Source organism: Lactuca serriola, chromosome 3, assembly GCF_051521515.1.
Source record: "Lactuca serriola cultivar US96UC23 chromosome 3, Lser_US96UC23_V15, whole genome shotgun sequence".
Taxonomy (NCBI): Eukaryota; Viridiplantae; Streptophyta; class Magnoliopsida; order Asterales; family Asteraceae; genus Lactuca; species Lactuca serriola.
In genome coordinates this window covers 164,401,479-164,473,567 of record NC_136410.1, presented here as the reverse complement: position 1 = coordinate 164,473,567, position 72,089 = coordinate 164,401,479, and the positions used below count along the sequence as shown (strand labels likewise).

Here is a 72,089-nt window from a genome sequence, read left to right as displayed (position 1 = left end):
AGAATAATTGAATACAATATCGTCTTGGAACTTATGAATATAAATAAAACACCTTTTATTTATCACCATATGATTACACATTATTCATTGCATACTGTTTCAGCTATCAACTTTATTCTTGAATTAAAACAATAGTTGTCCCATGCTCCGAGCATGTACACTATGTTTTTCTAAACAATAGCTTTTCCATACACCAAGTATGCACTCTATGTTTGTCTATGATCCTTACTTCGTGAAATAAACCAATTGACTAAACTTTCAATGATTCTAATTTCACACTCTCGAATTCTTATGGCAAATGCAGGAATTCCAAATTCGTGCCATTTTACCGAAATTTGTTAGATCCTAAACTTATATGCAATGATTCTCTTTTAATGATTATGCACAAAGTCACAAAGACTTGACAATAAACATTACAGAGCATTCCAAAGGAGATAAACTCCTTGGAAACATCCTTCTTGCATTAAGTTTCCTAATCTTACACAGATTTATTGAACAACTTCCACCTATGGGATCATTTCCACATTCCCCTTTTGACTATCACTTCTAAACAATAGTTGCCTCTTTTCAAAATATGTCAACATGGTCCTTCCAACAATTAACACTATACTTCCAACTGTCCCTGAGCAACCAATCTTTGGTAAACCTTAGATTGTCCTCGACAATTGCTTAATCGTTTTAGTCATATCCAGTTCTAGACCTTTTCCCTTCTTAATGCCCCATACATTTGGAAAATTTTAGAAAGGATGAATATAGCACATGTAATCGATCCTATATCCGAAGCATATTGGACACGATTCATGATGTCTCACATAAAGACTAAACTAGTCTTTTGCTATAATATTTCCATTTCAATTTGCCAAGTTCTCATAATTCAGATTATGAAAAGGGATTCCGTAATCATAATCGAATTTTAGAACGCAAATAATGGACCCATATATAGAATTTTCTTATGTTAAGCCATTCCAACATAACATTAATATATATACTTGACTAAACTTGATTAAAATCTCACGATCTAAGCTTATAGATTTTAGATGAAGTATAATTTCCTCTCCCTTAATTATAGCAAAACAACTTTTTCCCAATTGAAACCTTTTGTTTTCTATAATTAACATTGCTAACTTGCAACCTTTATCATAATTATCATGCTCCCCCTAACATGATGATTATTAGCATAACACTTATGCTCCCACTAGCTTTGACATGTACTCAGAAATCAGCTGGACTTCCAGAAAAACAATACTTTATTGGCTTTCTTACCAAAGTTCAGATTTCTGATACTAGATTGCTTTGATAAAACATTATCAATATCATACACCTTATCTTAGATAGCTCACAGGTGTGTCTAAACAATTTTTAAGAACTATGAAAAGGGATGTCGTAATCATAGTCTCGATTGTTTAGACATTTTCTACTTCTCGCAAGTCCATGTTAGTGTGTCGGTTAACCACACACGCTCCACTAACGACTTTGAGAATGCAAATATCACAATTGCTATCTAGCTAAAATCTACTTAGTGAAAGTGTTTCCTCATCATCATTTTCATGAATCGGAGAGAAACCTTATGATACTTAGATTTAATGGTGTATGTGTTCTTATCCATGTGAATTGTCAAAACCATAGTCACAAGACAAGGATAATGACAAATCCAAACTCATATGGACTGAACTCAATCTTAATATCTTGCCATCTGGTAGCTCAAGGGCCTGTCATTGCTTCCAAGTTGTTGTGCAACCAATTGAGAACTCTAAGAACTCATATGCAAAGACAACTTTAATTGGAATGGGCACAGAATATGTCAACATGATAGGTTATAAACCTCAAGTCGTGTGCTAGTGAAGAACTTCAGGTTTAATTCTTGATTAGTTCTTGAGACTTTCAAGACCTTTAAGACTCCCACTGTCCTCCTGACATATAAGACACCCTTGTTAAACATCCAAGAGATAGTGCGGATTCTAATCAAGACAAACACTTCACACAATTGGCCTTAGTTGGTCTTTGTTTTATCCAAAACATCACAACTTACCAATCTCAAATGTACAAGAGTAGAAAACTTTTACTTTTACATTTGACAAGTGTTTTAAACCTGCTTTAAGACATGTCACTCAAGTTACAATCTTAGAGTATAACTCTAAGAATTGTTTTTTTTTTGGAACGAAGTATGAATCATCTTCTTGATTTAACCACTTCAACAATTCATAGCTCCTCTTTTTAGCTATCAGAATGCACTTAGAGGATGAATCGTGATAAGGTCTCTTAATTATTAAGATGATCATATACCATGATACTAAAGTACTCTCCCATCTTTTCAGATTTGAGAAACTTTTATCCTTCTGCCTAATTTGATTCTTCTCATTCGTTCTGCCATACATTGGAATTTTTTCAATGTATTAGAATTACGCTTAAGCCTGTAAGTATAAATAGGGGTGTCAATTTATGACACGACACGACAAAAATACAGAAAATGAAACAAAATCAGGATGAAATCAAAATTCGAATTTGTGTTCGTGTCGTTTTCGTGTCAAAATTAAAAAACACGATGTCGTGTCGTGTCGTGTTCATGTTCATAAATCGACACGAAATTGACACGATTAAGCATGTGGTTGTCGTGTTTTTTGTGTTTGTCGTTTTTTCGTGTTATATATCTTTAAGTATGAAGGAAATACACTAATAGTTATGTAATATTATATTTGTCGTGTCGTGTCGTGTCGTGTTGTCATGTTTTAATTGGTTCATTTTCGTGTTAATGAAAAAAAAACACGGCATCATGTCGTGTCGTGATCGTGTTATACAAAACCTTGTCATGTCATGTCGTGTCAGAAAAAAACACGACACGGCTGCCCGATTTGACAACCCTAAGTATAACCATATTTACTAAACTTTAGTTAATCATGACGAATAGTCTTAACGATTATTTGTGGTGGGCTTGATCAGTGCACAAGAATGTGTACTCGATCCCTTAGTCCTTTACTATACTCACACATCCATGTGAACAAGTAATTAGTCTTAATTTTCCAATGCTTGAAAGTTCCCATTCATCATACTATACAACTTGCATGATTCCAAGTTTCAGTCCAATTGAAACTTGGGTGATGAGGATCTTTCCTTATTTGGTAAATTTAGACATTACCACAAATGAAAGAATCAATTTCATATTTCCACTCTTTCTATTAATGGAATCATATAAGCAACAATTTTTTTTCTCAAATGCCATTGTAAGGATATTTTAAAATAAATAAAATAAAAATTTTTCCTTTTATTTTAAAAACTTTGCAGAAAAACTATCCTTACAATGCAAAAGCGCATGAAAACTTTGTTGTTATCTATTCCTAAGAAATATATCATAACTCCTAAGAAGCAGCTCAAGAATCCGATCTTCAAACTATGCGATAGAAGTCCATCTACGTGATCAGATTCAACATATTCTTTCTTTAAGTTTCTTCACTTTTCTTTGATTCTTAAAAACATCAACATGTGACCCAGTCACATCATGTATCAAGAATCTCATAATAGAAACTTAGCAGAGTTAGATAGTGGACTTTACCTGAAGTAGGGTCAAACTTATTGACTTTAACATCCTTAGGTAAAATTGGAAGCTTCGCAACTAATGTCCCTTCCTTTGGCAATATAAACATATGGACCCTTTGGTAATGGTACGCGGTACTATCACACACTTAGCTTTTCTCTTTACCATTTGGTCAACCAAGTTGACTATGGCCGATCCCTTTCCATTGGAAAGAGAATGCTTTTTCTGGATATCCAGTGTCATCATTGTCAATGTCCATAAAGTTTTAGGAAGTTGATCTTAGCAAATAGATAAGATCATTAAGGGTCTTTGTGACATCCCCAAAATCACAGCCAGAAAAGACCGGTTTGTTTATGCTTTATAAAAATCAGAGTACTTCATTTTATAAAAATGTTGCGGAATTTGTTCCCAGAAAAACATGGTAAATACGTTATTAAAACATTTTCGAAGAAACGTATTTATTTCATTTTAAAACGTTTGGGATGTCATCGTTAATACAGAAACATAAGCATAAACAGAACTTACAATTATTTACACTAGTGATCTACATCTCTTTAAATCTCTCTGTGTAATGTGACTTCATATCAACACCTGTGATATAAATAAACTGAGTGGGTCAGGTTGGGAAACCTGGTGAGTACATAGGGTTTTCAACCCACAATAATATAATTATTATGTTCAATCATCAAACAGTTAACCCAATTACCCATCCCCATTATCTTCTTTATTCTTTAAGGGTCTCCCCTAAGAATCAACTATTTCTCGTTCATTCATTCCTAAGGATCATCCTAAGGAAACAACATGAAGTCCATTGTTGCCAATGACACTTTGGTCAAGCGCAGCTGCTAATCTTGTCACTTAGGCGCAGCTGCCAGAATTGTGACATTTTCTATGAGGTGTTTCTGCCGGTATTGACCTTTAAACGCTACTGTCATGGTCATAAGGCTCCCCATTAGGCGCAGCTGCCGATACTATCCTTAGAGCGCAGCTGCTAGGACGTTTACCGTAGATCTAAAACATCTACGGGTTATGGCGCAGCTGCCAATGCTCATCTATAGGGTACTAGGTCCACTGCTGCCAATGTATACCTATAGGGTAGTAGGTCCATGCTACTAATGTTCCTCTATTTCGGCTTTTATCCCTCATCATTCATCTACCCATGTTTTACCCAACATATTATGTAGATATAAAATACTTTACACAGTTTACATCATTTAAAACATGTATAAAAATCTTTCACCAGCATAGACAGCAAGTATTCAGACAATATGCGCACATAGCACGTAATTAATAATAAAATACTTCATATCTATGTGTAAGATGAAAGGGACCATGCACTCACCTGAGTAGGTGGTGACTCAACACTCGAACAGCGCTTCGATACTCTCAAAACGATATTCCTTCGATAAAACCTAGTATCGATACCACTAGGGTTTACTTTAACGATAACCGCGACAAATTAATTAGTCCGAGTATTATTAAGCGTTAATAATACTCAATATAACTCATAATAATAGCCCAAATAATTATTTTAAGGACCTAATAACATTCCTATAATTATTTGAAAGCTATATTAAAAATTGCGTAAGCGTAGCATACTTACAGCGAATTTTATCGAAAACCGGAACTTAATTGGAGCAGCGTTTCGAAACCGAAAAACTCCTTTTTCTCGGGACTCCGGGAGCCTCGGGGCTTCCCTAGGGTGCTAAGGGGTTTTTCTAGGGTTTAGGGGGGTTTAGATGAGCTAGAGAGAGAAACTAGTGAGAGAAAGAAGTGGATTTGGAGTGAAAAACTCGGAATGGCTCGCATGCTATTTATAGCCCCAGCAGCCTCGGACTACGCGGCGCGTCCAGCAGCTACGCTGGGCGTAATCTCGGATTGGGTCGCCAGCTCGCACCAGCTGGCTCGCACTTCGGAAGAGGATAAGGACCGAGGGTACGCTGGGCGTACCGAACTCCGACGCGGGGCGTAAAGCGAAGCGAGGCGACGTGGCGAGATCTGAAGGGCGCTCTGTTGATCGACGATGGACGGCTGCGATGAGGCCACGTCATCTATCTCGCATCAGATTTCGCAAATTGCATGCCCATCTTTAAAAATTCATAACTTTCGCGTACGACCTCCGTTTTCGACGTTCTTTATATCCACGCGAAGGTGGGAACGTACTCTACAACTTTCGTTTAGACTTCGTCGGCTAATTTTGGCTCGATTTTAAATTTTATATTATTAACGGGCCGAGACACGATTGGTCCGTTAAATCCTCATAACTTCTTCATCCGACACCCGTTTTTGCCCATCTTTTTCTCGTTACGCTACTCTCAACGAGATCTTTGATTCTCGTTTAGGTCGTGTCGGCTAAAAACCGCTTGATCTAATATTCGAATTTCGGGCTGTACACTGCTAGTACGAAACTTCGAAAAATCATAACTTCTTCATACGAAGTCAGATTTGGGCGTTCTTTTTATCGACGCTCTTAGTTTAACATATTCTACAACTTTCATTTAGATTTCTAAGGCTAAATCTCGCTCTATCATAAATTCACTATTTACGCTTCCCGGTGTCGTGCCGGTTTTGCCGTAAAACTTCGACGGGCCATAACTTCTTCGTTATAACTCGGATTTCGGCGTTCTTTATATGTACGGAAACCTCGTGACATATACTACAACTTGGTTAAGATTATAATCTTTTGTCGAAAAGTCGTTTTCGACCTCTATTGCCTCTAAATTGACTAGCCCGGATTTGTGGGCGTTACAATTATCTCCCCCTTAGGATGATTACGTCCTGGAATCATCAACGAAACATGGTCGTATAATGACTCCATACGTCATCTCTTCATCCTAGGTAATAATTATAACTTCTACATTCCTTCAAGTCTATCTCTCAGACTTATTGACTGTATGCAGTACTCGATCGTGCACCTGCTCTCTACCTCAGGCTAGACTCCCAATTATGACCTTCAAGTCACAATCTCGATCCTTACTGGATACGAACTTGAGATGATTTCTTTTATTACTACTATGGATCGATGTGTCATATTCTAATGACCTATCATCATATGTTGCAACACTTAGGCTTAGGTCTCTTAGAGTTAAATTCTAAAACAGACTATGCCTTCCTTCATGTTCTAATGTGATATAATCACACTTTAACATTAGGCATTTCTAGCTGCCAACTTCTTTAACAATGAGTGCGATACTTCTATTGATCGCTTTGATTTCAATCGTTTGGTTTAAGTCGGACGCTACATCAAACTTGGTTCTCTGAACCACACAACATACTCATCGTAGTCGGACTCGATTTGATATGACCACTAGGGTCGGAATATCAACAATCTTCTTAGTCATTACCGAAACGATGGTAACAACACATTTGAATAAAACGAAATCAATTACTAGCTTCTTGGTAACCTTGTGACTTTCCATGATCCAAGTGTGAGTCCTGTGCTTCCGGTAGTATAGGCCTCTACTACCATTCACACCTACTCATACTCGTCCCAAGTACTGTCCCGCAGTTTTCCAAGTCACCACACAAGAAGATCACATAGTAGCTTAACACATCAAATATCAAAACGAAGGTTTTATTACTCCTTGAAACTATTACATAGGTGTTCAAGTTCACCCTAGACTATGCCTCTAATAGGCTACATCATATGACACTATCTATATGGCTTCTTCATAACTTGATCTCTATATATCCATCCTTACTCCTGATTCCTTGCATCGTCAGCTGCTTCGTCAAGGATCATTTGAAATGCTCTTGCCTTTGGTTTTGGCGGCACATTTGGCTTTGTAGCCCCTTCTCTTTTTGGGCAATCTTGCTTGAAGTGCCCTTCCTCGTTACATTTGTAACACACCCTTTTGTTGAATTTACACTTGTTGGCATAATGCCCATGCTTCCCACACTTGAAACAAGTCACCTCCTCACCGCATTTTCCAGAGTGTTTCTTTTTGCACTTCTCGCACCATCTTTCTTCACTCCCTCCTCCTCTAAACTTCCTTGTATTGGACTTGCTTCTCTCATCGGGATTTGCAGACCCCTCAAACTTCCTCTTTTCGCCAACCTCGGTCTTGTTGGCGGCTCTTCCCTTGATCATCTCCTCAACCGACTTGGCAGCCCAGATAGCTGCTTCCAAAGTAGGTGCCTGTCGCACTGGCACCGCATACTCCCATGGAAGTTCTTTTGCATACTTGTCGACTTTCGTCAGCTCATCCGGAACAAGACGTAAGGCGAACTCCATCTTCTCTGTGAAATTGTTGGTGTATTCATCAACAGACATGCTTCCTTTCTTCAAGGTAAGGAATTGGTTTTCCAGCTCGAGCAGATTTTGGGCTGAGCAGTACCTACGTTTGAACTGCACCAGAAATTCTGCCCATGTTAGTTGTAGGGGCTCATTGGGGCTCAGAGTTTTCCCCAAGGTATTCCACCAACGTACAGCGCCTCCTCGAAACTGACGCACTGCAAATGTGGTCTGTTGTTTTCCTCTGCAACCGCACGTCATGAAAGCTAACTCCATCTCCGAGATCCAATCCATGACCCCAATCGGATCCTCCTTTCCAGTGAAAGTTGATGGCTTGCAAGTCAGAAAATCCTTGTACTTGCATCCATTCCTCTCGACTTCGTCATCTTGGTTTTTTTTGTCGAACTATTGGTGGGTTGACTTGACCAACAGTCCCACTATAGTGGCTTCCTCTCGATTTTGCTGGAGCAAACGTCTAGTTCCCTCCATTTGACGATCCAACATCGCCTGGATCATTGCTTGCACTCCGGCCATTGTTATTGGCTCAGCAGCGGCTACTACAACCGGTATTTGCTCAATCACTGGGGGTTGGTTTCGGTTCCCATTTGCATTCACGTTTCCGCTACGGGTTCTTGCCATCTTGATCTATACACCGAATAAGGTGAATCTAGGCCTTTACTTAGGATTGACGGTTAAATCATCCTTATCACTCCGAAACGTTTATATGCTAGTTCTAATATCATAGTCGTACGTTTAGAATCCTAAACACATAAGGTTTCCAGATCCGGTCGGCAACAGACCATAGATCCGAACAACTAACAGCATATCAGGCACAAGTATTTAGCACATAAAAGCATTTTAGGCATAATTCCTAAAATAATCTAGTGCTCACACCTCACAATCATCGCTTAGCATTCTAAGTTTAAGTCTAGAAATAAATCCATATTCCTAGTTCGCTTAAACTAATGCTCTGATACCAACTGTGACATCCCCAAAATCACGGCCAGAAAAGACCGGTTTGTTTATGCTTTATAAAAATCAGAGTACTTCATTTTATAAAAATGTTGCGGAATTTGTTCCCAGAAAAACATGGTAAATACGTTATTAAAACATTTTCGAAGAAACGTATTTATTTCATTTTAAAACGTTTGGGATGTCATCGTTAATACAGAAACATAAGCATAAACAAAACTTACAATTATTTACACTAGTGATCTACATCTCTTTAAATCTCTCTGTGTAATGTGACTTCATATCAACACCTGTGATATAAATAAACTGAGTGGGTCAGGTTGGGAAACCTGGTGAGTACATAGGGTTTTCAACCCACAATAATATAATTATTATGTTCAATCATCAAACAGTTAACCCAATTACCCATCCCCATTATCTTCTTTATTCTTTAAGGGTCTCCCCTAAGAATCAACTATTTCTCGTTCATTCATTCCTAAGGATCATCCTAAGGAAACAACATGAAGTCCATTGTTGCCAATGACACTTTGGTCAAGCGCAGCTGCTAATCTTGTCACTTAGGCGCAGCTGCCAGAATTGTGACATTTTCTATGAGGTGCTTCTGCCGGTATTGACCTTTAAACGCTACTGTCATGGTCATAAGGCTCCCCATTAGGCGCAGCTGCCGATACTATCCTTAGAGCGCAGCTGCTAGGACGTTTACCGTAGATCTAAAACATCTACGGGTTGTGGCGCAGCTGCCAGTGCTCATCTATAGGGTACTAGGTCCACTGCTGCCAATGTATACCTATAGGGTAGTAGGTCCATGCTACTAATGTTCCTCTATTTCGGCTTTTATCCCTCATCATTCATCTACCCATGTTTTACCCAACATATTATGTAGATATAAAATACTTTACACAGTTTACATCATTTAAAACATGTATAAAAATCTTTCACCAGCATAGACAGCAAGTATTCAGACAATATGCGCACATAGCACGTAATTAATAATAAAATACTTCATATCTATATGTAAGATGAAAGGGACCATGCACTCACCTGAGTAGGTGGTGACTCAACACTCGAACAGCGCTTCGATACTCTCAAAACGATATTCCTTCGATAAAACCTAGTATCAATACCACTAGGGTTTAGTTTAACGATAACCGCGACAAATTAATTAGTCCGAGTATTATTAAGCGTTAATAATACTCGATATAACTCATAATAATAGCCCAAATAATTATTTTAAGGACCTAATAACATTCCTATAATTATTTGAAAGCTATATTAAAAATTGCGTAAGCGTAGCATACTTACAGCGAATTTTATCGAAAACCGGAACTTAATTGGAGCAGCGTTTCGAAACCGAAAAACTCCTTTTTCTCGGGACTCCGGGAGCCTCGGGGCTTCCCTAGGGTGCTAAGGGGTTTTTCTAGGGTTTAGGGGGGTTTAGATGAGCTAGAGAGAGAAACTAGTGAGAGAAAGAAGTGGATTTGGAGTGAAAAACTCGGAATGGCTCGCATGCTATTTATAGCCCCAGCAGCCTCGGACTACGCGGCGCGTCCAGCAGCTACGCTGGGCGTAATCTCGGATTGGGTCGCCAGCTCGCACCAGCTGGCTCGCACTTCGGAAGAGGATAAGGACCGAGGGTACGCTGGGCGTACCGAACTCCGACGCGGGGCGTAAAGCGAAGCGAGGCGACGTGGCGAGATCTGAAGGGCGCTCTGTTGATCGACGATGGACGGCTGCGATGAGGCCACGTCATCTATCTCGCATCAGATTTCGCAAATTGCATGCCCATCTTTAAAAATTCATAACTTTCGCGTACGACCTCCGTTTTCGACGTTCTTTATATCCACGCGAAGGTGGGAACGTACTCTACAACTTTCGTTTAGACTTCGTCGGCTAATTTTGGCTCGATTTTAAATTTTATATTATTAACGGGCCGAGACACGATTGGTCCGTTAAATCCTCATAACTTCTTCATCCGACACCCGTTTTTGCCCATCTTTTTCTCGTTACGCTACTCTCAACGAGATCTTTGATTCTCGTTTAGGTCGTGTCGGCTAAAAACCGCTTGATCTAATATTCGAATTTCGGGCTGTACACTGCTAGTACGAAACTTCGAAAAATCATAACTTCTTCATACGAAGTCAGATTTGGGCGTTCTTTTTATCGACGCTCTTAGTTTAACATATTCTACAACTTTCATTTAGATTTCTAAGGCTAAATCTCGCTCTATCATAAATTCACTATTTACGCTTCCCGGTGTCGTGCCGGTTTTGCCGTAAAACTTCGACGGGCCATAACTTCTTCGTTATAACTCGGATTTCGGCGTTCTTTATATGTACGGAAACCTCGTGACATATACTACAACTTGGTTAAGATTATAATCTTTTGTCGAAAAGTCGTTTTCGACCTCTATTGCCTCTAAATTGACTAGCCCGGATTTGTGGGCGTTACAATTATCTCCCCCTTAGGATGATTACGTCCTGGAATCATCAACGAAACATGGTCGTATAATGACTCCATACGTCATCTCTTCATCCTAGGTAATAATTATAACTTCTACATTCCTTCAAGTCTATCTCTCAGACTTATTGACTGTATGCAGTACTCGATCGTGCACCTGCTCTCTACCTCAGGCTAGACTCCCAATTATGACCTTCAAGTCACAATCTCGATCCTTACTGGATACGAACTTGAGATGATTTCTTTTATTACTACTATGGATCGATGTGTCATATTCTAATGACCTATCATCATATGTTGCAACACTTAGGCTTAGGTCTCTTAGAGTTAAATTCTAAAACAGACTATGCCTTCCTTCATGTTCTAATGTGATATAATCACACTTTAACATTAGGCATTTCTAGCTGCCAACTTCTTTAACAATGAGTGCGATACTTCTATTGATCGCTTTGATTTCAATCGTTTGGTTTAAGTCGGACGCTACATCAAACTTGGTTCTCTGAACCACACAACATACTCATCGTAGTCGGACTCGATTTGATATGACCACTAGGGTCGGAATATCAACAATCTTCTTAGTCATTACCGAAACGATGGTAACAACACATTTGAATAAAACGAAATCAATTACTAGCTTCTTGGTAACCTTGTGACTTTCCCTGATCCAAGTGTGAGTCCTGTGCTTCCGGTAGTATAGGCCTCTACTACCATTCACACCTACTCATACTCGTCCCAAATACTGTCCCGCAGTTTTCCAAGTCACCACACAAGAAGATCACATAGTAGCTTAACACATCAAATATCAAAACGAAGGTTTTATTACTCCTTGAAACTATTACATAGGTGTTCAAGTTCACCCTAGACTATGCCTCTAATAGGCTACATCATATGACACTATCTATATGGCTTCTTCATAACTTGATCTCTATATATCCATCCTTACTCCTGATTCCTTGCATCGTCAGCTGCTTCGTCAAGGATCATTTGAAATGCTCTTGCCTTTGGTTTTGGCGGCACATTTGGCTTTGTAGCCCCTTCTCTTTTTGGGCAATCTTGCTTGAAGTGCCCTTCCTCGTTACATTCGTAACACACCCTTTTGTTGAATTTACACTTGTTGGCATAATGCCCATGCTTCCCACACTTGAAACAAGTCACCTCCTCACCGCATTTTCCAGAGTGTTTCTTTTTGCACTTCTCGCACCATCTTTCTTCACTCCCTCCTCCTCTAAACTTCCTTGTATTGGACTTGCTTCTCTCATCGGGATTTGCAGACCCCTCAAACTTCCTCTTTTCGCCAACCTCGGTCTTGTTGGCGGCTCTTCCCTTGATCATCTCCTCAACCGACTTGGCAGCCCAGATAGCTGCTTCCAAAGTAGGTGCCTGTCGCACTGGCACCGCATACTCCCATGGAAGTTCTTTTGCATACTTGTCGACTTTCGTCAGCTCATCCGGAACAAGACGTAAGGCGAACTCCATCTTCTCTGTGAAATTGTTGGTGTATTCATCAACAGACATGCTTCCTTTCTTCAAGGTAAGGAATTGGTTTTCCAGCTCGAGCAGATTTTGGGCTGAGCAGTACCTACGTTTGAACTGCACCAGAAATTCTGCCCATGTTAGTTGCAGGGGCTCATTGGGGCTCAGAGTTTTCCCCAAGGTATTCCACCAACGTACAGCGCCTCCTCGAAACTGACGCACTGCAAATGTGGTCTGTTGTTTTCCTCTGCAACCGCACGTCATGAAAGCTAACTCCATCTCCGAGATCCAATCCATGACCCCAATCGGATCCTCCTTTCCAGTGAAAGTTGATGGCTTGCAAGTCAGAAAATCCTTGTACTTGCATCCATTCCTCTCGACTTCGTCATCTTGGTTTTTTTTGTCGAACTATTGGTGGGTTGACTTGACCAACAGTCCCACTATAGTGGCTTCCTCTCGATTTTGCTGGAGCAAACGTCTAGTTCCCTCCATTTGACGATCCAACATCGCCTGGATCATTGCTTGCACTCCGGCCATTGTTATTGGCTCAGCAGCGGCTACTACAACCAGTATTTGCTCAATCACTGGGGGTTGGTTTCGGTTCCCATTTGCATTCACGTTTCCGCTACGGGTTCTTGCCATCTTGATCTATACACCGAATAAGGTGAATCTAGGCCTTTACTTAGGATTGACGGTTAAATCATCCTTATCACTCCGAAACGTTTATATGCTAGTTCTAATATCGTAGTCGTACGTTTAGAATCCTAAACACATAAGGTTTCCAGATCCGGTCGGCAACAGACCATAGATCCGAACAACTAACAGCATATCAGGCACAATTATTTAGCACATAAAAGCATTTTAGGCATAATTCCTAAAATAATCTAGTGCTCACACCTCACAATCATCGCTTAGCATTCTAAGTTTAAGTCTAGAAATAAATCCATATTCCTAGTTCGCTTAAACTAATGCTCTGATACCAACTGTGACATCCCCAAAATCACGGCCAGAAAAGACCGGTTTGTTTATGCTTTATAAAAATCAGAGTACTTCATTTTATAAAAATGTTGCGGAATTTGTTCCCAGAAAAACATGGTAAATACGTTATTAAAACATTTTCGAAGAAACGTATTTATTTCATTTTAAAACGTTTGGGATGTCATCGTTAATACAGAAACATAAGCATAAACAAAACTTACAATTATTTACACTAGTGATCTACATCTCTTTAAATCTCTCTGTGTAATGTGACTTCATATCAACACCTGTGATATAAATAAACTGAGTGGGTCAGGTTGGGAAACCTGGTGAGTACATAGGGTTTTCAACCCACAATAATATAATTATTATGTTCAATCATCAAACAGTTAACCCAATTACCCATCCCCATTATCTTCTTTATTCTTTAAGGGTCTCCCCTAAGAATCAACTATTTCTCGTTCATTCATTCCTAAGGATCATCCTAAGGAAACAACATGAAGTCCATTGTTGCCAATGACACTTTGGTCAAGCGCAGCTGCTAATCTTGTCACTTAGGCGCAGCTGCCAGAATTGTGACATTTTCTATGAGGTGCTTCTGCCGGTATTGACCTTTAAACGCTACTGTCATGGTCATAAGGCTCCCCATTAGGCGCAGCTGCCGATACTATCCTTAGAGCGCAGCTGCTAGGACGTTTACCGTAGATCTAAAACATCTACGGGTTGTGGCGCAGCTGCCAGTGCTCATCTATAGGGTACTAGGTCCACTGCTGCCAATGTATACCTATAGGGTAGTAGGTCCATGCTACTAATGTTCCTCTATTTCGGCTTTTATCCCTCATCATTCATCTACCCATGTTTTACCCAACATATTATGTAGATATAAAATACTTTACACAGTTTACATCATTTAAAACATGTATAAAAATCTTTCACCAGCATAGACAGCAAGTATTCAGACAATATGCGCACATAGCACGTAATTAATAATAAAATACTTCATATCTATGTGTAAGATGAAAGGGACCATGCACTCACCTGAGTAGGTGGTGACTCAACACTCGAACAGCGCTTCGATACTCTCAAAACGATATTCCTTCGATAAAACCTAGTATCGATACCACTAGGGTTTAGTTTAACGATAACCGCGACAAATTAATTAGTCCGAGTATTATTAAGCGTTAATAATACTCGATATAACTCATAATAATAGCCCAAATAATTATTTTAAGGACCTAATAACATTCCTATAATTATTTGAAAGCTATATTAAAAATTGCGTAAGCGTAGCATACTTACAGCGAATTTTATCGAAAATCGGAACTTAATTGGAGCAGCGTTTCGAAACCGAAAAACTCCTTTTTCTCGGGACTCCGGGAGCCTCGGGGCTTCCCTAGGGTGCTAAGGGGTTTTTCTAGGGTTTAGGGGGGTTTAGATGAGCTAGAGAGAGAAACTAGTGAGAGAAAGAAGTGGATTTGGAGTGAAAAACTCGGAATGGCTCGCATGCTATTTATAGCCCCAGCAGCCTCGGACTACGCGGCGCGTCCAGCAGCTACGCTGGGCGTAATCTCGGATTGGGTCGCCAGCTCGCACCAGCTGGCTCGCACTTCGGAAGAGGATAAGGACCGAGGGTACGCTGGGCGTACCGAACTCCGACGCGGGGCGTAAAGCGAAGCGAGGCGACGTGGCGAGATCTGAAGGGCGCTCTGTTGATCGACGATGGACGGCTGCGATGAGGCCACGTCATCTATCTCGCATCAGATTTCGCAAATTGCATGCCCATCTTTAAAAATTCATAACTTTCGCGTACGACCTCCGTTTTCGACGTTCTTTATATCCACGCGAAGGTGGGAACGTACTCTACAACTTTCGTTTAGACTTCGTAGGCTAATTTTGGCTCGATTTTAAATTTTATATTATGAACGGGCCGAGACACGATTGGTCCGTTAAATCCTCATAACTTCTTCATCCGACACCCGTTTTCGCCCATCTTTTTCTCGTTACGCTACTCTCAACGAGATCTTTGATTCTTGTTTAGGTCGTGTCGGCTAAAAACCGTTTGATCTAATATTCGAATTTCGGGCTGTACACTGCTAGTACGAAACTTCGAAAAATCATAACTTCTTCATACGAAGTCAGATTTGGGCGTTCTTTTTATCAACGCTCTTAGTTTAACATATTCTACAACTTTCGTTTAGATTTCTAAGGCTAAATCTCGCTCTATCATAAATTCACTATTTACGCTTCCCGGTGTCGTGCCGGTTTTGCCGTAAAACTTCGACGGGCCATAACTTCTTCGTTATAACTCGGATTTCGGCGTTCTTTATATGTACGGAAACCTCGTGACATATACTACAACTTGGTTAAGATTATAATCTTTTGTCGAAAAGTCGTTTTCGACCTCTATTGCCTCTAAATTGACTAGCCCGGATTTGTGGGCGTTACAGTCTTGTCATAGTTTGTTTCATAGGAGTCCCAAAGGAACTCACTATGTGACTTAGAAAGTGATTGAACCACCAATTTTCTCAAGACTTTGACACCCAACTCTCCTGGCTTGTCAATATATGACTTTATCTCCAAGATGTGATAACACCTAGACCTTGCCTTGCCAATAGGGCTTGAGTGACCTTGAACTTGTGGGTTAGGGAGAATAATTGGAGGAGGTGGAGGAAGTAAAGTTCTAAGAGATTTGGGAAGATCATAGATGTCTGAACTAGACATCTTTTGGGAGATATTCAAGATACTTGATTTAAAGTCCTTAATATAACACCCAATATGAAATATTAAGGCTAAGACCCTACAAACTATATTATAACTTGGAAGAGGGATGCCATAATCCAAGCTATAAAATATTTGAAGGTAGGTGAATGACGATTCACCAATTTCCACCAAGATAAACGAAATGTATTATTAGGTTTTAATTGGTTTTTGAAACTCCTAGATTCTTTTGAGATTCATTGAACTATTCAATGGCATGTTTCAATATCGAGTGTTCCCTTCAGGTTTTGTGACTGGGATGCCGAGGATCACAAAACAAGGTGTGAAGTAACCATGCAAATATACTTGGTACCCTTAATATTTACCCTTTAATCGATGTGTCGGTTAACCACACATGCTCCACTGATACTATGATAAATATTAAGTTACCCTTTTCCTACCTTGTTAAGTCCAGGTTAGTGTGCCGGTTAACCACACACCCTCCACTAACGACTTAAGCAAAGTGCAAAGTGTAATTTCATGGGTTAGCACCAAATTCACATTTTCCTAAGTAACTAAGATTGGGAATTTATAAATGTTTAGTTACTTAGTATTTATCATTAATACTTTTAATGAAGGGAGAATTCTAGTCCTTGTCCTACCCGTTCGGCTAACGACCCTCCACCAGTCAAGGAAGCGGTGGGTGAGAGTGGACACCCATTAAACTGCCATTTTATAGGCAGTAACCTTATACCCCCTTATAGACTAGCTTCGTGAATGAGGCCTACTAATGGTAAGACTGACTTTACTCTTATACATATATATAAATATTATTATTATAATATTATAAAGTATAAGAGTTGAATTTTAACTGTTAAAATTCTAAGGGCTAACTTGGAATTAAAGTATACATAAGTGAATAGTTTTCAAATTCCAAAACTTGAGGGCAAGTTTTGAAACTATTCAAAACTAATTAATTCCATAACTTATGAGTTTAAAGTAGTTTTAATTAAAAAACTCTTTAAGTTCCATAACTTGAGGACAAGTTATGGAAGACTTTAAACTATTAAAGAATGTAACTTTTCTTCTTTTATAACTTATGGAACTAATTAAGGCTACACATTATTATTATTTAATGAAGTGACTTTTGAACCTCCATAACTTGAGGACAAGTTATGGAGTCATAAAACCATTTAATGAGAACAAGACTCTTCATTTTGTAACCTTTGCCAACTTTTATGAGTTTTAAGAAACTTAAATGTGACCTTTCATGTAACTTGAGGAGAAGTTACACAAACACATTTTAGAATCATCTCTTAGATTAAAATGGATCAAAGACACATAATCAATCAACCTTTCTATTAATCTAAGCTACTCATATGAACAAAGATAATTCACATCAAATTTTTTTCATGTAATTAGAATAACTTTTAAACTAATACAAAACATGAATCTATTGACAATTATCTTTGAAATTGGATTAGCATGAACATTACCACATCAAAAATAGGTTTACAAGTCCAAAAACAGCGTTTGGTAATGTTCCTATGTAACATCCCAAAAATACAGGCCAAAATTTTCATTTTTAAATACCTTATTATAAAACCAACAGTATAAGAAAACATCCATAATATCATGTCATGTCAAAACCAAAGTAGAAATAATCAAAACACGTTATCATAAAACAATATCAGAGTGTAATCCCAAAGATCTCGTGTGCGGAAAATTATAGTGTGATGCGCTGCGATCAAGCCGACTCCTTTCCTTTGATAATGAGAACCTGAAACCAAAACTGTAAACCGTAAGCACAAAGCTTAGTGAGTTCCCCCATCATACCACATACCATACAATCATATAATGAACAGCTAGGAGATACGGGCCTCGCCCACACTCCGCTAGCTGGGAGATACGGGCCTCGCCCATACTCCACTATCTCTGAGATACGGGCCTTGCCCACACTCAGCTACTAAACCATAACATACAAGTATATACAATCATATACTTAACAACTAGGAGATACGAGCCTCGCCCACACTCATGGGGATACGGGCCTCGCCCACACTCCGCTAACTGGGAGATACGGGCCTCGCCCACACTCCACTATCTCTGAGATATGGGCCTCACCCACACTCAGCTACTAAACCATAACATACAAGTATATACAATCATATACTGAACAGCTAGGAGATACGAGCCTCGCCCACACTCCGCTAACTGGGAGATACGGGCCTCGCCCACACTCCACTATCTCTGAGATACGGGCCTCGCCCACACTCAGCTACTATCACATATATCATAACAAAAACATACTATCAGACATACCTGGGGTGTCCGAACTACCCTTCGGTCCTAACAACCGAACTTGGGGACTATTCCCCTCCTACTACCACTATCACATATAACATATCATGCCAGCATATAAACATATCATCACATACTGTCAGACATATCTGGGGTGTCTGACCTACCCTTCTGTCCTAACAACCGAACTCTACTACTATCACATATAACATATCATGCCAGCATATAACATATCAGGTAGTAGCAAACCTAGATGATATCACAAAGACAATCATCTAACATACAACTCCTACTGGTGGGCCGGCATTGTGGCCGTAGACCCACCGCTACTAGAAGGTAACTCACCTCACATTGCTGAAGTCTCGTAGACACAATCCCACACTACTGAAGTCCCGCAGACTCAACCCCAGCTGCTGGATGACAGATTCCCGATCTGTCAATATCAAAACATCACCCAAATTAATAATTGGTCCCACTAAATAACCATAAACACTTACTTTGGATAATTACATTACCCCAAGCTTGGCTTATTCAAGCCCAAGGCCCAATCCGTAGGCCCAAAGTCAATTAGGAATCAAAGCCCAACACATGGCCCAATTTTCCAAATTGGGCCTAGGCCTATACATGGTCTCATTCTAAGGCCCAAAATATGGCCCAATTTTCCAAATTGGGCCTAAACCCCTTACATGGGCCTTACCCTAGGCCCATTAAATTATTCTAGTTCAATTGCTTGCTCTTGGATGGTCCATTATTATCTCAATCATTTAGGCCCAACATAAAGGTCCAATAATATACCCAAGTGAAATTAGGGTTTCACATAAAATGATGATTTGGTTTAAGTTTCCTACTTAACCCATTAACGACTTAATCCATTAAGGACTTAATTCATTAAGTCCAATATTGCTTAGATTAATTCCCGCCAATGATTATTATTTAATATCTCAAGTTATTAAATAATTCTCGTGTGCGACCCGATTAATTCTTAAAGTTAGGTTTTCATTGGCATTAGGGTTTTCCAATCCAAATATTAGCCCACTTATCAATTTGTTGGCCTTTTATGTCAATTAGGGCTTTATTGGGCCTATTAAGCCCACTAAAATCTTAATAAGCTCATTAGGGTTTTCCTTAGGCCAATTAGGGTTTATTACACCCATTAGTCACATGTTTGGGCTTTTGGGTCCATTAAGCATTATTGGGCCCATTAGGGTTTCTTGGCCCCTTGTCCAATCATCCCAACAAGTCCAAACACCATCAAAGCACACTGCCACCCGACACGGCAGCCGATGGCGGCAGGAGGCGGCAGCCACCACCTCACGGTGGTGGTTTCGAATTCCTTTCTCATTATTCCATTTTTGTTACAATATACAATACGAAACCCCAAAGAACGCACACCCTAATACAACATACATACACACACAACCACCTTGTGGTTGCCGGCGATGGTAAATGGTGGTAGCCACCACCTCACGGTGGTGGCAGTGGCTATTCCCGACTTTCCGGCTAGACAAAACACCCACAACACCCACATAAAAGCAAAATCACACACCCACACAACTCACAGCCACCTCCCACGGTGGCTGATGGTGACAAGCCAAGGCAGCGACGGAAAGAAGTAGAAGAACTAGCGGCAGGTGGTGGGATTTGCGATGACAGCCACCATGGCCGGCTGCCATGGTGGTTCTCCACGGCTTCTACTCGACAGAGGCCCAAATCTACGAACACAACAGCCCCTCGGGGTGGCAAACGATGACCGGAGCGACATACTTGAGCCATACGGAGGTCGCGACTGAGAAATAGCACCTTGAGAACGATGAGGAGGATGAATAGAGGCCGTCGTGGACTGAAGTAACGTTGTCCGCCGGCTAGCAGCGCTTTCGTCTTCAGCTATTGGAGCATAACGGTGGCAGCGAACACACCCAAAACTCGTCGTCGACTTGCTCTCATCGGGCGCTAGGGGCTGCGACGTGTTGGCGGATCGGAAACGATGGTTGGTGACCTCAACAGAGGTGGTGGTACTGCGCCTGAGGACGAAGGAGCGAGACCGGCGGCTGGAGGAGGGGGCATAAGGAGATGACGGCTGCAAGGGTTTTGGCTAGGGTTAGGGTTACATAACCTTATATACCCGATCCCATTATAAAAGTTTGCCATAATGACCAAAATGGTCCCTCCAGCTCCAAATAAATTCGAAATAGATCCATATTTTACCTTAACATCCCCTCCATCCTAATTTCTTTCAAATTAAGTCAATAACTTACCCTTTAAGCCCCATCTTCTGAAATCCTTACAAATAAAGTTAGGAATTTACCAACCAGCCCCTATGTTTCCAAAATCTCTTCATTTGAGTCCCAAAAATTTACCAATTAGCCCCTGCCTTCATAAATATTTACAGAATGAATTTGAAACTTACATTTTAACCCCCAATCTCTATAAAGTGTGACAATTAGTTATACGAGACCATCATTTGATATATAGTTATTTATTTATTTAACTAATAAATAAACAGGTGTTACATCCTAGTCCAATTCCAGCCAAAAAACACGAAAGTATGCTGTCTGGAGGCCAAACTCATCGAGTTCTTCATGGAACTCGTCGAGTTCATGCTCTAATACATGAACTCATCGAGTTTTCTACTAGAACTCGTCGAGTTTTAGGCCCTGACAGATTCTTGGCTTCAAAAAATCTATTTGCATCAAGTATAAGAGAAAGCAAGCCTAGGCTCTGATACCACTGATGGGTTTTGAGCATTCTAACACTCCTAAGTGTACATGCAACCCTAAATACCTTGGATATATGTTTTCTATAATATGCATGCAAATATGAACTTTCCAAGGTATTCATCCTAACTAGCATAATAACATTGATTCATATGAATATATCAAGTTAGAATTACATACCTCTTTGATGTAGAATGTCTTCATGAAGCTTGAGTGCCTAGTGCCCCAAGTGCGACACCTCAAATGGCTCACATAACACCAAATGCACATGGAATGACTTGAGAGAAATGGAACACTTCATAAAATCGGTTCGCCCTTATTCCTCACACATAGTGGCCGATTTTTCTCCAAGAATAAGATCATTATATAGTTAGGGTTACACCATGTAAACCCTAATTGTCATGGCCTTTCATTTCCATGATCCATGGGTACAAATACACCATGGAGCATCTTATGGGTTTTAGCCCAACTTGACAATCCATGGAGCATTAGCCCCTATATAAGTATGGATGATTTACACAATCAACCCATATATTTAATTAGTCTTCTTTTGATCACTCAATTAATTCTAGACTAAGTCTTGATCAATACTAATTAAATAATATTATTAATATATTAGAACTTATAATATATTAACAAACCATAAGTGTTATTTCTCTCATTTTAGTCTAACCAAATGCATGATGCCATGCAACCCAAATATACCATTCCGGGTCGGGTCAAGTCTTCCCAATTACAGTTATGGACTTAGACATTAATCCAACAGGAATGTCACCGACTTCTTGGTCAGTTGGGTCAAAGGAATAGCAATCTTGGAGAAATCTTGGATGAATCTCCGATAATAACCCGCTAGACCAAGAAAACTCCAAATCTTAGTTGGAGAACTCGGAACCTCCCACTTTATCACCACCTCTATCTTGGCCGAATCGACCAGAATACCCCTCTTGTTGACAAGGCGCCCTAGAAACTGCACCTCGCGCAACCAGAACTCGGATTTGGAGAACTTTACAAAAAGTCTCTCTCTCCTTAGATTCTCCAACACCTCCCTCAGGTGTTCCACATGTTACTCACGAGTCTTGGAGTAAACCAAGATGTCATCGATGAAGACTATCACAGACCGGTCTGGCATCAGTCTGCACACGCGATTCATGAGGTCCATGAACACGGCAGGAGCACTGGTGAGCTCAAACAGCATCACCAAGAACTCGTAGTGACCATAACGAGTCCTAAAAGTTGTCTTCTGCACATCCTTGTCCCTGACTTGCATCTATTGATAACCCGATCGCAGATCAATCTTGGAGAACCAAAACAAATCATCAATACTCGGGAGGGGATAATTTTTCTTCACCGTTACCTTATTCAGCACCCGGTAGTCTATGCACATCCAATGAGACACATCCTTCTTCTTCAAAAACAGGATCGGGGCTCCCTATGGCGAACTACTCGGCCTGATAAATCCCTTGTCTAGCAACTCTTACAGCTGTGTAGACAACTCCTACATCTTGAGAGGAGCCAACCGATATGGTGCCTTGGCTATTGGAGTCGCACTAGGGACTAGGTCAATCCTGAACTTGACCTCTCTCTCCGGAGGTATCCCAGGAAAATCCTCCGGGAATACGTCTGGGTACTCTCGCACGATCGGTACATCATCCACTGTCGTCTTACCCTTATCCCGGGTATCCATAACATAGGCAACATGACCTGCGCAACCCTGCTGAAGGTAGCGCCTCGCCTTCGCTGCTGAACATAAAGTCGGTCCAACATGCGCCCTCTCACTCTAAATCACTAACATCCCCCACTAGGAGTCCGAACTCTCACTAGCTGCTGATCGGAGTCGATCACTACCTCATTAGGGCTCAACCAGTCTATACCAACTATAACCTTATTCCCTCGTAGGGAAATAGGGACTAGATCCACATAAAATTTCTCATTAAACAATTACAGTGTACATCCTCGGTGAAGCCTCACAACCCGAACGGTCCTATCATCTGCTATCTCCACATCAAGTGGACAATCCAGCTCCCCCGGAGCCCCTACGAATCGCTTGTTGAGTGCGAGCGACACAAAATATCGAGTAGCCCCCGAATCAAACAATACCTGAGCAGATATTTCGTTCACAAGGAACGATCCTATAATGAAACACAGAAACATAAGCGATAATCAATATAAGTAAAGAGATAAAGAGAAGATACATACTTGTCAGCACGTCGGGAGCCGCATGTGTCTCTTCTGTTGTGAGCTGAAATGCCTTGCTCCTCACCACAGGTGCCTCAGCCCAGCCCTGACGGCCGTCTGTAATCGTCAACGTAGCAGGAGCGGGCACCACCACCTGTCCTGTTGCAGCTAAACTCAGACACTGGGCCTTCTTGTGGCCCCTCTGATTGCACTGAAAGCAAATCAGATTTGAAACTGCGGTGGTGGTGGTGGTGGCAGTACAATCCCTGCTCATGATCAGTCTGGGTACTCTCGCACGATCGTTACATCATCCATTGTCGTCTTACACTTATCCCGGGTATCCATAACGTAGGCGACATAACCTGGGCAACCCTGTTGAAGGTAGCGCCTCGCTCGCGTTGCTGAACATAAATTCGGTCCACCATGCGACCTCTCAACCTGAATCACTAACCCTCCCCCACTAGGAGTGCGAACTCTCACTAGTTGTTGCTCGCAGTCGATCACTGCTCTATTAGGGCTCAACCAGTCCATACCAACTATAACCTTATTCCCTCGAAGGGGAACAATGACTACATCCATAGAAAACTGCTCATCGAACAACTGTAATGTACATCCTCGGTGAACCCTTGCGACCCTAACGGTCATGTCATCTGCTATCTCTACATCAAGTAGGCAATCCAGCTCCCCTAGAGCCCCTACAAACCGCTTATTGAGCGTAAGCGACACAAAAGATTAGGTGGCCCCTGAATCAAACAATACCAGAGCAGATATATGTTGGATTAGTGTCTAAGCCCGTAACTATATTTGGTAAGTACTTGACTCGGTTGTGTATGGTCCCTTTGGATTGCCTTCACCATAGCAACTTGACAGGGTAATATATATATATATATATATATATATATATATATATATATATATATATATATATATATATATATATATATAGAGAGAGAGAGAGAGAGAGAGGATAATAATATATTAAAAGAGAAATCATATTATTTGATTAATATTAGTCATAGATTAATTAGGAATTAATTTGGTGACTAAAAGAGATTAATTGAATAAAGGGGACTTAAACTGTCAAATGTGTAATAGTTGTATTTTGGGCTGGGAAACCTAATGGATAAAGGGATGAACGAAATTACGATGGGATCCCATCATATTTTTGTCCATGGCCTTATTCCAGAAGGCTCCATGGGCTGCTTAATGTTTAAGCTGTTCATTAGGGTTTTGACTGAAGCCCTAGCTGCTCATAGTATAAATAGAACCCCTAGGCTACAGAAATCGGCCACTGCTTCTCTAAGAACCCTAGAGCCAATTTTGTGTGCCTCCTCCCTCTCTCAAATACTACCATCTTGCTAGTTGGTGTTTGTAATCCATTAGAGGAGTTACACTTGTGACTCTAAGCATCAAAGACAAGAAGATTCAAGCAAGCAACAAGAGGTAATCTTCTAGATCTAATTTGGTCATTATAATTTCGAATTATTATCATTAGATCTAGGGCTAGAAATTCTTGGATGAATGCATGTACAATTAGAGAAACCTAGATCCAACCATTAGGGTTTGCATAAGCACATAGGATGTTCTTGTGGCCTAAACCCATCAGTGGTATCAGAGCTATGTTTGGTTTCTATTGTATTGATGCCTTGTTTATTTGTTCAAGCTTTAAAATTGTTTTTTTATGCTAACTAGCCGATGAACTCGACGAGTTCCATGATGAACTCGACGAGTAGGTTGAACTCGACGAGTTCCAATGTGGACTCGACAAGTTTAGCTGTCAGACAGAAAAATTTTCGGGATTTCTTGCTGTTTTGCTTAAGGATACTTACCTAAATCATTTTGGTTTAATAAAATCCGAATTTTATCACCTGATTGTCAATATCCTGAACAAAACAAAAGATTATTACCAATTATTTAAATAATAAATTCCTTATTTGATAATATATGATTATTTGAATTTATTTGGTGAATTATCTTGTTAATAATCTTGATTAGGTCAAATTTAGATAATCATTAAATTAATTGTTTAATTTAAAATTATTTGCTATTTGATCCTTTGTGTTTTGAAAAGTTCAAAACTTGTCCTCAAGTTTTGAAATTTAAATTTTGTGATTAAAATGTTTAATTTAAAGTATTTAAATTTCAAACCCTAGAATTTTACAAGTTTAAAATTCAACCTTATACTTTATAATATTATAAGAATAATATGTACATATGTATAACTTAAAATCCTAGTCTTACCGTTAGTAGGCCTCATTCACGAAGCCAATCTCTAATGGGGATATAAGGTTATGGCCTATAAAATGGCCATTTAATGGGTGTCCATTCTCACCCACCGCTTCCATGATTGGTGGAGGGTCGTTAGCCGAACGGGTAGGATAGGGCAACACTTTCTCATTAATAAGTATAATGAATTATTAAAGTAACTAAACATTTTTACAAAATTCCCAATCTTAGTTACTTTAGGCAAAGTGAATTGATGCAGTCCCATGAAATTACACTTTGTACCCTTGCTAAGACATTAGTGGAGCATGTGTGGTTAACCGGCACACTAATTGGTTTCTAAGCAAAGGTAGCAAAGGGTGACTCATTGTTTGTCATAGTTCGATGGAGCGTGTGTGGTTAACCGGCACATCGAATAGGTGACTGTAACAATGAGGGCACCATGTACATTTTCATGGTTATTCTCACCCGCTTTGTGATCCTCGGCATCCCAGTCACAAACTTGAGGGGCATATCGAGATTTAAACATGCCATTGAAATGTTCAATGAATCTCAAAAAGATCTAGGAGTTTTCAATACATTTAAAACTTAATATTCTTTTTGTTTTTCATGGTGGAGAATTAGTGAATCGTCATTCACTTACCTTCAAGTTATTTGCATGTTAGATTACGACATCCCTCTTCTAATATGTAAATAATGTTATTGGATCCTAGCCCTAATTTCACATTCGGGTGTTTAATTAGGGATTCATTTCTAATCAAACTTTGTTCTTTTTCTTTTCAGATGTTAAACATGAACAACAACAATGCTTCTGGCTCAAGTTCCTCCGGCTCATTCTCACTCATGAACTTGTGTGGGAGGGTGATATTCGACGGAAACAATTTCAACGATTAGATTTGTAACATAAGAATGGTCACCCGTTATGAGGACAAAGAGTATGTCCTAGATAAGGAGCTAAAGGAGATCGACATGAACACTGCTACTCCCGAAGAAATGACTGGCTTTGAGGCCCACGAGCATGATGCCACGAAAGTCCATTGCATCATGCTAGCGAAAATGACTTCCGAACCCCAAAATTCCTATGAGGACATGTATCCCTATGAGATGCATCAAGACTTGTTGGACCGGTACCACCAAACTGCGAGGCAAGAGAGGTATGAGAACATCACATCGATGATCACTACCCGAATGGGTAGTGGAGAGTCCCTTACCGCTCATCTGCAAAAGATGCAGAGATATGTTGATCGTCTTCTAAAGTTGAATGTTAACTTTGATGAAGAGTTGGCGATTGATATCATCCTTCACTCCCTGCCTCCCTGCTACAACCAGTTCCGCATGACCTACCATTGGAGCCTTTAAACCTACTTTGTTTTAGGGTGTTTATGAAGATAGAAAAATCAAAGAGTAAAATTTTCTCTACAAGTATCCACCATCAAGAATAAGACACTTGGAATGCTAGTTCCTTCTTTTAATACTTTTGTCGTTTAAGCCTTTAAGTGATTAACAAAATAACCACCAAAGGAAGACACAAAGTAAGCACCATAGACTTCAAACTTCAAAAGAAAGAAAGTAGAAGAAGGTGAAGAAGCTACGACTTCTTGGAGAGAAAAAAAAAAGGACCCAAAAACTAACTCATTTCATGCACTAGAGTCTCTTATGTATCCCATGCTAGGTAAAAACAAACCCTTATAATACTATAAAGTATTATATAAGTATAAATCAAAGAAAACATGGAGACAAAAATGTGGAAGCTAGACAAGTAATCTTCCATACCCTAGGCATTTTCAGCCATGAGGACAAAAGAAACAAACAAAAAGTTTGTTTAGTTATTTTAACCCAAGACCAATTAAGTAATTTATCCATGGCTAGCCAAAGTGCCCAAAACTTTGTACATGACTTATTAAATCATACCATATGTTATAATAACTAGTTATACTCTCTTTAATTATTATTTTCACAAAACAATAATTATTCTTTAATTAAATACAAGAATTGATATTATTTATTAATAATCATATTTATAATAAAGATACAAAATGTGGCAACTTGATAAATGTGTGACCCTATAGGATCATATATTATTAGAAATAACTCAATAATGGTTCTCGGGGATATATGTCAAACATCAACTTGATCAATTGTCTTTCCAGCCTTCTGTCGAAAAGATCCAAACTCTGAAAGTAACGTTGTTTGCACATAATAAGTTTGATCAGCATCACCAGAGTAAAGTTCCTTCAGTTTCTCCCAAATTTTATGAGCCATATCAAAAGAGCTTACAAGTCTAAATGTGTCTAGTGGAAGTGCAAAATGTAAATCTCTTTTAGCTCTTAAATCATCTTCCATTTTATCCTGTTTCTTTAGTTGTCATATCTTTTTAAATCTCTCACAAATATCAACATAATTAACAAGTGTGAGAACATATTCCTTCGTCTTTGTACATTTATGAGGACCTTTAACAATTGATCTCCAAATGTATGAACCATGTTTTTCAATTCATGGGATGTGATCTTAAAAGTGTGACACCCAAACTTCATAATTTTGGGAAACAGAATTGGAATAGTAGTAGATGATCTGATATTTGTCAACAAATTGAAAGAAATAGTATGAGAATCTTATTTTGACATGATTTCAAACGAAAATTTTGAGTAAGAACCAAATCAATGAGCAAACACGTAATTCAATTCAAAACGAGAAATAAAATAAAGAATTCCGGATCAAATTGCAAACAGATTGAAAAATGCAGAATACATCTAGAAATGCGATGTAACAAACCAAAAACTCAAAGAACACTAATGAATTTAGTGATTTGAAAATAGCTAAGAGAAATCCTTACTTTGATACCACTTGTAGGATCGACCAGATTCTAGAATATAGAAATCATGTTTGAATAAAAGAAATTGAATGAACACCCAAAATTAAATATGATATAATTTTAATTAGAGAGTAAAAAGTTTGATTACAATGTTGCAAGTAAGAACCTCGCAAAAGATAGTATCTTTATCTAACTAACATCCCTTATATATAGGACACCACAAGGGATTCAGTTAGGAAAAGACCAATCAGGTCAAGACACCTAAGCTAAGAAATGCTCTCAATATAACTAAGTAACCAACACTGTGAAGCCTAAATTAAAACTACGAAACATTAATGTTTTTGCATTGATAAGTTGAAGACATAAAATACAATTACTCTAAAACCTTTTACATATAGACTCAAACACAACACCTTTAAACTGCGAGACCTAACAACCATGTTCCGTTATATTTTAATGTAAATCAACCTATTCCACTTGATTCAATCAATAGATTTTGGAAGAAACTTGGTTTATCATCGTCTATACTGGTGGAAGGTGATGAAGATATTTGTTGTGATGATGTTGTCCATAACTCCTAACTTTAAAAGTCAATCAAGGTAGGGAAAGTGTGAAAATTTTGAAGAAGTTTAGGGAGATAATCACATCATCGAAAACTTTGGTTTGTGAACCCATTGCTCATAAAACTACTCGTAGTTATCCAAACATGACAAAAAAATCTTTCAAATATTATCGAGTTAATATGCCAACTAAAGAACCACATAGACATGATTGTTCGAACACATTAGGAGAATCATGAACCTGCAAAATATCGTTCATACTTGGACCCAAAAAACTACTAAAATTTTTACATTGATTGATTTTAAATTTGTATTTCATTATTACGTACAAAATGTACAAGATGAAAGAGGTGATGGAAATTATGGATTTCGAACAGTAGTTGTTTGTCTCGGTCTTCATCAAGATAAATGGTCTAATTTTTGGTGTAACATATTGGACGAGTTAAACATACATATAACATAATACAATTACATCCTTAGAAGTGTGCACGAGCTTCAACTCTAAATGTCTTTGAATTTCTTCAGTACACATATTGTTACATCGTATGTGGATTGATTACCTTTTCTGAAATGAGTATCTTGATTGCTTCTTGGTATAAGGTAATCTTACTTTCTTTAGCTAATAGATAGAGTTCAAAATATTTACCACTATGGTCCACTTCATCACTATCATACGAACATATTGTTACTGCATTTGGGCATGTTAATAACAATATTATGTTAGACTAGTATTGGAGGGAGAGTATCAAAGGTTTCCTTTTTCTCCATATTAGCTTTATTTCAAACAAGGGGGTGCAACTATCGGCCACCTCGTTTATGGATTGCATGTTTTGTCAAGATTATTATTTGTAGGTATATTTTATAAGTGTTTGAAAGGTTATTTGATGTTGTATTATTATATATGTTTTTATTATATTTCTAATTATGTTATTTCTTAATAAGATAAATAATGCCTAAATCCTCTCTAATAAATGAAGGTTTTTTTCCACTTGTCATACTCTCATTCAATTTGTCAAATGTCATTTTGTGGTTATTTTGAATTTTTATTCATATGTTATTTTATGAGTTTTTGTATTTTATTAAATTTCACATAATATTTTAATGTAACAACTACAATAAATGTATTAATAAATGATTATCAATTTCTTTGATAAACTTACCTTTTAATATCAAAATTCATAAAATTCAAGCTCATTAGTTTTTTTTTCTTTATTTAAATTATTTGTGTAATTTAAAAGATAAAAAATATTTCTATTATAATAATTCATTATTTTTCTTATTTTCTTATAAATTCAAAGTTCTCAAATATTTTGATCTTTATATTTAACTTTAAAAAAAATTAAACCATATAATACACTAGTTGTGAGACTCATGTATTATATGGGTTAATTTTAAATAATAAAAATAAATATAAATATCAAAATATTTGAGAACTTTGAAGTTATAAGAAAATAAAAAAAATAATGAATTATTATATTTGAAATATCTTTTCAATTTAAACAGATAATTTAAATAAACAAACAAAATAAACTAATAAGCTTTTATTTGGGAATTTTGAAATAAAAAGGTAAGTGTATTAATGAAATTGATATTTATTTATTACTATATTCATTGTAATTATTACATTAAAGTATTATGTGAAACTTATTAAAATAGAAAACCCCATGAAATGACACGTGTAAAAGAAATTAATTCAAAATAATCAAAAAATGACATTTGACAAAATTAAATAAGAATGTGACATGTGACAAAAAAATCTTTCATTTATTAAATTAGATAGGTCTCACAACTAATATTAATATCATAATTGAATTAATTATATTTAATATAAATCGTGTTAACTAAAAATGTTAAATATATTGTTGAAAAAAAAAGGCATATAAATATAATATTTTAATATTTTTATTAAAAACGATACAAACATTAAACATCAAACATTATGTATATAATACGATATTTTAATATTTCGATTAAAAACAACAAAAACATTATATAAATATAATATTTTAACATTTTTAACTAAAAAGTTAAAAACAAAAACATATGAGTATGATATTTTAATATTTAAAATATTAAACTGCATAAATGGTCTTTGTAGTTTGCTCAAGATTTGTTATTTTTGTCCAAAATGATTTGTACTAACATCATAGGTTCAAAGTTTTCATTTTGTTGCTTGTTTATTCCAATCTGTTCTGGTTTTTTTTAAAATGATGGATTTGCCCTTGTTGATATGATTTTTTTTTTCTTAATTATTTTTTTTTCTTTTTTTTTTTTGATTTTCAAATTTAAAAAACTAAAAAATAAAAATAAATCTCTCTCTCTCTCTCTCTCTCTCTATCTATATATATCTATCTATCTATCTATCTCTCTCTCCTTCCTTCATTTGTTCTTCATGGCTCTCAAGAACCCTTCATCGTCGACTTCACTACCGTCATCGATGTAAACCACCACCGCCTTTGGCTCCACCTTCAGCCCCTATCGTCTCCGCCACCACCAACCTCCGACAGATCTGAAATCCGTCATTACCTATAAAAAACCATAACCGATTCCCACCACCTGCCATGGATCACCATCTTGCCGTCGTCGTCCATCTGAAAAACTCTGTTGCAACTCGACGAAGCTCCAGATCTGTAAACAACCTTCATCCTCTTTATCCCATGTTCTTATACATACGAACAGAAAAATAAGATGGGTTTTAATCTGAAGGAGGATATGTTTTTCTCCTTTAGTCTTTATCCTTCAAACCTACAACTACCATTACACACCATCGTGAATACCTCTACCACCATGAAAACCTCTGCTCCAAAGTTGTCATTTCGACCACCAGGAGAGCCCCACCACAATAAACGTCTTCACCATTTCAATGTCACCACCGTTGCCCCAACACTGCCATCACCATCTCTACCTGTTGTAACCATAAGTCCGAAAAATCTGCCTCAAAGGCTGCTATCATTCAGGCCACCCAGTCCCCTCGACAAAACTTTGCTTTCAATCCTCACCCTCGTCTTGTTCAGGCATTAAATTCCAAGATTGTTCCATTTATCGACATCTAAACCAGATGATGCACCAAAAATGAAAAGGGTCGGTGACATAAGTGAAAAGGGGTCAAACCAAATCCATGAGTCCACATTCAATTGAAGCAAAATCTCTAAAATCAAAATGAAAAATCGTTGCACATGTTCTTTAATTAATCTGAACCCCTAGCTTTGATCTATATGTCGCCGCCTGAAAATTTAGGGTTAGGTTTTTGTTGCGGGAGCTTCGATTTGAAATCCCAATGGAGGAATAGCTCTGATTAACAAGCCCAATTTTTACAAAATAAATTAGGGATTTTACAACTTCGGCGTTGGCAATCAGTGGTTTGTTATCTTGAGTCTAAGGATCGGTGTGCTCTTGTAACTGCGTTCCCTAAGCGAACTTCAACCGTGGTACCGAAGGCGGTGGTCATTGATTGTGTTTGGCGGTTGATTGTGGTCTATAAACCAAATGTTGAACATTTACCGTGGTACTAGAGGGTGTGGTTGGGGTGGGTTTTTCGGTGACAGTGAAAATCAAGCCATAGATGGAGAAGATAAACTGAGAAGGGGGTGGTGCTGTAAACCAATACTGACAGTGATGAAGAACACAAACATATATGAAAACAGATGGATAGGACGAACATATCTGAAAACAAATGGGGAAGACTAACCCTAGATATGATTTCTCATTCTTTTTTCTCCATTTCCATTGACAATCGACGAGTTCAACAATTTTTTCCTAGGTGTTTTTTTTGTTTTTGGTGTTTTTTTGTTCATCTGGACAATTTTCAGGAAGAAGAAGACAGGTATTTGGAGAGAGAGAGAGAGAGAGAGAGAGAGAGAGAGAGAGAGAGAGAAAGATTTATTTTTATTTTTTATTTTTTTAAATCTGAAAGTTAGAAAAAACAATTAAGAAAAAAATAATCATATTAACATGGGAAAATCCGTCATTTTGAAAAAAAAATCATAATATATCGGACTAAACAAGCAACAAAATGAAAATTTTGCACCTCTTATGTTAATCCAAACCTTTTTGGACCAAAGTGACAATTTTAAACAAACCACAGGGACCATTTGTGCAGTTTAGCCTATTTAAAATGAAATATATACATAATCCTATATAGTTTGTTATATCCAAATAAAACGCTGTTACATAAACATCAACGATAAATGAAATGTTGGGTACATTTTTGTTGGGATTAAACTCATAGAATTATATCACTATATCTTGATCTCATTTCCACTGACAAAAACCGACAATATCGAGTGATTGATCTTAACTCAACATCACCGACTCCATTACCAGAACCTGTTTTACGAACAGTAACTGATACAATCAAGAAGATATGGCAAGAGTAGTGACGGTGGCGCAGGACGGAGCCGGTGACTACCGGACGGTGCAAGAAGCAATCGACGACGTACCACTCGGCAACAATTGCCGGACTGTGATTCGTGTATCTCCGGGGATATACAAACAGCCTATTTACGTCGCCAAGACTAAAAATTTCATCACTCTCGCCGGATTAAGCCGTGAGATCACTGTTATCACTTGGGATAACACCGCCAACAAAATCGATCACCATCAGGTCAGTTCTCTTCCTTCAACCCTAACCCTAAATATCTTGTTCATATCCTACAAATCAATTAGGTTCCGTTTTATTTAATCAGTTTCCATGAAATTGAAGCAATCCAGACCTTAATCCTCTCTAACTATCATTTATCTACAACACAATCGAGTATGAAAATCGAGTTAATTCGTATAAACAGGCATCGCGATTGATAGGAACAGGAACCTTCGGATGTGGGACTGTAATTGTTGAAGGAGAAGATTTCATTAGTGAAAACATCACGTTTGAGAATTCTGCTCCTGAGGTGTTCTTTCTTTTTCAATAATTTTCATCATAATTCATATCTTTCGCTATTCTTCTAATTTTTTATCCGACTCAGGGTTCAGGCCAAGCAGTGGCTATCAGAGTAACAGCGGATCGTTGTGCTTTCTATAATTGCAGGTTTCTTGGGTGGCAGGTGAGAACTCAAAAGCATCTCCAAAGTCCAACCCCATTCTATTTTTGTCATTGCAATCTATTTAGAGAGTGTAAAATAGAGTAAATGGTCCAACCCAACTCTATTTTACACTTTATAAATAAAGAAATAAATAGTTACACTTTAAATTTTGAATGTAATTTAAAGTGTAAATTAGGGTTGTAAATGAACCAAACGAACATTAATGATGCTTGTTCATGTTCGTTCGTTTAAGATTAACCAAAAAAAAATGAAGGAACATGAACGCATACACGAACAAATTTTCATGTTCATGTTTCTTCGTTGAAGAAATTACTTTGTTCATGTTCCTTGATGTTCGTTCATTAAGGTGCTAAGTGAATATAATAGAACAAATATGAATGAACATAAATGAATGGATGTTAACATACATAAATGAACATAAACGAAGATTTAAAAAAAAAAAAAAAAAAAAAAAGAAGATAAACGGTCATTAACATCCAAACAAAGAAACCATACATAAATACATGTATTATAGCAAGTATTATATATATATAAAGACACACACACACACAAACCTAAACGAACGAACGTAAAATGAATGAACAACACCAATGTTCATGTTTGTTCGTTTAACTAAACGAACAAACAATATTGTTTATGTTCGTTTATTTACTAAATAAACGAACATAAACGAACTTTCCGTCAAACGTTACACGTATACTTCGTTGAACGTAAATTATACCATCTCTCACTCTATTTTACACTTTATTTATAGAGTGTAAAATAGATTTTAGAGTTGAGTCTTTAAACTCTATTTTACACCCTAAATAGAGTGTGGGTGGAGATGCTTTTATCGCTGTTATCAAAACATAAACAGCTCTTTGATAAAATGTTTCTGAACATTTCAACTGTTTTACAGGATACCCTTTATTTACACTATGGAAAGCAATATCTGAAAGATTGTTACATTGAAGGAAGTGTGGATTTCATTTTTGGAAATAGCACTGCGTTGATGGAGAATTGTCACATACACTGTAAATCAGGTGGCTATATAACTGCACAAAGTAGAAAATCTTGTCAAGAGTCGACAGGTTATGTGTTTTTAAGGTTTGCATTCAACTACTCTTGATATTTATTTATTTAAATATTTCAAGTCAATTAATGGGATTTATTTTAAATGGAAGTAAGTTGCTATTTCTTGTAATGTAGATGTGTGATAACGGGGAATGGAGGGGCAGCATATGCGTATCTTGGGCGGCCATGGGGACCATTCGGTCGGGTAGTTTATGCATACACATACATGGATGCATGCGTAAAGCATGATGGTTGGCATAATTGGGGGAAACCCGAGAATGAAAGAAGTGCTTGCTTTTATGAGTATAGGTATATAATTATATACAAGAATTCATTTTATCATTATGTGTGAAACAACAATACTTTTTATTCATTACTCACAAGAGCAACATACTTGTATAATTTTACCCATAATAACAATGTATTTTTTTTACTCATAATGGAAACATACTTTATATATATATATATATATATATATATATATATATATATATATATATATATATATATATATATTTCTTCTCATAAAGAATATTGTTATTATGTGTAAAAATCATCTGACAAAAAAGAATATATGCAGATGTTATGGGCCGGGAAGTAGTTCAGAAAACCGTGTAACATGGGCTAGAGAATTGATGGAGGAGGAAGCCCAAGAGTTTCTGATGCATTCTTTTATCGACCCAACTCCAGAGAGGCCTTGGCTTGCACAAAAAATGGCACTTCGGATACCTTATTCTGCTTAGTCTTTTTTTTTTTTAATTGTAACAATAGTTTTGATGCATGTTTTATTTATGGTTGTTTGATAAATTATGATTATGCTTAATGAACAATTAATGTTTGCTCTTATTATGATTTTTTTTATCATTTTAATGATAAAATCGTCACAGGAAACATACAATACAATGAGTGTTACACTCATTGTTTCGGTGATGATTTTATCATTAAAAGCATAAAAAAATCATAATAAGAGCAAACAGTTTTGTAAGAAAGTCATTTTAGACGCATTTGATTTTACTTATTTAAACCGTAATAATCATTCTAAAAATATAGACACGGCCAATTGTTAATAGGGGTTCAAACGAGCTGAGTTGAGCTTGAATTTGACTACGTTTGAGCTTGGCTCGTTTCGAGCCTTATGGTATAGAGCTCTTGTTTGTCCCATAAAGATTTATACCGAATTGGGATTGGTTTGTATGTTGTATATTCTAATTTCTTAAAATGATATTTATTAAATAATTTTTTATTTTAATATAAAAAGTAAAAATAATTTTTTATTATATATATGTAGGTCCATTTAGGCTCGCGAGTTTAATCGAACTTAATTACATAGGCTCGAGCCGGTTTAATTAACAAGCATAATATTAGGCTCGAGTTTGGTTTAGATTTGTTTAAAATCGATCTTAAATTGAGTTTTTAATAAGTTGACCTGATTAGTTTGACTTGTTTGGACCTTACTTGTTAACTTGTATTATGATTGAAAGCCAAAAACGCAGGATGTAACATAATCCAATTGTTTGTATTTGTAATAATAATCAGCTGACATTAAAAATAATCCATTTACTATATAAAGAATCAAAGTGTGTAAAAAAGAAAGAGATTTGGAGATGCGGGGGATCGAACCCCGTGCCTCTCGCATGCAAAGCGAGCGCTCTACCATTTGAGCTACATCCCCGTTTTGTTAATTTTCGTCATAACTCTAATTCAATATTTAAATCTCTCTGGTTAACGTATACCATAAGACATGTAATTATCTAAATCTGATTATTTTCAAAGAAGGCAAATTTGATGCAAACAAAATAGAGTAATAACAAACCAAATATTTCTGAACTTTTGTAAAGAAATTTGTTTATTTATGAGAGGTACTATATGACAGCATATTTGATGAAACTTATTTCACTACTAACGGAAAGGAAACAAATGGTCCCCATATATATAACTCGCTTCTCGGCTTTTTTCCTTGCCCATTTTCATAAATTCTTTTGAAACCACTTCATCCTTGGAGCTTTCTGTGATCGTTTTAATGTTGATAATACATTTCAAGTTATCATTTTAACAACTCTTTTTGTACATAGTCTATAGTAACATTATAGTTTTTAGACTAAAAGTGTGCACAATATGCATATTTTCTTTATACAATATTTTGAAGTGGAGTAGTATTTAAAAATGCGAATAACTAGTGAGTCGGTACTTTGTTTTAATGTTTTTCACGTATTAGTTGACTAGTATATTTTAAGACAAAGTAACAACCAAATACACATTCTTTTTTTCATATTTATTCGGTCAACTAATACGTGAAAAAAATTAAGACAGTACCAACCAACTATTTATTCGCATTTTTAAAACATTAACCAATTTGTGAACATCTAATTCTTTCGCAAATTCGATATATTAACATTTTGACGTATCTTGTAATGACATAAAATATCTATTTTTATTATTATGTGTTAAAAATAGAGTAGTGTTTCAATTTTATGTTTCGCAAAACAAGAACCTTTGAATTTATTGTGAAGTGTTTATATTAACCTTTAAAAATATTTTCTAGTGATATTGTATTTATTTCGATAAATATGGAAACGATATGCTTTTTATTCTTGTTGAATGCTAAATTCTATTTTCTTAGTGATTTTATCAAATTATGAATTTTGATTATACACTGCCCAATGAGAGGTTGTCGGAAAGGTGGACAGGGGTTGTTAGGGTTTCAGTTAACATCGAGGGGTGGGGATGGGTGGTGTTGAGGTCGGGTGATGTCTTGGCTAGATGAGTGTTAGGGCCAGGTGATGTACGACTGGTGGAGGGTAGGGGTTCGGTCATAGTGGGTGTGACCAAGGACGCACAAAACAATTAACAATGACATTTATTTCAGTGGTGGAGTCAAAAAGGGAATAAGATGGAAGGTTGTTTGGTGTCATGGATTTGAATGAGAAAGTAGACTTATCAAATATGACATGACAAAGGATGATGATACTTTTGGTAGAGAGATCTAGACATTTATAGCCTCAATGGTGAGGTGGGTATCCAAGAAAGAGATACAAAGTGGAATGTGGTTCGAGTTTATGAGAGGTATGAGCGTGAAGGTAGAATAGACACCGAAAATATGTAGGTGGGAGTAGGATGGAGGTTTGTTGTATAATTTGGTGAATAGAATGGCAATTTCGAGAGGCTTTAAGGGAATCGTGTTTATGAGGTAGGTAGTCGTGTGAAGAGCTTCTACACAATAAGTTGGGGGTAGATGAGCTTAGAAAAAGAGATTGTTGGTGGAATTGTTAATGGATCGGATCATGCGTTTGCATTTACCATTTTGTATGGAGGTTTTAGGACATGAGAAACCAAAAAGTATGTCATTTGTGTGAAAGAGGGTATGTGATGCGGCGTTATCAATCTCAATATCATGACAAAAGAGTGGAATGGATGGATTTGGATAATGTGTCACATTTCCACAAGTGGGATAGACCCATAAATAAGTAATGATCAAGAAAGATGACATGGTATTTCAAACCAATATTACTTGAAATGGGAGAATTCACAAGTTGGAATGTATTACATCAAAAGAAGACTCATTAGTATTAGACCTAGAAAAAGGAAGATTGGCATGTTCCCCAACTTGAAAACCATGACAAAGGAAATTCGAGTTCGTCTTATTACCTTAAATAAACTTAGACAAAACTTGAGCACTTCATTCCCAAAATGTCCGAGTCTTTGGTGCCACATGATAAGATTTGAAGAAAGCAAAACGAATTTACTTGACTTGGTGGATCGGACTTGATAGAGATATTTGGTGTTATCACAACGGAGAAGAGTTTGTTTGATCTTAAATCATTCACAAAAAAAACAAAAACAAAAAAAACCCAAAATCGTTAAATTCTATAGAAACTTTGTTATCACGGGTAAATTTGTTAACAAAGATTAAGTTTCTAAGTATTTAAGGTGTGACTAGAATATTGTGAAGGTAGAGAGCACGATAACTCGATAAGGAGTTTGTAATATGTTATTTTTAACCTTGTTGGTGATGGGTATGGGCAACCCGTAACCCACAATAATTCTTGAAAGAGAAGCATAGACCTTGCATGAAGAAACGATGGCAATGGTTCATGTGAATGATTGATCGATGGCAATGGTTTCTTCACAATAATTCTTGAAAGAGAAGCATAGACCTTGTAGTTCTATATCTATACATTTGAAGTCAGAATTTAACTTTAAAAAGGAATGAAATTTTGGAGATGCGGGGGATCGAACCCCGTGCCTCTCGCATGCAAAGCGAGCGCTCTACCATTTGAGCTACATCCCCATGATGCCTTTTTGGTTCATAGTCACTATTACTAAATTAAATCTGTCTATTAAACTTACACCTTAAGATATCTAGTTATTCAATTCTCTATATTTTGAAAGTTGACAAAATAGAGCTATAACAAGTCAAATAATTGTGAACTCTTCGTAGATGAGTTTATTTAATTATTAAACATATAAAATGACTGCATGTTTCACGAAACATATTTCATGACTTGCGAAACGGACACAAATGTTCACCACATTAAATACTTGCTTCTCAGTTTTTATTTTTCTTGCCTATTTTTGCAAATCTCTTTTGAAACCAGCTTGAGAACAATCATCTTTCTAAAATATGTAATTATATTATGAAAAATACAGTCAACAAAAGCTTCACGAAGTTATCAATATAATTTCTTCAGTTTCTCACATAGTTATTTGAGTTAAAGTTTTTATTTTAACGTATTTTCTACTGATACTATAGTTGATTGAATAACTATGGGAATATATATATATATATATATATATATATATATATGTATTTTTTTTTTGTTAAAAAATTATGCATATTTGGTTGTTACTGTGTTATCAAACTTAGTTGAATTTATAAATAAGTTTGCCAAACAAGAACCAATTCTTGGACATCTAAATTGGTTCGCAAAGTGGCTATATATATTAACATTTTCAATTTTATGCTTCGGAAAACATAAACAATTTTTCATTTTGTGAAATACATAAATTTTTGTTAAGTGTTCATATTAACGTTTTTAACATATTTTCTAGTGACATTGTATTTATTTCAGTAAAATTGTGGATAAAATATGTTTCTTATTCTTGTTGCATGTTAAATTTTCTTTCTATAGTAATTTTATCAAATTGTAGACTTTTTTTGCGTCTATAGCACATACATAGTGCTCCTCACCGATTTGGGGTAAGGTTCTTAAGTGGTTGTCTCCCATTTTGGTTGTTCAATGATGTGTTGGAGATTTGGAGTTGTTCGTTTGGATTGAATAGTTGAGATTAAAGAAGGAAAAGAAGAAAATGGTAGAGATTGATTGTATCATGGTCATATGGGTAATATGGCAATATCCGAACAATATCACCAGTCGGCTTCAGCTTTCAAGACGCATAAGAGTTATATTTTTTAAAGTGTTGTTATCCATGCTTTTAGTTGGTTTTCTAATAGGAGATGAAAATTTTCTTGTTTCCAACAGATGAAAATCCTCTTATGTACGATTCTTTGTAATTTCTGTTTCTCACTAGTTTCTTGGTAGTGTTGTTATTAAAAAAAATTAATTGTTCAAAAAAAAAGTAGCACATACATAACTGTTGGGTGTAATGACATTCTGTCATATCGGATGTCACTAACTGTTGTACCAAACCACCAATTATAAAAAATAATAAAATAATAAAAAAAATGTCATGTAAATTGTATTAACTCCATGCAGACTGTTCAACCAAATTTCTTGGGCATCATTAAATAATATGTCGGGTTTTCTAAGATATTTCCTTAAATAAACATATTTTAGTCGATTTTTTCTCATATATATAAGTGACTAAAGTAGAACTTAGACCAAATAGTATGTTTATTCTGTATGCACTTTGTTTCAGAACGAACAATACTTCCAAAGCTAGTGTTTAAAGAGCGCATGAAAAAAAGTTTTATAGTGAAATTAGTTATCAAATAAAAAACGCATTACTAATAAGTCCAACAATATTGAGGAAATCATATCGTTTATTTTATTATATATCACTTATTGTAAGAATAATGTTAAACGTTAACTTTAAGAATATTGTTTTAAAAAAATGAATGAAAAATACATTTTTCATGAGAATTTGTCCAAAATAATGGAGATGCAAAACTAAAATAAGATACAGATGGAGATGCGGGGGATCGAACCCCGTGCCTCTCGCATGCAAAGCGAGCGCTCTACCATTTGAGCTACATCCCCGTTGTTTTTCTTTGTAAATATAAATTATGAGTATAAATAAATTTTTGAACTAAAGTCTTTTTTCAGATAAAATACAACACTTATGTATTTTGTTTGTAAATTTATTTATTTGTTAAAGATCATTACGTACGTAAGTGATTCGAACTATACATTTTTCTATACAAATTCAAAGATTTTTATAGGTAAGGTAGGTCCTAATTTTTTTTTTTAAGATAGGTCCCTCAAAAATTCCTAAATAAATTTTAGATAAATTTAAAAAAAAATAGGTGGGTCCTTGGACCCACCTTCCTTATACCTAGCCTCCCCACTGCTATCAAGTAGTATTCGGCATGAATGGAAAAAGAACAATATAAAATTTTAACCAAATCAACAACACTATTTTAATTGTTAGATTTTAGTTCCACCCAAAAGGGCGGAACTCGATGGAAGAAAACATATTTGACAACCCCCCCCCCCCCCTCCCCCATCTCTTGATTCTCTCGTCTCTCAGATTTCTGCCATGTTTCGTGAAGGGCTTCAAACATATTTGTATCACTAAAGAGTAAAACAACGGATTTTGATGGGAAAAATCCTTACTACTCTATCTCTCTCATTGGAAACAAAAATCCAACACTTCGATACTTACTTTACCAAAAAAAAAAAAAAACTTATGGTGTTCTTTATCATTCTAGCATCGAGGTTCTTTAATGGGAAAATGATCAAATGACCACAAAAGGAGGTGTGGTTGAAGAAAATGACCAAGAAAATGCAACTTTCATAAAATGACCACGCTTTCCACAGAGAGGGTCTCTGTGGAACTTGTTCAGCTCTAAGGAATTGAAAAATCTCTGAGGAAGTGATTTGGCAAGGGTAAATTCGTAAAAACACACACAAAAAAAAACTTAACAAGATTATAAGGGTGCTGCGAAAAAAAATTGTTTTGGAAACGTACTTTTATAATTTAATTTGTTATATTGAATTAATGGTATGTGCGAAATGGTGAAACCTCGTTAAATTAACAGGAAAACACTTATCAAAATCATTTTTTGGTCATAGTTATGCGAAGAACAACTCCTAAGAGGCATGTTTTTGAAGAACAATTCCTCAGAGGGCCCTTTGAGGAACTGTTCTTCAAACACATGTCTATGAGGAATTGTTCTTCGCATAACCATGGCCAAAAAATGATTTTGGTAAGTTTTTTCGATTTCAAACACAATTTTTTCAAACGATTTCAAACACAATTTTTTCGATTTTGATAAGTTCAAACACAATTTTTTACCAACACCCTTTCAATTTTGTTAAGTTTTCTTTGTGTTTTTACGTATTTACCCCTGTTACATCACTTCCTTAGAGCTTTTCCAATTCCTAAGAGCTGAACGAGTTCGGCACATACCCTTTCTTTGAAACTCATGGTCATTTTATGAAAGTTGCATTTTCTTGGTCATTTTCTTCAACCACATCTCCTTTTGTGGTCATTTGATATATTTTCCCTTCTTTAATTACAATAAAAATAACTTCTTTGATTGCACATAAAAAAGAATTATAGATGTGGTAGAAAATATTCATGTTGTTCCATAAACTTTGATTTAACTTGGGTTTTTTTAACAACCGATTCATATGAATTAGTTGAAAATTATACTTTTTTTTTAATGGCTGAAAACTATATAAAAAGAAACCAACTAGCAAGGAGCATGGGAAAGCAATTACAAAGAGTTTTGGAGCATTGGGTTTTGTAACCACAAAGTCCACATTATGCTACTTCTACTACTTATATTTGAAAACCAATCAAAAGAATGCAAAACAATGTTATAAAAAATGAAACTTCTCTTCATCCATATAGTCTGGAACACACCATTCTGATACATCAAAATTGCAGTGAGCACAATAACCTCCAACACCTTCCTCTTAGCACTGTTCATGATAACCGAATCCACCCAATTGCATAAATCTGCCACATTGGAAAACAAAGGGAAGGGTAAGTCAATCCACATGAAGACTCTCCTCCAAACCTCACTAGGCACTTCACAGAGAACAAAAACGTGATGGGAGTCCTCCATATATACATCACACAAAGGATATAGCACCGAAGAAATATCCACATTCTGGTCCACCAATTTCACCATTGTAGGAATTCTATCTAGCAAAACACGTCATAAGAGCACATTTAACTTAATAGGCACTAAGCGACACCAACGCGTAACACCTCCACCTCTCTACAACAAAATATCATCAATATAACATCTCATGGCATTAACCACGAAAACACCATCCGGGCCTAAATCTCACTTTTATCTATCCAACTGATCTGTAATTTGCACTTGCGCTAGACTACCCTTCAAAGCCAAGAATCGGGAAGCAGTGATACCCCCATCTTGTAAAGGCATATCCACTCCAAAACCCATTCACCGTCGCGCCATCTATCACTAACCAAACAACTCTTATTAGATTTCATAACATATACATGAGGAATCTATCCCTAAGTAAACCGTCCACCGGCCAATGTTCATCCCAAAAATGAGTTTCTTAACCATTACCAATACATTTTCTCAAATAAAAAAGCTAGACAATTTTTTTTTCATGAATCGCATGAAAAAGTTTGATCAACGAAATCCACAAACTCGACCCTTTTCGGTATTTGACCTAGATGTCCAAAACCCCCCATTAAACCCATGGATGTTTCAAATGATATTAGCCCAAACAGAGTTCGAATCAATATGAAATCTCCATCTCCACTTAAGCAACAAAGCAATATTAAAAGCCATCATACTTCCAATTCCAACTCTACCCTTCTCCTTAGAATTAAGAACCTTGTCTCACTTGACCCAAGTTATCTTTCTCTCTTTATCATTCGCACCCCAAAAGAAACGGATTCTTAAACTCTCCAAAAAAAAAATTAATCACGACTTTAGGCACCTTTAAAACTGAAAAAAGTACAATCTAATAATTTTACTATATTGTTGTGTTCTGTTGTAATCACAAACGCTATAAAAATAATTATATAATCTTGTTCAGTCTAGTTTAACTATGTTCGGTTCAATTTTGTCTCATATTGTCCATGTGTCAAACATTGCCTTAAGGTACATTAATATAATACATGGTCCATATTTGACTTAGAGCTAATGTGCAACACATGACAACATTTTTGACTAAATGACAACCTTTTTATGCATAATGCATATTTATCTCATTGACAATAGTCGACAAATATTGCATCTTTAACGTTCGTTATGCATCTTACAGTTAAAGACATATAGACAAGGCTTCTACATACCAAATTATCAATACATCTCTTTGTTGTATTGGGCAATCGGATTGCTTGTGTATCTTATATTAATCAATCGAAATCGACCTAAGAAGAAAAAGAAAAATAGGTCCGGCTGATTTGTAGTCTAAGTCAAATACATAATTTTATATATAGAATCTCAATGTAATTATAAACATTATAAGGGATATATGCAGAAAACACAACGAATTATACACGTATGTACAGAAAAACCCTTATATTATTTTTAGGTTTAGAAAAAACCTTTATATTAATAGTTATCCTTCGAAAAAGACCAAAATACGGGTTTTTAAGAGAAATTGACGACTACAAATATGATGTTGCTTACATTTTTGTTTTTTTTAATACGACATCATGTTAATTATGATAAAAATGATTAGTTAAGGAATGAAAAATCAGTCGTATAATTCCATACGGAGAAGACAGTCGAACAAAAGTAATTGAAATAAATGTAGGTTTTGACATGTTTTACAATCAAAGAAATTTCAGAGGTATGCATGTCATATTTCTCTCGTCCTAAAATTATTGTCAACAGACAAAAAAAAACATTCAAATTAAGAAACCATTAATTACCACTAACTTTATATAATAAAATGACAGTTTTGTATTACTTTGCATTTAATGTTCTATTAAATACTTAGTTGGTTAAATAATAATGATGGAGTGTTCTAGTAAAAATGTTATTTATTTTTATAAATGGACTATTATTTTGGGACAAACAAAAAATGAAAGATGGACTATAATTTTGGGACGAAGGGAATATCACATTTTTATCATGTCATTTCTTTTAAAAATTTGCAATTTTGTTTTATTTGAAACAATATGTAATAATGTAAGGGTTTTTCTAAACATAAAAAATAATATAAATAAATTTCTACATATACATATGTATATATAATATATGTATATATAATGTGTTTTTCTACATATATCCCATTATGAAATCAGTAAATTTCGTGTGGATATAGTACACTTATCCTATTGGTGTAGACGACATAAATCCTTTGGTAAATTGTATACTTGATTTATATTGAGTACGAACGTATTCCATTAGAACCGGTCCAAATATATTTCAGGCCGAGAGGGACCGTTTTTAACGGAAATATATATATTTATATATCATTAATAAATTACATAATGCCAAAATAAAAAAAACTTAAACTCGATGAAAATGAAACTCCTCTTGTATTGTTTTATATTCATTGCTTGCTTCACAAAAGTCATGATTGACATTTTTTTTTGGTTCTAAAAAAATAACACGATGCCAAACACAGTGCAACATACTTACCTAAAGATTGCTAAGTTTGTTGACAATAGGATGCATCATAAACAAGCCACAAAAAGTTTATTTTCATGCATATGTAAGATCCCAAAAACCACAACAAAGATCAACACTTGGAAATATGTGTTTTTGCTCAAAATAAATCAAACATTTAAAAAAAAAAAAACACACACACACACACACACTTGCAAAACCAAGAAAACACAAAGCTTGAATTTTGGGATTCTACTTCTTCAACTTGAAGTACAAAATCAAGATGATGGCAACAATAAGAAGGGCAACCACAGAGCCAATTATCCACTTGTTTTTCCCCATTCTTCTTGAAATATTCGTCATTATTTTTTTACTCTTGCTTATGTTCTCATCAACTCCATGAAGCTGAAAACATACAAAAACCAGTATTAAGTAATCAAGTGGGTAAATGAACAATAAGGTGGAAAGTACAAGGGGCATTTATGTCATTTAAATTACGGTTCCATGGGCACGTAAAAGAGACTCTCGCTGTTGATGAAGATCTTGTAAAAGTGAAACACCGAGTTCTTCAGTTTCAAGCATAGTCCTTCTGCTGTCCCTAACTCTGTCACTTGACTTATTCAATCTTTCTGTTGACGTTAATAACCTTCCTCTTTGGTCTGCTGACACCTGTCACATTCACACCACTAATTTTAAATTACACTTTTGGTCCTTGAGTATACCTTTTGTTTTTCAATTTTGGTCCAAAAACATTTTCTCCTGCCTTATTTGAGATTTTTGTAACGTGTTTTGTCACTGTTTCAAGTAAAAAGACTACTTTTGGGACTAAAATTGTAAAAGTCAGCTATACTCAGGGACCAAAAAATAGTCATTTTAAGTTACAAGAACCAAAATTGCAAGAGAAAACTTTCTGGGACCAAAACTGAAAAAATCAACTATACTTGGGGACCAAAAATAATCGTTTTACTTCCAAAAACGTTACAACAACCTCAAATAAGGACTAAAATTGCAAGAGAAAACTTTTTGGGACTAGAATTGAAAAACCTGGCTATACTCAGGGACTGAAAATGATCATTTACTTGAAACAAAGACCAAAACACTACAAGAACCTCAAATAAGGACCAAAATTGCAAGAGAAAACTTTTTGGGGTCAAAATTGTAGAATCTGGCTATACTTGGGGACCAAAAATGGTCATTTACTTAGAACAAGGACCAAAAACATTTCAAGAACATCAAATAAGGACCAAAATTGCAAAAATCAGCTACATGTAGGGACCAAAAATACTAAAATAGTCAGTTTACTTGAAACACAGACCAAAAACATTACAAGAACCTCAAATAAGGACTGAAATTGCAAGAAAAACATTTTGGGACGAAAATTATAAAATCTGGCTATACTTGGGGACCAAAAATGGTCATTTATTTGGAACAAAGACCAAAAACATTACAAGAATCTCAATGAAGGACCAAAATTGCAAAAATCAACTATACTCAGGGACCAAAAATAGTCATTTACTTAAAACACAGACCAGTTACGTTACAAGAACCTCAAATAAGGACCAAAATTGCAAGAGAAAACTTCTTGGGACCAAAAATGTAATTTATTTTATTTTTATTTTTTAATTTTTTAAATCTAAAATCAGAAAAATAAAAACAAATAAGAGAGAGAGAGAGAGAGTGATTTATTTTTATTTTTTTAAATATAAAATCAGAAAAACAAATAAAGAAAATCATATTAACAGGGGCAAATCCGTCATTTTGAAAAAAATCAAAACAGATTGGACCAAACAAGCAACAAAATGAAAACTTTGAACCTCTGGTGAGTCCAAACCTTTTTGGACCAAAGTGGCAATTTTGAGCAAACCACAGGGACCATTTGTGCAGTTTTGTCATAATAAAATGGTGGATATAAGACATACATACCGCAGTTGCATCTGCCATTCCTGATTCCAATAATTCATCTCGGGCAGCTTGATTTAAATTGGATGATGCAATTCGTTTAATTTCACTTTTCAAATTATTCAAATCCGATTTGTATTCTCTTAATTTTGCCAGAAGAACAGCTTTTACATTTGGTGGTAGGCTTCTTGCCTCTGTGTCCATTTTTCGTATCTGGATTAATAAACGGAATTTATATTTTATTATTATTAAAAAAAAATGTGTTATGAGATAAATAATGGAATGGAATCAAGGAATGACACGATACCAGAGACTCGGCTTCATCTATTCCGGCTTTTATTTCAGAAATTTTCTGCTTCTTTTGCTCTGAAATGAATAACAAACATAAAATGATGATGTAGAAAGGAAAAAGATTTTGGTTGTGTTTGTTACATGGGACTGAGGGTTATCTACAATGAGGGTATCTACGTCTTTTATTTTGTTCAACATTAAAAAGGTTGATTAAAGTTGAATAAAGTGATAACAGACACACAACCAAGGGTCTGTTTCTTTCTTTCTTTTTCCTAATTTAGTGATGTAATAGATAAATGATATCTTCATCTTCAAGCCAATGAGCAAGAAAATATGAAGCAATAGAAGGAATTCAGGTTTGTTTTTGGGTACAATGGAGCATTGAAACTACAGAAATCGGATAGGAAAAGGGCATCAGGACACAATCTATAGCATTCTAAAATTTATAGTATAAGATCATAAATTGATTTAAACCAAAAGGAAGCTGAATAATTCTGATTTGGGAATCAGACGACATAGACAACATCAATGTAGGGTAAATCATAAAGGTTCTATCATGTTTGTTCCTAAATGCTTTAAAATACCACTAATCTATGTCAACATCAGATTAAAAATAACATATAATACATAGTTTTGAAAGATATTGAATCGAATTAGGGTTTTGGCTCACCTCCATCGAGTAAAGTAGCTGATGTACACTTCTTCGACAAACTCGCCGAAAGCTCGCAGTATTGGCGTTCGCAACCTTCAAATGTTTCACTCATCTCGCCGGAAACAACCCCTCAAATAAAACTACAACGATCACATACCGATTGCACCGATTAAAAAGAGCAGACAAATTAGAATCGAAATCAAAATTAAATCAAACCACAATTCATCTGTCAACAGGTGTATACGGATAGCTTTCCTGTAAGATTTATTTATCCAAATAATAAACGCATAGAGATGAAGATAACGAACCTGATCTGATCGGAAGAAATTCGGTGGTCGGCAAATTAGGCGGTTTCCGGCGGTGGATCTGATGTGGCAATATAGTTGTAATTGGAAGTTTATCGATGGTTTTTTTGTAGTGCTTGTTAATGGGATGAAAGCAAATGATAAAGCAACAGCACGTTGACATTATCCTAAAGGAAGCCCAATTTTATCCGTTCGATGCTAAACCTTTTTTTTGTTTTTCTTTTTTTTTTTTGGTTAAGAACTTTTGGGATAAATGCTTTTTGGATAGATATATTTAATAAGAAATAAAATAAAAATATAGAAATAGTTATACATGGAAAGATCCTTTTAACATAATATGATAATATTCATATTCTAGGTTTTTTACATAAATTATTCATCAACTTTATAACTGATGATTAAGTTATGTATTTTCCAAGAAAAAAAAATCTATGGATTTTTATTGATTCATAATATTAAATTGCAATTTGATATTTGAAATGCCGAACACATGAAAAGAATATTTGATGTTTTTACTATGATATAAAAAACCAATTTCAAAGCACAAAGAAATTACCTAGTACAAATAGGGACGAGTATTTTGACCGAATTAAACCGGACAACACTCTTGGACCAAACTGATTTGACAGAAATTAGTGGATTTTGGACTGGACCAGTTGAGACTGGTCCAGTCCGGATTTTCCAGTTTTTGTATTTGTTGTATCGATAAAACTTTATGTGCATTCGGTACAACTCATTGAAATCTATCAAAAGTTAATTTATATATTACGATTGTTGGGTGAGTAATTGGACACAACCGGATCAGATCGGTTTTTTAGAAATTGGTGGACCTTGGACCGGACCTGTTGAGGCCGGTTTGGTCCAAAAGTTCAAATACTCACCTCTAAATACAAATATAAAGTGTTAGATGGAACAAGATTTTAAAAAGAAATGGTGTAAAATGAGGGAAAAAAATATTTAAAAAATGTTTTTTAAACAAACATCAAATATAATCTCACCGGTAAAAAGCTTTTTCAGTAAACTTTTCATTTCACAATCTCAACTTAACAAACCACTAACCTTGAGTTATCTATGTGATGGTACAAGAAAATTTCACAAAGTTTCCTTTAGGATCCCACAACCTTACTTATTTATAACTAATAGAATAAAAGAAAAAACTATAATTAAAATAATGACAAACATCTAATAGTGAGCTTTAAAATTAAAGCAAAAAATATTAGATTTAAAAGCTCAAATAATTGGAGGTGATATTTTAACTTATGTTTTTTACTCGTACATTTACATTTAAAAACAAGATGTTTTAATTTTTATATCTTTCAATTGGTCAAACCATCTTTTTTTAACCCGTAGAGAGAAGGGAGTGGCAAAGCTCTCCATGGTTGAGGTGAAATCTGGTGTGGAGCTTGGCATTTGGTATCAGTAACACCACTCCTTTCAATCTTAATGAATACATAAAATACAAGTGGAAATATCACCTCCTAAAATTATACTATTCTTTCCAATCTTAATGAATAGATATCACCTCCTAAAATTATATTTAAATGCTCTTATTTATCAAGTAAATTTTCCTACGAGCACACTTGGGGGTTGTTAGCTTATTTACAAAATCATGATTATATGTACATTACTCTATAAACTCAATAAAAATTTCGTAACATAGTATGTATATCTGATTTATATGGTAAACAACAATGACGTTTAAGTGATAGATAAGTTTGGCTACCAAAAAAAACATGCTTGAGGAGAATCTATATGTGCCTCTATAAATCCCTTTGACTCATCAAAAGGTCAACAAATGTCAATGTGAATGTCAATGTCAAAGTCAACCAAATACCAAAATAATAATAAACAAAAAAACTTGTTCATGGTTCACCTCCGACCAACAATTATACAATGTACTAAAAGTATACAAATATATGAAAACCTCTTTAGTCCTTACCTCAACTAAAACTCCCCATTCCCAATTTCCAATTTTGCCCCTCAAAACTTCATGGAACCAACAAATTAGCCTCGGGAACCGGTGTGGTGGCACCCACGGTTCGTGGTTCCGGTTCCTCATCCGGGAACACCTCCGACTGCAACAACGGTGCTAGCGTTTTCACATGTACCCAGGTCTGATTCCATACCCCACCGGAATCACCACCCCCACCGGAATCGGAATCCGGCAACGAAAGGATTCCCGTCGCTTTCATGACAAGCAAAGTGTTCTTAAGAAGCTCAGGGACTAATTCGTAAATTTTCTCACTCCGTTTCCCTCTAAACTTAACCTCCATATACCGCTTCATCCCATTCAAAACCCCGACCCAAATTTTCTCAAACGAAACCAACCTCGAAATACACGGCAACGAATGCAAAAAAGCTTTCGATAAAAGCTTCAACGATAACACAAGCGTCCCCTCCATGTTTCTATATTCTTTCACCGATTTCTCCTCAACAATTTCCAATAAATCATTAACAACACCAAAAATCACCAATTCAAAACACTGCAACCACATCTCATCTTCAAGATAAATCCCGTCTAAACCCGTCACACATCTTTGCAACATCAAAACCGCATGATTCCGTATCTCCTCCCTCGAATCCAAACAAACTTTCTTCAACCCTTGAACTAATCTCAACCACATTTCACCGATATCTTCGTATACTTGAAGGGAGGCTTCCTCCGCTTCTCGGGACCACCGTACTAAACAAACACCCGACCCCGCCATCAAATCAACCGACTTAACCGACCTCACCACGTCACCCACTCGCGACTCTGCGAATTGCCTAGCCGCGTTGACACATAGGACGAAATTCGCGGGTAACAAGTGGGCCCCGTCCGACATGATGAATTCTAGGGTTTCGAATCCCGGCTCGGAAGCTTCCGGATGTCGCGCGGTGATTGATAGAAGCGAGGTGATTGTCCGCCACCCCATGTGAGACTTTATTTGACCGACGTTGACTTTGACCAACCGCATGATTTCTTGTGTTATGTGTTCGCAATACGCGTCCGCCACCCTGGCGTCGAGTTTTAGAATCAATTGAAGGGATTTTAGTAAATCATCGGTTAAATCTTCTTTATAAGGTAAAAGCCTTCGACAAATACGGATTAATCCGAAAACCGCTTTTTCCACTAACGCACTCGGCATCACTGCGGATTGAACGATATTCGCAATGTACTCGTACACCCCTTGCCATAGAATCATAATCCGGTCACGGTTATTCAACGCGACGGTAATCAGTAATTCCAGGCAGAAGATCGCCGCGTCTTCATCGTCTCCGGAATTACTGATTCCGGAGGGGCCCGCACCCAGCATTAGGGCGCGGGCCAGACTGGAAAGAGATTCCGACTGAAGAAACTTACTTTCCGTGAACACGTTTTCGATATGACAATCTTTAACGGTTTCCATCGCCCGATTCCGAGCTTCCACTTGTTCTTCGGAGGGTTGCGGGGCGGGCTTTTCGGTATCGTAGTAAAGAAACTCACTGAACCGCCCCATGAGCCCGGATGGTTTCCGGGTCGGGGGTAACGCGGGTTTTGTTGATACCGGGGTGACTGTTGATTTCCCAGAATCGGGATCGGAAACGGAATCGAAGTCATCAGCGGCATCACGGGCTAATCGGGCGGGTAAAAGCCCTAATTTGTGTAAACTTAGAATACAATCAAGAATGTTTCGCCAGCCCGATCGTATGTAATCGCCGTATGAATTCGCGATTGTGAAAACCGCGACCGTTGCTTTCCGGGCTTTGGAATCGTCACCGAACGCAAGAACGGAATCCTCAATCGACATCGGAATCAGCAACGTTGTGAATTTGGAAAGAGACACAAGCAACCCGTCTAGAACATCATCAAGATGATAACTCCCGGCGATTTTAGCAACATCAAGAAACCCATCGATACAAACTTGTAAAACATCTTCTTGTTCCACAAGATCCAAAATAACAGATAAGGCGGCAACGGTGGGCCCGGATAAAATCGCAAACATTTCATGGTTAATCCGGTCACCGGAGTTGTCGCCTGAATTGCAGACGATAAATGGAGCAGTTTGTCGGGATTTATGGATCAACCCGACCCAGTTATCATGGGTCATGACCGGAAACCCAACACCGTGTTCAGGTGTCATTTTAATCTCGTTTTCACTGATTGATCTGTAAAGCTCTGATAAGTACTCCCTGGGGAGGTCATTGCCACCATTGATTCTCCGGTTGTTTCTGATGAAATCTTCCTCCGTCATCTTTTTTTTCACCTGAGCGTTGTGTTGATCTGTGTTGAGCATAATTAAAGAATATGATAATAACAAGGCGGCGTCTTTGTTTGCGAGAATATCCGGCGACTGTTCATAATATCTTTCAGCAAATGCTTCGACAACTCTCTGAATCTTCTGTGATTCCCCTGGTAATCTGAAGGTTTCTAGAAAAACACGTAGCGCGATGTCGAGATTCATGTCCCGGAAATCAAAAGTTCCGGCGAATTCTTGAAGAACATCGATGCAAAATTGATCGTGATTCCCGAGATAATCACCGACGAGGTTTTTATCGAGTCCAGTAGTGTAGCGTAAAAAGCATGCTACGCTGATTGGGTCGAGTGTTTCAGGTAATAAATACATTCCTTGGAGAAATTGCAGACCTTTCTTTGGGTCCCGGTTGAAATGATCCGACCCGATTGTTAATTTCTTCTTGATATGCTTCATTTTACGAATGAAAGGTACCCAAGCATCGGGATTCTCGAAATTCTCACACTTCACTTTCCAAAACGACTCGTGATCTTCAATACTCGATGGATCTGGTTCTAGCGGTGGCGCTTCATCGCCGATGCTTTCCGCCATGCCGCTTATCATCGCGATTAATCCTTCTAGGGCAAGAACGTGGATCGCCGATAACGGACTATTCACCGGAAACGCGCTTTTTGATAACAAATTGGATAAATCTTCGAAAACATTGCTACACGATATGTCGCAATCGTAATTCGCGTACATTTCGTGGATGAAAGTCGGTTGCCGACAAAGATCAACGAGAGTTTCCATCGCGACTTCCTGTTGTTGATACGAGGCTCCGTGTTTATTCAGAGCAATCTTCATGAGAACAGAAGAGAAGAACGCTTCGAGCTGCAATTTCAGTTTAACTCGCATGAGATGGTAGAGATTCAAAACGATGCTGCAAACTGTTGAAAGAATCAGCGGACTTGGAGACAATCCGAACTGGATTAAGCTATGGAACAGATCGTTTTGCACTAGGGCAAGAATCTCCGGGTGGTGGCCGAGGGCGGCGCCGCCTAATTCAATGGCGGAGTTGATTAAACCCAAGGCGAATAAAGGAACGTCTTCATCGTATGCTAATGAGTTCGATCTTGGAGCTATTCCGGAATGTTCTACCGCGTTTAAAAGTGAACAAAGGAAGTTGAAGATTTCCACCACTGATGGAACACCATAAGGCTCTGTAACAACATGGTTTTTAGTTTGACCAACCTCGCCGGAAGTTTCATCCATTTTGACTTCCGGTACGACGGCGGAAAGATTTAAAGAACCTCCGACGGATTCGATTTTTGAACCGGTGTAGCCGTTACTCGTGGATGATTGTTCGTTACTGGGCACGTTGACCTGAGTCAAACGAATAAAATTACAAAAATTGGTCAATTAAGGAGATTTTTCAATTTACAATGCCTTAATAAGAAAAAAAATATAATAGAAAGAAATGAAAAAATTTACTAAATACAATACAGTGCAGTATTCACTACTATAAATTGGGTATATTTTCAAAAGTACAATATCTTAATAATAAATAATTGAAAGTACAATACTATAATTTGGTAGATTTTTGTAATCAATTTAATATACTGATCATTCCCATTTCAGTCCAAAAAGAAATCTTTTTTCATATTTGGTCCTTATTCCAGTGATTCAAAGCACTTTTGTTCCCCAACACTAACACCGTTTGTTTTAGTCAAATGACCATTTTGCCCTCCACTTTATATTTTTAGTAATTATATCATAAAACAAATTGTGTTAGTGTCAGGAACCAAAAGCATTATCAAACAATAAAATGGGAAATGAAATATGCAAATTAGTCAAAATTACCATTTTGCCCTCCACTTTATATTTTTAGTAATTATAATGTAAAACAAATGGTGTTAGTGTCAGGGACCAAAAGCATTATCAAACAGCAAAATGGGAAACAAAATATGCAAATTACTAATCTATTAACAAAACTAAAAAAAAAAACCAAGTCAAAGAAGAAAGAAAAAAGTCAACTTACCTCATGAGTAACCTCATCTTCCTTATTCACAACATCTGGGAGATGCATAAAAACACATCTAATCAACTCATGCATAGTATGCCTAGCGGTTCTTTGCAACAATTCCCCTTTTGCCCCTGCTTGATGAACAATCTGAAAACAAGTATTCACCACATTGCAAACATGCTGATTACTCAATTTAACCGAAGCTTCATTCTTCATACACCCCAACAAAACCTGCAAAATCTTCATCAAAACCACCTCTTCAGAAGCAGGATCAGTCACCTCAAATCTACAGCTTGTAACAGCATCAACAATTGAATGCAATGCATCAGATACATTCACAGTGTCAAGATCAATAACTTCAAGGGTTAAGAATTTGTAAAGTGATGATAATGCAACACCGGTTATTGGAGCACTTGTTTCATCCGATTGAATCACATCTAAAAAGGGTTGAAGGTAAAGAACAGGGTTTATGGTGTGCCATTGATGTTGCCATGAGAAGATTTTTTTTCGAATTTCTTTGAAGGATTTGATTAATGGGTGTTCTAATTGATCTTCATTGTCCATGTATTGAACACCCCATCGAACGTTTCTTCTCATAACTGCTAAAACTGCACCGATTTCTGAATTCACCATGAATGCTGAAGAAGTAGAAGAAGAAGAAGAAGAGGATGAGGAGGAAGAGGAAGGGGAACAATCTTTGGTGTCTCGGGCAGCTGTTACTCCTTCGGGTAGTTGATTCGGGCACCCCATGTTTATATCAGAGCAAATTGTTGATAGATTTTATCAGATTGGATCTTGGCAGATCATAACCACCTTCAAAAAGAGAAATGGAGGATCACAAAATCAATAAACAGTGTATGCAAATGTATATGCTCAATAAACCAATGGCATAACTGCATAAGATTGCTGTTAGAAATTGGGGGAGAATATAGGGTTCTTAGGCACAATGCACTTAGATTGGTAAATCAGATTTTCATGTATATAACTCTTTTAAAATCAGAGGGAAACAAAAATCTGAATTGCTGGTTAGGTGTAATCGTGTTTATGATAGTAAAAACATTCGAATTCTTCATGTAGTTGTTAAAATTCATGAAGTTGAGTTAAACAGGCAAATTAAATCCTGAAATATGTCACACTAAAATCTCAGATCCCAATCTTCATCAGTTCAAAAAGAGCAAAAACACCTCATGTATACATAATTGAGCTTAAATCGACTTCATTTCATTTCAATAATCAAACAAACATCAATCGTTACAGAATCCGAAGAAACGGTAACCTACAAATCGGATAAACGAGATGGAATTGTAAGCAACTTAGAATCTGATGCCGATTTATGGAATGCATAATTGAATTTAGTAGATTAAGGAAGAACCAGATCGAAGAACAAAAAACCAAAGTTTACCTTTTGCGCATCCTCCGGGCAAGGCGAGAGTCGTCCGTCGTGGACCTCGCGCACTAGCAGAGGTGACAAACTTCTGAGTTATGATCTTGCTTCCTTTCACTTTATCGATTTTTGGGAATTATTTGGGGAAATCGAAGATCACAATTCACAAAGGGGGTTGAACGTCTTCTCCGAATGAGGCATCGAAGCCCATTGTCGTTCAGGTTTGGGTTTTATTTTTTATTTATTAAATTTTATTTTTAAATTATTGTTATTTTAAAATAAAATATAAATCTCACACATTTTGTACGCAAACCTTGATGCTCGAGTGTATTAAAGAGGTCTTTAGATTACAAAAAGGCTTTATGGTTCGGATCGGATCCCATAAACCCAATCGATCAAATAAAATTTACTTAAGTGGGAATATTGTGAAATCTCCCTATCTAATAAACAAAACCAACTGGACACGTGTCATTACAATCATCCATTTTTCGCCCTATGTTAAATTACTCTATTACCCCTTCAGCATCCTTTCACGTATCATTAGGTAATAGATAAAATAGGTAATTAGGTATGGAATTGAATTAGATTAGATTATATATGGAATATATGGAATATGGAATTTCACGTAGCATTACAAATTGAATATGGATGGAAATAATGATATTGTATCGAAATCTTTGGAATATTGAATCTGGAAATATCGATATTTTCTAATTTGAAATTTGAATATGGAATATCTGCTGTATACATTAAATCAATTCCGTTACATGCCCGATTAAGACCATCTAAAAATGGTATGCATATCAATCAATTATTATGCGCATAACATACTATATCAATCATATTCCGCTTCAATTACTTAATTCAATCTTTACGACAGTCTATGCATCTCGATTCTGCTTCTTAATTTCGAATATTCAATCAGCAACTTCAATCTTTCGGTGAGTTTCTCATGATTATATATGATTGCTTCTCAATGTTTGTGTTAATCGTATAATTGAAATTTTTTTTCTTCTTCTGCGACTTCAATTTTGCTTCTCATTGAATTTGTTAATCAAGGTTTCTATTTATCTTTGATTCAGAAGTTGTTTATTAATTATTTTCTATCTTAAATTCTTTATTCGATCCACTCAATTGATCATCAATGTGTATGTGTATGTGTAAAAATAAGCTTCTCTTACGTATGTCTGTGTTAATCATCACAGACATTGATCACATGTACTGTTTGAATGGATTGCTATTATCTTTGTAGTTTCAATTTCGATTTTCTGCATTCTTTAACTATGAAGAAGAGCAAATTGGACTAATATACCCCTACCACGGCCTGCAATTTTTTTAATTTAATTTTTATTTTATGTAAGCCCTGTTTCTCAATGTCCTTTGCTGCTGTTGATACTTACTTTTATATTGCTAAAATACCCTTTTTACCCTTTATTTATATTTGATCATATTATACGGCTTTTTAATCGTAAAGGCCAAATTTATCTTTGTTGTTCTGTATTCAATTTCGATTTTCTGCATTTTTTGGTTATGTTTGTATACTCAATTTGTTGTTATACATTTGTAAAATTCCGTATTTACCCTTGGTATCAACATCAAGATCAATTTTCGTTATTTTAGTTTTCACTTATTTACCTGTTATAACATGCTTCTTTCAAACAAGTAATTATAACAAAACAGTTAGCATTTCTTTTTCTGTCAAATTTCTATAAAATACCTATATAAATTTTGAATCACACTTTGCACTTTCTGTTTTATGGCTGTTTATAGCATTTAACGTTTGTTTTCTGTCTAATTTAATGTAATTTTTTTTTTTTTTAACTTGCAAGGTACAATGGAACATATTACTCCTATAAAGGAAATTGACTCAATCAAGGACAATGCTATAATCTGTAATTTATCATCTTTTAGTTTAATTTTCTAAATATATGTGTGGTTGTCTATGTGTGTGTATCTCTTTAAAAATTCTGCAATTTCATCATTTTATGACCCCCATTTGCGAAGTTGAGTATTTATTTCCAAAAATGCGAAACTCCAGGGACAATATTTGAAAATTTATGTTTTCTTCCCCAATTCGCATTCTACTGTGAAATACTTCGCATCTTCATTCTTACACCCTTCGCATCCCTTCACATTAATCACCTTCGCATTTTAACCTAATTAATCAAATGCAAACCACAAAATTTTCATTACAGATGCGAACACAGTTTAGTTCTTGAACTCTAAACTTGCAAAATCAAAAATTCATATGTTGAACCCATATGCGAATATTAACCCAATTGACTTCAAATTGATTCACAGATGCAAACACTCGATTGTTTTACTTTCGCAAAATGAGCATCAACAACTCCACAATCGAGTTTTTAAATTCTTGCAAACAACAATTTCACAGTCCTTGACTTCGCGTTTTTCTTCACGAATCATCCCTCAATCATCAATCCAATTGCGAATCAAAACTCATATGTTCTTGCTTTATCGATTCATCGACTACACTCATACAAATGCGAACAATACTCAATTTCAAAATCGATTGAAACTTATAGCAAAGCTAAATCCAACTTCGCATTCAAAGCACACAAGTGTTATTGATTGCATTCATGAAATACTAACAAGATAATATATTATAATACAAATATACATATTTTAGGTGGTGAAATCGTAACAGCCTAACAATTTGGTATGCAACTTTATTAAATCAATAAAAAAAGTTATGCAAATTGGAAAAATAAATAAAAATATATCTTTTGTTGTTTTAATTAAGGAAATAAATACTTTATATGAATACTCACCTGGAAAAACGCATATTATAATTGTCTAATTTAATCGTAACAGCCTACCAATGTACTTTCTTCTTCACTGTTTGATTGTTTTTTTCTGTGTGCTGATTATAATTGTCTAATTTAATGTAAATTTTTTTTTTTTTAACTTGCAAGGTACAATGGAACATATTACTCCTATAAAGGAAATTGACTCAATCAAGGACAATGCTATAATCTGTAATTTATCATCTTTTAGTTTAATTTTCTAAATATATGTGTGGTTGTCTATGTGTGTGTATCTCTTTAAAAATTCTGCAATTTCATCATTTTATGACCCCCATTTGCGAAGTTGAGTATTTATTTCCAAAAATGCGAAACTCCAGGGACAATATTTGAAAATTTCTGTTTTCTTCCACAATTAGCATTCTACTGTGAAATACTTCGCATCTTCATTCTTACACCCTTCGCATCCCTTCGCATTAATCACCTTCGCATTTTAACCTAATTAATCAAATGCGAACCACAAAATTTTCATTCCAGATGCGAACACAGTTTAGTTCTTGAACTCTAAACTTGCGAAATCAAAAATTCATATGTTGAACCCATATGCAAATATTAACCCAATTGACTTCAAATTGATTCACAGATGCAAACACTCAGATTGTTTTACTTTGCATCCCTTCGCATTAATCACCTTCTAACATTGAAGACTTGTTTGAACCTTTGGAGGTACTTTACATTATTTTTAAAATTGTTAGTTTAATGCACTTATGTTTTTAAATTTTAAATGTTTTTTCATATTTAGAGTATATTGTTATAACTAAACTAAAATACACTTTCGCAAAATAACATTTATTAACAATGAGCATTATTTTAATATCCAGGAAAAGACAGTCATTATTGTTGGTACTGTTAAGGGAATACGTCATTATCCAAGGTTGGTTTGTTTCTCAAACATCCCGTGTTTTCACATGGCCAATTGTATGTTGCTTTATCTAGAGTAGAAAGTAGGGACGGATTAAAATTGTTAATTTTAGATAAGGATGGTAGTCTCACAAATAAAACTTCCAATGTCGTTTATAAGGAAGTTTTTGGGAATTTATAAACAATGCTTTTCTACCATCTTTTATTTACTTTTCTACCATCTTTTATTTACTTTTCTTGTATCGTACTTCATCTATCATATTAATTAATTAATTTTTACAACTTTATTGTATTTGACTTATTCATATTAATGCTAATATCACTATTCTTCATTTTTTCTAAACTTTCATATCTTTTTTTTGTTACAAATTAAAAACTATAATTATATTTCAATTTATCACCCGTGGATTTCCACGGGTTTAAACCTAGTAAAATATAAATAACTTAATGCATCAAAAATACATTTCAAATGCTTTCGGTTTGCTTAACCATTCACCTCATGTGACATACTTTCTTTTTAGCTAATGATTTTTCTTTTATTCGTTGGATTTGTGAAATTAAATCGGATTGTCTATAACTAGATAGTTGAAAGTAAAATGGGACAGAAAGATTAGTAATGTTTTAAGCTTGTAATTATATAAAATGGGTTGGTTCTAGGTTTGTTGAAGTATGCACGCTCGACAAATACTCGTCGCTTCCAACCTTAAATGTTTGTGTCGGTGGTACGATCTCGTTTTCATTATACTCACATATTCATTTATTTCATCTCCGAGAATCATATTATGCAATATGATACAAGTATACATAATCTCACTTATTTTCTTCTCGTCAATAAAAATTATATGATATTTAAATATATGCCAACGTTTTTAAAGAGCGTCAAACACTTGTTTAGCATCCTTCATTGTCTTCTCTTGAGCTCTCTTGAACTTTAACCTTTTTCGATCATTAAGACAAGACAATGACTTTACAAAACAAGAATACTCCTGATAGATCTCATCCACAAGATAATACTCGTACCTATATTATGTCCACACACATCAAACGAAGAATTTGGTGCAGTTCCAACCTCAAATGTTTATGTCTGTAGAACGATCTCGTTTTCATTTTACTCGCATATTCATTTTTTTCATCTTCGAGAATTATATTATGAAATATGATACAAATATACATCATCTCACATATTTTCTTCTCGTCAATAAAAACTGCATGATATATAAATATTAAATATATGCCAATGTTTTTTAAGAGCGTCAAACACTTGTTTAGCATCCTTCACTGTCTTCTCTTGAGCTCTCTTGAACTTTAACCTTTTTCGATCATTAAGACAAGACAATGACTTCACAAAACAAAAATACTCCGGATAGATCACGTCCACAAGATAATACTCGTACTTATATCATGTCCACGCACAAACGAAGAATCTGGTGCAGTTCCGTATACATGTCGTCGAATTACGCAGACATGTTAAGCACATTTATGTCATTCACGACCAGCATTCAAGGACGAAAGAATGCGTGACATATCTACAAATCATGTGAGCTCACCGCTTCAAGTATGAGAATTGGATAACCATGATCATCTCGGGTGTATTCAATGTTTAAAAAACTGGTTTTTTAGTTAAACTGGTATGGTTACCGGTTACCGGTTACTGGTTTTTTAGGGAAAATTAAATAGTTTTGAAAAAAAAAATCTCTAAAGTTTATTATGTAAATGATTTTTTTTCATGTGTTTTTGTTCGATTTAACCGGTTCAACCGGTTTTTTTTATCGGTTCAACCGGGTTTTTCTAAAAACCGATCAGTTCAATCCGGTTCAGAAATCGACATAGAAATGGTGATAGTTGAACTGTTCTCTCCCCATGTTCCCGGTCCAACCGGTTCGATCGGCCGGTTCAAACCGATTTTTAAAACATTTGGTGTATTGGTCTTGATGTGCATTCAGGTAATTGTCTCATTCCCAGTGGAGGCAATCTAGGCTTACTAACATTCCATGGAAGTCGTCACGTTCGAATGATCAGTATATGATTGTTGGATGTCACTACAAGTAGGTTTGTGCAAATATCGTGGATAATACAATCTTATGTCACACTTACAAAATGTGTGATGGTTTTGTCATGCAGTACGTCCGAACATCCTAAAATTCCCATTTAGTGCATCGGGGGAAGTGACATATGCTAGTTGATGAAGTACGGCGGTGCATTTTTGTAAGGAGGTAAAACCAATTGTACCTCTAGCATTTACATGTCGTTGGAAATATGAGCACACTGTCGTGGCGTCGTTGACTATACACTGAAACAAATGTTTGTGCATACGGAACCGCCGACAAAATAATATCCTTGAAAATTTGTGTGTTCTTCAAAATAATCTTACATGAGGCATTGGTGAGAAGCTTCATGATTTCTTTGTATGAACCTTCTTTTTCTCCGACGAGCATTTTCGACAAATTGTTGATTTAGTTCTTATATCTTCTATTCAGCCTCTCAGTCTCTTGAATAACATCTATGGTCGATTTAAAAAAAAAAAAAAAAAAAAAAAAAAAAAAAAAAAAAAAACGATGAAGAAGATGAAGATGACTTTTTTAGAGAGAGTGGAGAAGAAGGTTTTGATGTGGTATATGAAGGAATGTAGGGTTGTACTTATAGTTATTTTTTTTATTTTTTTTCTTTTAAATGAGCCATTAGCTCATTCGGTGAAGAGTGGGTGTTGAACTCGGTAGAAAGGTATTGAGTATCGTCTCTGAGCAACGCTTACCGAGGTGGCATCACGGTGTTTGCGAATCCACCTCAAATTCGTCGAGCCTTGTCGGGCCTCAAAATGTCTTCAAATTTGGCATGAGATTGTTATTTTGCATTTGTGAGAACACGAACCTTATTTCTATTCATACAATATTTTGTGTGCATAAGTTGGTTTACTTTTATTATTATCTTTATTGGATCTGACTTCCAACAAATTGACACTTTTGTTGGGATACAACAAATTAAATATTTTATGTCAGCAATATTTTCATATAAGTGCACAACATGAAGTTGATACGAAAATCAAAAATCAACCGGAAGACTAAAGAAATGAGTTAAGCTTCGTCGAATCCTTTGCCCCGTCATTATCACAGGCTATTATCAATATTTAGAAAAATATCTCATTTTCAAGCAAAGTATACATGAATCAACCACATCGAAATGAGTTAAATCTTTCCTAACACCCTTTATGCATTAGTTATCCCAATATATCCCTGTTGGATATTTTAAAATCACTAATAAATATATATAAATAATGTTATCATTAATTTTATATTATTATGGAAATTATATAAAATTGTTGGTAGATTGATTTTATTAATAAATAAAGATATACAATTACCATGTTTATCTTGTAGGTTAAGTTCTCGGTTTAACTCAAGATCTCCTAAATCTCTAATATCTCTCACATTCAGTTATATCTCCATCTATATAAATACGTGATGAGAAGCAGATTTACGATATACAAAAATACATACCAGAATTTCATTTTAGGGATTGTTGTGGGATTTTAGAGAGTGTTCTTGAGATCAACTGGAAAACTAACCCTAATCTCCAAATTCGAAAATCTCAAAGGAACAAGGTATATAATCGTTCTTATTGTATAAGTTTTCTTTTAATCAGATTCGATATTAAAGATTCAAAGTTTATACTTCTACGTTTATGTTTTGGTTATCAAAATAACCAACAATCCCAACCTGAGCAAAAATAAAAAATAGATCCCTAAACTTTTGGATTAGCAATGACGTATTAGCGATGAAGAACGAAAATCTAGTGACATTAAAATTTTAGTATCCGTAATGACACATGTCATGTACGATTGCACACCCAATATGTGCTCAAGACCAGCCATAATCCCAACTCGGGAGAGAACTTCAAGAAAGTCTAGGCTCATTTTTCTATTACCTATATGGACTATAGGATCGTGATCCACACAAACACCTAAAAAGAGTTAGATGGGGAATGTTATGCTATGAAACCACATATTACTATCAAAGACCATATCAAACTTACGGCATTTCCATTTTCCTTAGCCGATGCCGCTAATAGTAATTTAGTGCCTTCTTGAATGATCTTGCAAATTTTTTCTTTTAACTAATGAGTTCTCTTTCGGTCTTAATTCCAATTAAGGATATAGACTAGTCTTTTTCTTAAGCCCGAATACATTACTATTTTTCATGAACAATAAAATCTCAAACAATTATTCCTTTATCCTTTAACATTGAGGTAGGCACACAAAAAACTTGTTCAAAATTTTGAAATTCAATCCTATCCGGGTTTTTTTAAAACCGGGTTCAAATTATAAGATTAGACAGTTTTGAATTTTATACGGATAATACCATCTGCCTTTTTGAATCAAATACCATGAAATTTGAAATCCAATTTTGGGGATGGTTATTTTTATCCGAAAAACATCCTATAATTTCCATCCAAAATCCAAAAAAAAAAAATCAGCTTGTTATATTTTTGGAATCCAATAATCTCCAACCAATATGGCAAAACCCGGAATATAAAAGAAATTCAAAACTGGATTATCCAGAATCCAATAATATAGATTCCTCCTTTCTTATGTCATTGATCGAATTCCAATGAGTATTCTCCTCATATTAATTGATGATATTCTTATATCATCAACATTCATACTAGTTTGCAATGTATAGGTATATTCTTCATATTCAATATATCAGTCATTCATAAAATTAAGATAAGCATCAACAAATTTAACAAAAAGAAAGGCATTAATGATTAAACAACATTGATAATGATAGACTCTAGCAAAGTATTATCATTTTACATTGATATAAAAAGTAAGAAAATAAAGTTGATTGGTATTTGAGGCGTAGTGAGTCAGCAAAAAGATTGGCTCACAAGTCACAAGAGTCGCCTACCCTTACCTAAATGAGAAAGACAAGAAGAGAGAGAGAGAGAGAGAGAGATATTTACATTACATTGGTCTATTATAGCATAATAGCTTTTCTTCACAAGGGAGGGAAGAGTCCAACTCCAAGGAGAAAGCAGGCAGGTAGTTGTGTTGTGTTGTGTTCCTTCATATTTATTTTTTAGGGTTTTACAGGTTTACAGCACACGAAGCTGAGCAAGAAACGCAGCACAAAGATCCAGGAATAGAAACTGTGGGCCCTGGATTCGTTGTAGATCAAGCAGATATTTGTCCTCGCGAGTTTTGTAAAGCTGCAATAATGAAATGGTATTTTGTAAGGTCGGAATCGGAATCCAAGATTCCATTCCGATGGAACCTCGGAATCGGAATCCGAGATTCCATTCCATTCTTTTATCTTGTTAAGAGACCAAAATACATACCCCTCCAATTGTGGATTATATTGAATAGATAATGAATGCTTGTTAAAACCCAAACAAGATTATGATAAAGTATATAATTCTTTTTTCCAGTTATTTGTAAAAAAATAGAGTTATAACTTGTAATTACAATCGTGAAATTCTCGAAAAAAGATTTGTATACTTAATCGAATAACAAAAAAAGATTTGGTTGTGGCTTGTAGGAATGGAATGAACTTTTACATATGATTTTTTTATTTTATATTATATATAAATAACATATATGGTTTTAACTTTTAATAGTAATAATATATGTAATTTAATTATAGCTATAGAGTTTATTATTTACAAAACAAAAAACATAATTGTAATAAAAGCTCATTAAAACCCAAATAAGTTAATAATAAAAATAATTCCTTCTTAATAACTGAAATAAAATAATTCTTAATGCAAAATAATTCTAGTCCAGGAAGGAATCAGAATTCAAATGCTTTTGGGAATGGTCAATTCCATTCCATACTTCCGATTCCACCATACCAAACAAAATAATTCTTAATGCAAAAACATAAATAAATAAGTCGATAATAAAAATAAAAATATTACCTGGACTTCGAATTTGACGACATTAGGGGAAGTCAAGGCACCATCATTTTCAACAATAGTCAACTCATCTCCAAAATAATTATGATTACTTTGCATGGAAATAGAATCATTCACCATGCCTTGATGATGACCTGGCACACCCGGGACCCACCTACATTTCATATTGTAATGACCTATTTTTTTCCAACACACGTTCAGCTCTTGCAAAGCTTTCAGAACCTCTGTCATTATCTCACGAGGATGTGCTCGAGACTATCAAAAAAAAATCAAAAACAATAAGAAAAAAAATGTTTTTTTTTATTTTTTTAATTAATTAATTGTTTCAAGAAACTTAACCTGAAGTCCAAGAGCCCATTTTCTTTCGACTTGGTTTCTGATATTCATTCCTTGATATTCCATGTAAGCAGATGGGCGTTGTGCCATAATTGGAGAAGTAGGAGCTTCGTTTGAACTCATGCGGTTGAATCCATCCTGTATTTTTGTTCAGCCAAAAGGGCAAATCGGTAAATTCACAAACTTTGGATATATCATATCATATATGTAATACTGATACGTGTATAGACCATAGATATATATGAGTAAACAAAGCTTTTTTCCCATTTTATAGAATACATGACAATCTTTTTAAGGATGGTTTTCATGAGAAGGGCATTTTTGTCTTTTACACAAACAAGATATATCCACAAGCTTTTCAAGGACGTTTTTCATGAGAAGGGCATTTTTGTCTTTTACACAAACGAGTAAATAAAGTTTTTTCCCATTTTATAGAAAACATGACACTTTTTTTAAGGATGTGTTTTATGAGAAGGGCATTTTTGTCACACCTTTTCAGGTGGGACCCAAAATTTTGCAATTTTTGTCTCATTGACATCCGTCTGTCCCACCTTTTTTTGGTAGGAAAAAATTTTTGCAGCTTTTGTCCAATTGACATCAATCTGTGCCCAATCTTTTTGGGTGGGACCACAAATTTTGTACTTTTTGTCTCATTGACATCAGTCTAAATCCTATTTTTTCATATTCTGAAAAAAAAAAAAAAAAAAAAAAAATTACCAAGGGTTTTTGAAATTCAGCTCCAAGATAGCCACTCGAGTTACGAAACCTATTGTCCAAAAGCAAATAATACGCCACTGTACCCTACATAAAATAAACAATAATCATAAATAAATAAATAAACAAAAAAACATATCCATTAAATTTTTTTAAAAAATAAATAAATAACAATTTATACCTCATTTTGCACTCGGTTGCGAAGAGATTCAATGAGGGTATCGCGATCAAACCCCATCTTAACCACCTCCATAAGAATGTCTTCATCCGTCTGTAAAAAGTAAAAACACACAATTTTACTTAAATGCCCATGTAATTAATAAAGAACCAAAAGGGTATTTTCGTAATTTTGCCTTTTTCGCTTGTTGCATGGAATCGGGTGGTGGGACCGCCAGATAACGTGGGAGATGGGCTTGGAACCACGGGTGTATACGGATTTCAGGAATAGTTATTCGCTTCATGGGGTCCACCACAAGCATTCTTGGAATTAAATCTCTTGCTCCAGGTGATAAGTGACTAGGTAGGGTATATATTCCACCCTGGAAATTAATTTTTATTTTAATTATATAAGATTTGTAATGATATAAATAAGCTTAGAGAAAAAAAAAAGTTTTACTATAATGGACATATCTTGAGGTTTTTGGATGAGTTGGAGCTGATGTGGCATAAATAAGCTTTACTATTTACTATTATAGGTGCTTTTATAAACTGTAATAAATTTATGAATGTACCTTAATTTTCTTGAAGAGGTTAGGAATATTTTCATCATCAAAAGGAAGGGTCCCACATAAAAGAGCATACAAAATAACACCACAACTCCACACATCAACTTCAGGTCCAGCATACAGCTTCCCAGATATAACCTAAAAAGTAAAAAACACAACACAAAATCATAACCATTAAAAAAAAATTAATTACTTTTCTTAATTTTCTTTAAAACCCCATAAATCCATTACCTCAGGAGCAGCATAATTTGGGCTTCCACAACTCGTTTTAAGAAAATGTCCATCACGCATGATATTACTTAAACCAAAATCAGCAATTTTCACATTGCATTTTGAATCTAACAAAAGGTTTTCAGGTTTAAGATCTCTATGAACAACCATGTTCCTATGGCAATATTCAACACCTGATATTATCTGCTTCAAAGAAAACGAAATTATGTTATAAAAAATTAAGAAAACACTCAAACAGTTAATGAAAGTATGTAACAACGAATGTTTTAATTCACCTGTTGAAAGAAATTCCTCCCTTCATCTTCTTGTAACCTTCCCTTTTCCACAATGTAATCAAAAAGCTCACCCGATTTCACATACTCCATAACAACATAAATATCTGAGGGTGTTTCTATAACCTCATAAAGACGGATGATATGTGGATGCATGAACAATCTTAAGATCTTGATCTCTCTTCTAACTGAAGAAAGATGTTGTTATATGGTGAGAGAGATATTGAAGATGATGAGATGTAAATCAAATAATTTTAGTTATTTACCTTTTTCTTCCATATCCATGTTTTTTATCTTGCGTCGATTGAGGATTTTTATGGCAACTTTGTGCCTTGTTAAAGCATGTTCTGCAATTTTCACCTTCCCAAATGAACCAATCCCAAGTGTTTTTCCAAGCTTGTAGTTCCTCAAGAACATGTCTACACTGCTTGTTCCATGACCTGATCCCTCCATATCTAATCAGATCAAGAAATTGTTGTAATTTGTAACAATTTGTGAAAAGTAACTAGAATCTATAAGCTCAACAAGTTGCAGGTTGTGTGTTGTGTGAGAATGTGATGCGAATTTGATAAATCAAGAACATAATTTTGGTGATATGGAGATTTGATTCGGACATTTTGTGATTAGCGAGTGTTGATATGAACATCTTACGAGGTAAAGCTTTTTAACTCTTTTGTAAAACCTACAAAAGCTGATTTTTCCTGTGTAAAGTAAAACAGAAACATGTATCGAGCAATAGACCCTTAAAACTGAAATGTAAAACATAATATTATTTAAACCATCACGCGAAGGAATCTCATGTCTAGAAAGCAGAATTCCTTTAACCTCAAATTAGCAAATACAAAATGAAATTGATGGATTGTGCCGACTAAAAAAACCCCAATTCTGAAGATCTGATTTGCATCATTGAATAAGAAGTAAGAACAATCCTCGAAAGATAAGAGCAAACGCTAACGAAATTATATATCTAGACATGCAAACAAACAAAACAAGAGGAAATTTTTAGAGACTAACCAAGTGAGAAAAAAACCTAGCTCCGTCGATTCTTAGGGTTTTCCTTTCCCGATGATCAATCCAAACTGCGAATTCTGTCAAAAAAAAAGAAAAAAACCCAAATGTGAAATTAATCGAAAAGATGCCTCAAATGCATTTGCTTACAACAAAGTATCATGCATAGAATGACATCTGTAAAGAAGGATGCATGAAAAGTGAGAAAGATTCTCATACCTTCTCTGCAAGGGTTTGAAAGAGGGGATGGGGAAGAAAACCTTCGTGAATGGGCACACGAGAATAATTGAAGAGATTCAGTTCTCTTTTTCACTCGAAAAAGACCTTGCAATATAATATTCGATTATTTATATTCTTAAAATTAGCTGATGGCGTCAGCAAGTTATAAAAATTAAATATTATTACTATCTGTTTTCATGTTCGTATAAAATAAAATAGTAGGTTATAAAATAAATTAAGCTTTTATAAAAAAAAAAAATAATAATAATTTATTTTAAATAAATTATTAATATATATTAGCTATATGAAATTATAATTATTGATTCAAATGAATATATTAAATTTATTTTGAAGACAAAGGTGTAAGAATTTCTTATATGTATTTGGGTACAATTAACAAAAATATATGATTTTAGTATCTATAAATTTAGTTGTTATATGTATAATTAGTGGTTGTATATGTAAATTGGAGAATAAGTATAATGACACTTGGCAAAATATTAATTAAAATAAATAAAAGATTGGGTCTATGGCACGATTGGGTAAAATAATAACAAATGGAATCTATTATTTTTGTAACTATGGCCTAAACTTATGTCTATGGCATTAAACTTATAACTTACATGTTTATTAAGTCAAGTTAGTTGTAACAGATTCTCTCTAATTGGTTATTTTAAATTACAAGAATGGTCCTTATGACTTAGTTCTTTGCGCAATAAATCACTTTTGTCCGTCTCTCATTTCTATCATTTATTGCCACCTCATTTACACACCTTACTTCCCTCCCTTTTAACTATTTCACTATTATTGTGAATAACAAAAACTGAAGCATCTAGGATTCCACTACTTCTCTACTAAATCTTACATTTGTAAGCCCTGCCACCTCCTCCTACCGCACTCCTCCCTCCGCCTGCCCACATCTCATCTCTTTATTATCCTCTCCACGTACGTTGCCATGGTAGTGAGCCCCAACACTGCTAGCCACATAGACTGTGACACCTGTTTTCATGGTAGATATTATTACGAGACAGGTAATGACCCAAAAATTTCATATTGTGTGTTACAATATGTATTTGATATAAATATGATAAGGGTGAACTCAAGTAGTGAAACGATGTTACTTTGGTGATACAATACATATGTTCTTATAATTGTTGCAATGTATCACAAAATGAGTAAATTTTAGCCAGGAATTTGTGAAAGAATGTGATAGTTTATATGAGATGATTATGTGGATATAAAGATCGTCAAAATAAGAGTCTGTATGAGAAAGTTATAACCCTTTGAAGTTTATATAAAAGTATGTACGTTATTGTTTTGAGAAAAGTCAACTAAAGTCAAAGTCAAACGGTTAAATCTCAAGTTAACATGATGCGGAGGATCGACTTAAGCGATATGTAGGTAAGCCGAGTCATGAGACATGTATCAATCATTGAAGGACACGTGGCGAAAGGAGAAGACACATGTCGAGATCTCGGACAACATACGTTTTGTGGCACGACTTAGAGCGTGTTGCGGTGCATTTTTTGAGTAGTATATATAGTTTGAGTTTGTGTCATTTTATGAGTTTTGGCACGTACGATCGGGGAAGAGGCTCGGGAGGTGTTTCCAGAGAATTATTAACGTATAGTCGTACTAGCTTACGGTGATATGAGGGTTAAGTTGTGGGATTAGTTGAGGTATCTTTTACCCCGTTATTACCTAATAATGTTCTTTTGATATTTCATAGAGGGTCTAACGACCCTGGGTATATGTTATGGGATTTCGTGATATGGTGCTATCACGAACCCGAAAATTTGTTAAATATTAATCTGGTCATTATGGGTCAAATATCCTAATTTAATGATATTTTTCGATTGGATTAACAACTTAGGGGTTAAGCTAAGTGATTGTATTTGAAAACTTGACTAATTTGGTGACAAATGGTTACCGAGTCTGGTTAGTGATCAAGTAATTGATTCTTGTGGATGATATTAAACAAGTTTTAATGAGCTTCATATATTGTCCAAATAGGTTTGGATAAGTGATGAATTGGAAAGCAGCGCGTATATAGATACCAGAATAATAGTTAGTCTTCACTAACTAACCAAGTGAGTAACCTTACCTTTCTCTAGTTTAATGATATCTAGATATGTGATAATTATTTTGCAAGTTCATGGTAGAGTATAATATATGGATTGTTATTTATTAATATTGTATGAGTTGGGTATTTGCAATAATTGAGAATTATAGTTGTCTACTGCTATACAAGTCATTAAATAGAGTAATTGAAAATTATAATACTTTATT

At 35.6% G+C, this 72,089-nt stretch overlaps 4 protein-coding genes and 3 non-coding genes across 7 annotated transcripts; 1 reads left to right on the top strand and 6 right to left on the bottom strand.

Moving 5' to 3' along the window:
• The first annotated feature begins 33,293 nt into the window (after positions 1 to 33,293).
• LOC145093340 (pectinesterase 31-like) lies at positions 33,294 to 36,224 on the top strand. The gene is made up of 6 exons (XM_079031446.1): positions 33,294 to 33,728; positions 33,910 to 34,014; positions 34,090 to 34,167; positions 35,066 to 35,253; positions 35,356 to 35,529; positions 35,801 to 36,224. The coding sequence occupies exons 1-6, from the start codon at positions 33,489 to 33,491 to the stop codon at positions 35,961 to 35,963; spliced, it is 948 nt and encodes a 315-aa protein (XP_078887572.1). The 5' UTR covers positions 33,294 to 33,488; the 3' UTR covers positions 35,964 to 36,224.
• A 595-nt stretch (positions 36,225 to 36,819) lies between these two features.
• On the bottom strand, positions 36,820 to 36,892 carry TRNAA-UGC (transfer RNA alanine (anticodon UGC)). The gene has a single exon. It is a non-coding gene; the product is annotated as a tRNA-Ala (tRNA).
• Positions 36,893 to 39,435: 2,543 nt separating this feature from the next.
• On the bottom strand, positions 39,436 to 39,508 carry TRNAA-UGC (transfer RNA alanine (anticodon UGC)). Its single transcript has one exon. It is a non-coding gene; the product is annotated as a tRNA-Ala (tRNA).
• A 1,857-nt stretch (positions 39,509 to 41,365) lies between these two features.
• Positions 41,366 to 41,438, bottom strand: TRNAA-UGC (transfer RNA alanine (anticodon UGC)). The gene has a single exon. It is a non-coding gene; the product is annotated as a tRNA-Ala (tRNA).
• A 4,583-nt stretch (positions 41,439 to 46,021) lies between these two features.
• LOC145093339 (vesicle transport v-SNARE 11-like) lies at positions 46,022 to 49,263 on the bottom strand. The gene is made up of 6 exons (XM_079031445.1): positions 49,106 to 49,263; positions 48,816 to 48,937; positions 48,162 to 48,220; positions 47,879 to 48,067; positions 46,454 to 46,624; positions 46,022 to 46,360 (listed from the first exon to the last, which is right to left on the bottom strand). The coding sequence occupies exons 2-6, from the start codon at positions 48,907 to 48,909 to the stop codon at positions 46,208 to 46,210; spliced, it is 666 nt and encodes a 221-aa protein (XP_078887571.1). The 5' UTR covers positions 48,910 to 48,937; positions 49,106 to 49,263; the 3' UTR covers positions 46,022 to 46,207.
• Positions 49,264 to 50,839: 1,576 nt separating this feature from the next.
• Positions 50,840 to 56,928, bottom strand: LOC145093337 (ARF guanine-nucleotide exchange factor GNOM-like). The gene is made up of 3 exons (XM_079031444.1): positions 56,721 to 56,928; positions 55,334 to 56,131; positions 50,840 to 54,678 (listed from the first exon to the last, which is right to left on the bottom strand). The coding sequence occupies exons 2-3, from the start codon at positions 56,066 to 56,068 to the stop codon at positions 51,091 to 51,093; spliced, it is 4,323 nt and encodes a 1,440-aa protein (XP_078887570.1). The 5' UTR covers positions 56,069 to 56,131; positions 56,721 to 56,928; the 3' UTR covers positions 50,840 to 51,090.
• Positions 56,929 to 65,139: 8,211 nt separating this feature from the next.
• Positions 65,140 to 69,900, bottom strand: LOC145093336 (SNF1-related protein kinase catalytic subunit alpha KIN10-like). Its single transcript, XM_079031443.1, has 12 exons — positions 69,801 to 69,900; positions 69,588 to 69,661; positions 68,840 to 69,028; positions 68,577 to 68,761; positions 68,302 to 68,484; positions 68,077 to 68,208; positions 67,699 to 67,884; positions 67,527 to 67,616; positions 67,349 to 67,432; positions 66,635 to 66,769; positions 66,299 to 66,550; positions 65,140 to 65,590 (listed from the first exon to the last, which is right to left on the bottom strand). Exons 3-12 carry the CDS (start codon positions 69,024 to 69,026, stop codon positions 65,477 to 65,479), a joined length of 1,548 nt encoding a protein of 515 aa, XP_078887569.1. The 5' UTR covers positions 69,027 to 69,028; positions 69,588 to 69,661; positions 69,801 to 69,900; the 3' UTR covers positions 65,140 to 65,476.
• Positions 69,901 to 72,089: the final 2,189 nt, after the last annotated feature.

Bases quoted from the DNA above. Each gene is read 5' to 3' on its own strand.
- LOC145093340 (XM_079031446.1), top strand. From the start codon at position 33,489: ATGGCAAGAGTAGTGACGGTGGCGCAGGACGGAGCCGGTGACTACCGG. The intron at 34,015-34,089 runs GTGTTCTTTCTT...TATCCGACTCAG, and splicing joins TTGAGAATTCTGCTCCTGAG to GGTTCAGGCCAAGCAGTGGC. The intron at 35,530-35,800 runs GTATATAATTAT...GAATATATGCAG, and splicing joins GCTTGCTTTTATGAGTATAG to ATGTTATGGGCCGGGAAGTA.
- LOC145093336 (XM_079031443.1), bottom strand. From the start codon at position 69,026: ATGGAGGGATCAGGTCATGGAACAAGCAGTGTAGACATGTTCTTGAGG. The intron at 68,209-68,301 runs GTAATGGATTTA...TTTACTTTTTAG, and splicing joins CAAATTATGCTGCTCCTGAG to GTTATATCTGGGAAGCTGTA. The intron at 67,617-67,698 runs GCAAAATTACGA...TACTTTTTACAG, and splicing joins CCATGCAACAAGCGAAAAAG to ACGGATGAAGACATTCTTAT.
- LOC145093339 (XM_079031445.1), bottom strand. From the start codon at position 48,909: ATGAGTGAAACATTTGAAGGTTGCGAACGCCAATACTGCGAGCTTTCG. The intron at 48,068-48,161 runs GTATCGTGTCAT...TTATTAATCCAG, and splicing joins TAGATGAAGCCGAGTCTCTG to ATACGAAAAATGGACACAGA. The intron at 46,625-47,878 runs GTATGTATGTCT...TGAATGTGACAG, and splicing joins GAATGGCAGATGCAACTGCG to GTGTCAGCAGACCAAAGAGG.
- LOC145093337 (XM_079031444.1), bottom strand. From the start codon at position 56,068: ATGGGGTGCCCGAATCAACTACCCGAAGGAGTAACAGCTGCCCGAGAC. The intron at 54,679-55,333 runs GTAAGTTGACTT...CGTTTGACTCAG, and splicing joins AAGATGAGGTTACTCATGAG to GTCAACGTGCCCAGTAACGA.